This window comes from Syngnathus floridae, chromosome 18, assembly GCF_059516105.1.
Source record: "Syngnathus floridae isolate MCC-2025c chromosome 18, RoL_Sflo_1.0, whole genome shotgun sequence".
Classification (NCBI taxonomy): Eukaryota; Metazoa; Chordata; class Actinopteri; order Syngnathiformes; family Syngnathidae; genus Syngnathus; species Syngnathus floridae.
Window position 1 is genome coordinate 3,144,680 of NC_142430.1, and position 72,089 is coordinate 3,216,768.

The following is a 72,089-nucleotide window of genomic DNA, read 5'->3' on the forward strand; positions in this document are numbered from 1 at the left end:
TGAACAAGATCATCCGCAAATTGAAGTCGGAAAAGGTCACACTTAAGTTTCAATACTAGTTGAAGAGTGATGCTTTGAGTTTAGCTGTCTTTAGTGATGCTTCTCTTGGCTATCTCCCGGATGGAGGAACTCAGGGAGGAGCTTTAATTGCACTTATGGGTGAAGAAGGAAAGTCCTCCCATTTGTTTTGGCAGTCTAAAAAAAATGAGGCATGTGGTGAGAAGTACTCTAGCTGGAGAAACCCTTGCCACGTCAGATGGTATAGACAATGCAATGTTTCTGTCCATGCTGTTTTCTGAGCTCACTCCTGGAAATGCTAGTCTTCATGTTCTTCCTCTTATCTGTGTAACTGACAATCACTCTGTTTGATGCACTGAAGTTGACTAAGCAGGTTACAGAGAAGAGGCTTAGGCTAGAATTAAGGAATGTTCAAGAGCTCCTACAAGCCAAGAAAATAAAACAGATATTTTGGTCAGAGACAAAGTCCCAGCTAGCAGATTGCTTGACATAAAAAGGGAGCTTCTTCACTCATGCTGCTCAAAGCGTTAGATGAAGGTTCATGGCTACTTAAATTTTTGTTTATAGATAGAAAATAAACCTTTTGTTTTGTAATTCAAAAAGGTCTTTACTCAAGCACACTTTAAATGTTCTGTGTATTTTTTCATTTTATTTTTAAGAAAGAGGGAGATTGTTAACTCCCAATGCTATGCATTGTGGGTAAGGGGGCGGTGACGGAAGTGTTGGAAGTTTTTTTTGCTGTCGGGTCACGGAGTGCGATGGAGTGAAATAATGTGGCCGAATAAAGGTGTTTATGACAAGCTTTGTCATATATTGGAATTTACATCAACAAGTCAAGGTAAGGTGGAAGGTTTTAACAAAGTTAATGTTTCTAGTCAACAATCCAACATAATCGTACGATCAATGTAATGTCAACCCTAACACATCCTTTTCCTGAATTTCTTTTCCTCACGAGGGTCGCGGGCGTGCTGGAGCCTAACCCAGATGACTTCAGGCAGTAGGCGGATGACGCCTTGAACTTCTTGGCAGTCGATCGTAGGGCACGCAAAGATGAATAACGATTCGCACTCAACCTTATTGACAATTTTAAGTGGTCAGTCTGCCTACCATGCACGGGGAGATCATTTAAACTCCTCACAGGAAGGGGACAGAATCGAATGCACAATCATCGCATTTACCTCCTTTTTCAAACCATATATTATAAATTATGAATAATGCAATTGCAAAAACAAAGAGATGCCTAATATCGGTTTGATATGTTTGTTTGAATCCATTTTTATTTAGGTGTGCTTTTAATTCACATAGACATTAATTGCGTGTGATTCATGATTTGGGGATTTTCTTCAGCCTGAGGTTATTAGAAATTCACAAATACTGTAAAATACATTTTAGAATACAAATGCTTGTGGTGCATTTGCGTGTGTAACTGTTCTAACTGAAACATAACGCAATACTTAATGCATACTCGGAGGCAGCGCCATAAATCATAGAGGCTCATGTAAGTCTCAGTTGCTAGCACAACCGTCACTCATGTCGGTAACGTAAAGCTATTTCTGAGCAATATTGAATTCAATTGTACAGGATTGATACATTTTGCACATTTTTGCATTTTTCATCCACACTGAAAATTACTCATATTTCTTATTATTGGAGTCAGAAGTCAAACTACTGTACAGTTGGCTGAAGAGCGTTGGGTGCATAGAAAGTCGCTGGTGATCTCCTTGTAACCCCTGGCTTCAGTTAGACTGCTTCCTGTTGAACAAATGACATTCACATAATGGTTACTGTTGGGGAGGCTAGTATTTGGCAGGATCTTTAAGTTATATACAGTGGGCCTACTACACCTGATGGTGTATCGGTCAAAATACAGGATTGGTATTCAGTAGAGTTTAACAGAAACATGATGCAAATGATGGCTATGAAATATCAAAATATCACTGAGCTGCACAACAGTTGAAAAAACACCCGTCCTCTTAGAACAGGGGTAACCAAACATTTTGCAAGGAGGGCCAGGTTTGATAAAGTGAAGTGGCCCGGGTGCCAATAGTTTTTTCGGACATTTTTTAATTACAAAACTGTCATGCAAATACACACTATTATAAAACAAATATTGTCCCAATAGTCTATTTTTTAAAGTGACAAAATAACCAAATATAAGTCCAACAATAGAACACCGCTCGGGTTCAGATCAGGTGGGGGGGCCTCTCCTCCCAATCATGCCCTTATAGGTCTCACTGTCATTGAAGTCACCCTGTAGAATGATGGAGTCCCCAGAAGGAGCGCTCTCCAGCACTTCCTCTAAGGACCCCAAAAATGGTGGGTACTCTGAGCTGCTGTTCGGTGAAGAGGCACAAACAACAGTCAGGACCCTTCCCCCCAGCCGAAGGCGGAGAGAGGCTACCCTATCGTTTACCGGGGTGAACCCCAATGTGCTCCCCAGCCGGGGGGCAATAAGTAGGCCCACACCTGCTCGACCCCTCTCACCGTGGGCAACTCCAGAGTGGAGGAGAGTCCAGCCCCTCTCGAGAGGGCTTGTACCAGAACCCAAACTGTGTGTGGAGGCAAGTCCGACTATGTCGAGTCGGAATTTTTCTGCCTCACACACCAGCTCGGGCTCCTTTCCAGCCAGAGAGGTGACATTCCATGTCCCAAGAGGCAGCTTCTGCAGCTGGGGATTGGACCGCCAAGGTTCCCGCCCTTGGCCGCCACCCAGCTCACTACGCACCCAACCCCTTTGGCCCCTCCCACAGGGGTGAGCCCATGGGAAGGGGGACCCACGTTCCCTTTTTGGGCTGTGCCCGGCCAGGGGCCCCATGGGTAAAGGCTCGACCATCAGATGCTTGCCTTCGAGCCCCGCCTCCAGGCCTGGCTCCAGAGGGGGGCCCCGGTGACCCGCGTCTGGGCAAGGGAAAATTAAGTCCATATCTTGTATTCTTCATAAGGGGTCTTTTGAGCCGTGGTTTGTCTGGCCCCTCACCTAGGACCCTTTTGCCATGGGTGACCCTACCAGGGGCATGAAGCCCCAGACAACATGTCTTCAAGGATCATAGGGACACGCAAACCCCTCACTACGATAAGGTGACGACTCAAGGAGGGGAGAAAAATCCAAAGATGCCCAAAATAAAGATGTCGCCATAAACCGATTGTTAGCCTTGAAAGTAACATTTTCTCGCTAAAAGCGTAAAGACAAGATGGCAGAGAGCGAACCAGTCAGACACCTACCTTCCTTGGGAGTGGTCCTAGATTGATGGAGGTGTTCTCAAAAGAGAGACCAAAGTGAGGTCATAATTAGTGGTCCCCGATTCTCTAAAACCCATTGTCTACAAGCACCTACATGAGGAGATGGGACACCTGGGCGCAGATCGTATGATCTAGCTTGAGCGCACTTCTTCTGGCCTAAAATGAGACAAGAGATGGAGCACTATTGTACCCAAGTATGCCGTTGCATAAAAAGGAAGAAACCAAACTGGGTAACTAGAACACTTATCAGAGCATTGAGACTTCTGCACCTTTTGAGATGATCTGCATTGACTACCTGCATTTGTACAAGTGTATTGGAAGAGAGGAACATATTTTTATAGTAATGGATAATCTCACTAAATATGCTTAGGTGTACGCAACAAGAGACAAGTCAGGAAAGTCTGCAGCAAAGATGATTTTTGATGACTTCATTATGTGTTTTGGTTTCCCATACAAGATACATCATGACCAGGGAAAAAAAGTTCAAAAACAACCTCTTCCACAAGGTCCAAGGCTACTGTGGTATACATCATTCTCGCACTTCCCCGAACCACCCCCAAGCCAATCCAGCCTAGCGCTTCAACCTAACGCTGTTGGGTGGCTGCGTACATTGGAAGAGTCCTAGAAATTGACATGTCCTGTCCTCCTGTCCTTGGTCTTCAAGCTCCTCAAAGGCTCCACATGTTTTATAAAATTGGAACTGAGAATGCCTTTATCTGGTCTGCATCAGAGAGGGGTATGAATGGAAGATGTCTTTCAACACCGCCTTTCGGTCTCACTAACACGCTCGCTGTCTTCCAGGCACTCGTTAACAACATCCTCCAAGGTATGCTCAACCGCTTCATATTTGTCTACCTCGACGACATCCTTATTTTCTTCCGTACTCTGTCGGAACACATTGTTAGGGTTGATAGATTAGTTTGATCCTATGATTATGTTGGAATGTAACCTGTAATAAATAACCTAGCTAGATTAGTTTGATCCTTTGCTTATGTTGGAATGTAACCTGTAATAAATAACCTAGCTTGTCCTGTCTTCAGAGGTCAGGGCTTCGACCCCTTCCTGTCCACTCTCACCCCCACCCTGTTTCTCCCAATAAAAATGCTCTTGCAAGAGGCCTGAGTCAGACCTCATTCGATCATCGCTGTATGCACAGCGACGAATGAGTCTCCACTTGCAGGTGTTTGAAAGGGCATACTGTCTCCCGTGTGGTTCTTGCAAAAATAAGTTAGAGTGAGTACCACTCTAACACACATCATCCACGTAAAGTCCGTCCTCCGCCGCCTCCTCGAGAATTTCTTGATCATCAAAGTGGAGAAATGTGAATTCCATACAAAATCAATATCTTCCCTCGGCTACATTATCGCTGAGGGATGCTTCCAAATGAACCCGGCAAAAGTGTTGGCGGTCACCTCCTTCTTACCACCTGCAAGTAACTACAACAATTCTTCTGCTTTGCCAAATTCGACAGGAAATTCATCCGGAACTACAGCTCGATCGCCTTACCACTCACCGCCCTCATCTGCACCTCCGCCCCCATTCTCCGGATGCCCGATACGTGTCGGATATGGGGGTAGGGGCCGTCCTCTCACAATGCTCCAGGCCGGACGACAAGCATCTTTGCACTTTCTTCTTGCGTCTGCTAACCGCGTCTTGACATTGGCAACCTCGTGCTCTTCGCTGTCAAGCTAGCCCTGGAAGAGTGGTGGCACTGGCTGGAGAGCACTGCCACCCCACTCATCGTGTTGACCGACCATCGCAATCTAGAATACTTACAATTGGCTAAGAGGCTGAACTCCCGCCAGGCAAGGTGAGCTCTATTCTTTGGGTGCTTTAATTTTATGTTGTCTTACAGACCGAGACCCTCCGTGAGTCGTCACCTTATCGTGGTGGAGGGGTTTGCGTGTCCCTATGATCCTAGGAGCCATGTTGTAGGGGGCTTCATACCCCTGGTAGGGTCACCCATGGCAAACGGGTCCTAGGTGAGGGGCCAGACAAAGCACGGCTCACAGAAGCCCCTTATGATGATTGAAATAAATGGACTTAGTTTTCCCTCGCCCGGACGCGGGTCACCGGGGCCTCCCTCTGGAGCCAGGCCAGGAGGCGGGGCTCGAAGGCGAGTGGCCGGGCCTTCGCCCATGGGGCCCGGCCGGGCATAGCCCAAAAAGGAAACGTGGGTCCCCCTTCCCATGGGCTCACCACCTGTGGGAGGGGCCAAAGGGGTCGGGTGCAATGTGAGCTGGGCGGCAGCCAAAGGCAGGGACCTTGGCGGTCTGATCCCCGGCTGCAGAAGCTGGCTCTTGGGACATGGAATGTCACCTCTCTGGCTGGAAAGGAGCCCGAGCTGGTGTGCAAGGCAGAAAAATTCCAACTAGATATAGTCGGACTAGCCTCCACGCACAGTTTGGGTTCCGGTACAAGCCCTCTCGAGAGGGGCTGGACTCTCTTCCACTCTGGAGTTGCCCACGGTGAGAGGCGTCGAGCAGGTGTGGGTATACTTATTGCCCCCCGGCTGGGCGCCTGCACATTGGGGTTCACCCCGGTGAACGAGAGGGTAGCCTCCCTCCGCCTTAAGGTGGGGGGACGGGTCCTGACTGTTGTTTGTGTCTATGCACCAAACGGCAGCTCTGAGTACCCACCCTTCTTGGGGTCCCTGGAGGAAGTGCTGGAGAGCGCTCCTTCTGGGGACTCCATCGTTCTGCTGGGTGACTTCAATGCTCACGTGGGCAATGATAGTAAGACCTGGAAGGGCGTGATTGGGAGGAACGGCCCCCCCGATCTGAACCCTGTTCTATTGTTGGACTTCTGTGCTCGACACGGATTTTCAATAATGAACACCATGTTCAAGCATAAGGGTGTTCATGTGTGCACTTGGCACCAGGACACCCTAGGCCGCAGTTCGATGATCGGCTTTGTAGTCGTGTCATCGGATTTGCGGCCGCATGTTTTGTACACTCGGGTGAAGAGAGGGGCGGAGCTGTCAACTGATCACCACCTGGTGGTGGGTTGGCTCCGATTGTGGGGGAAGATGCCGGTCCGACCTGGCAGACCTAAACGCTCTGTGAGGGTCTGCTGGGAACGTCTCGCAGAATCTCTCGTCAGGAAAAGCTTCAACTCCCACCTCCTGCAGAGCTTTTCCCACGTCCCGGGGGAGGCGGGGGACATTGAGTCTGAGTGGACCATGTTCCGCGCCTCCATTGTTGAGGCGGCCGACCGGAGCTGTGGCCGTAAGGTCGTTGGTGCCTGTCGTGGCGGCAATCCCCCAACCCGCTGGTGGACACCGGCGGTAAGGGATGCCGTCAATCTGAAGAAGGAGTCCTATCGGGCCGTTTTGGCCTGCGGGACTCCGAAGGCAGCTGACAGGTACCGGATGGCCAAGCGGAACACGGCTTCGGCGGTTGCTGAGGCAACAACCCGGGCGTGGGAAGAGTTTGGTGAGGCCATGGAGAAAGACTTTCGGAAGGCTTCGAGGAAATTCTGGTCCACCATCCGGCGTCTCAGGAGGGGGAAGCAGTGCAACGTAAACACTGTTTACAGTGGGGATGGCGTGCTGCTGACCTCGACTCGGGACGTTGTGAGTCGGTGGGGAGAATACTTCGAAGACCTCCTCAATTCCACCTACACGCCTTCCATTGAGGAAGCAGGGCCTGGAGACTCTGAGGCGGATTCTCCAATCTCTGGGGTCGAAGTCACTGAGGTAGTTAAAAAAACTCCTCGGTGGCAAGGCCCCGGGGGTGGATGAGATCCGCCCGGAGTTCTTAATGGCTCTGGATGTTGTGGGGGTGTCATGGCTGACACGCCTCTACAACGTTGCGTGGACATCGGGGACAGTGCCTCTGGATTGGCAGACGTGGGTGGTGGTTCCCCTCTTTAAGAAGGGGGACCGGAGGGTGTGTTCCAATTACAGGGGAATCACACTCCTCAGCCTCCCTGGTAAGGTCTATTCAGGGGTGCTGGAGAGGAGGGTCCGTCGGGAGGTTGAACCTCGGATTCAGGAGGAGCAGTGTGGCTTTCGTCCTGGCCGTGGAACAGTGGACCAGCTCTAAACCCTCGGCAGGATCCTCGAGGGTGCAAGGGAGTTCGCCCAACCAGTCCACATGTGTTTTGTGGACTTGGAGAAGGCGTTTGACCGTATCCCTCGGGAGGTTCTGTGGAGGGTGCTTCGGGAGTACGGGGTGCCGAGCCAACTGATAAGGGCGGTTCGGTCCCTGTAAAACCGATGCCAGAGTCTGGTCCGCATTTTCGGCAGTAAGTCGGATTCGTTCCCAGTGAGGGTTGGACTCCGCCAAGGCTGCCCTTTGTCACCGATTCTATTCATAATTTTTATGGACAGAATTTCTAGGCGCAGCCGAGGCGTTGAGGGGGGTCCGGTTTGGGGACCTCAGCATCGCGTCTCTGCTTTCTGCAGATGATGTGGTGCTGTTGGCTTCTTCAGGCCGTGATCTCCAGCTCTCGCTGGAACGGTTCGCAGCTGAGTGTGAAGCGGTCGGGATGAGGGTCAGCACCTCCAAATCCGAGTCCATGGTCCTCGATCGGAAAAGGGTGGAATGCCCTCTCCGGATCGGGGATGTGATCCTGTCCCAAGTGGAGGAGTTCAAGTATCTTGGAGTCTTTTTCACGAGTGAGGGGAGGATGGAGCGCGAGATTGACTGGCGGATCGGTGCAGCGTCGGCAGTAATGCGGACCCTGTACCGGTCCGTTGTGGTGAAGAGAGAGCTGAGCCAAAAGGCAAAGCTCTCAATTTACCGGTCGATTTACGCTCCTACCCTCATCTATGGTCACGAGCTATGGGTCGTGACCGAAAGAACGAGATCCCGGATACAAGCGGCCGAAATGAGTTTTCTCCGCAGGATGTCCGGGCTCTCCCTTAGAGATAGGGTGAGAAGCTCGGTCATCCGGGAGAGACTCGGAGTAGAGTCGCTACTCCTCCACGTTGAGAGAAGCCAGATGAGGTGGCTCGGGCATCTTATCAGGATGCCTCCTGGACGCCTCCCTGGGGAGGTGTTCCGGGCATGTCCCACCGGTAGGAGACCCCGGGGACGACCCAGGACGCGCTGGAGAGACTATGTCTCTCAGCTGGCCTGGGAACGCCTTGGGATCCCCCGGGATGAGCTGGATGAAGTGGCTGGGGAGAGGGAAGTCTGGGAGTCCCTCCTAAAGCTGCTGCCCCCGCGACCCGACCCTGGATAAGCAGAAGAAGATGGATGGATGGATGGATGGATGGATGGATGGATGGATGGATGGATGGATGGATGGATGGATGGATGGATGGATGGATGGATGGACCGGGATCCCATAACACCGAAGCGGACGTGCTTTCAAGACTGGCACAGGAAGAGGAGCACACTTGGGAACCATTCTCAAACCATTCTCTTTGAATCCGTGATAGTCGCGACAGTCTCTTGGGACATCGATGAATGTGTCAGAGGTCAGCCCGGCCCGAGCGCTTGTTCTGATGACCGCCTTTTTGTTCCCAACCAGGAGCTGGATAAGTCTCTCCGCTACATGTCCCCTAACAATCAGTGTGGTTGGGCCCAACAACTCCCCTGGGTGGAATATGCCCACAACTTGCTTCTCAGCTCGGCCACAGGCATGCCCCCATTCCGATGTGTGTTCGGCTACCAGCCGCCTCGTTTGAGTCGTTGGGACTTAGAAAATATTCGCCAAACTTGGCCGGACTTCCAGGGGAAGAGGCCGAATTTTCACTTGTGGTGGCCGACACGGGGAACCAGCCGAGGCGGACACTTTACGGCGGTTGAGTTGTTGGCACTTAGAAAATATTTGCCAAACTTGGCCGGACTTCCAGGGGAAGAGGCCGAATTTTCACTTGTGGTGGCCAACACGGGGAACCAGCCGAGGCGGACACTTTACGGCGGTTGAGTCGTTCGCACTTTGAAAATATTTGCCAAACTTGGCCAGACTTCCAGGGGAAGAGGCCGAATTTTCACTTGTGGTGGCCGACATGGGGAACCAGCCGAGGCGGACACTTTACGGCGGTTGAGTCGTTGGCACTTAGAAAATATTTGCCAAACTTGGCCAGACTTCCAGGGGAAGAGGCCGAATTTTCACTTGTTCTGGCCGACATGGGGAACCAGCCGAGGCGGACTCTTTATCGCGCAAGAGCCGTTGGCACTTAGAAAATATTCGCCAAACGCTCTCTGTTAGGGTTTTCCAGGTTATCTTTATCGTAGGATTATGTTGGAATGCAACAGGTAATAAATACTTTACCTTGTCCTCCTTATCACAAGGTCGTAAAACATCCCCTGACATGTTTAGACTAGAGGACAAGGGCTTTAGCCAGCCTACCCATACCCCCACTCTGTTTCTCTTAATAAATATCCACTTGCAGGAAGGAGGCCAGACTTCATTCCTTGAAAGAGTGAACTCTCCACCTGCAGGTGTCTAAAAGGACTTGCTTGTCTCCCGTGTGGTTCTTGCAAAATATTGTTTGAGTGAGCAAATCTCTAACACTCTCGATGGGACAGAAGACGACCTTATCTGGGAAGAGGAGGCTAGAGAAGACCAAGAAGATGCCTTTTATGACGACAAACTAAATGAAAACGAATGGAACGAGCTTTTCGGAAATAGCGACGATGAAGACGAATTTTGAACTCTATGTACCGGCAATCACTTTATAATTATGATTTGTTGTTTCTTAACTAAAAATAAACCAGTTTCTAAGAGTGTTCATTGTTGTTAGTCTCTCTCGGCGCGTAATATCACAGGGTCATGAAGTAAATAATATTTAAAATGGCGTATAGATCGCTCGCTACAAACTCGCGAATTTGAACACATTTCATCAATAAATTTCGCATATTTCTGATTGAATTTTGAAGTTTAATATAATGCAACAATTGAGCTCGACTTATACGAAGGATATATCATAAAATCGTAAATTTCCGTCCAATTTTAGGGGGTCGACTTATACACCGAGTCGACTTATACACCGGCAAATACGGTAACCATAATGGATAAAAATGTCACCTTCAAACTTGATACTGGTGCGGATGTTACTGCTGTATCACAGACTGAGTTTAGTAACATCTTTTCCAACACACAGCAGCCTGTTCTCAAAAAGCCAGAAAAGCCCTTGTTTAGTCCAGGACGAATTCCACTGGTTCACCAGACTGCAGCTGAGGAAGGGAGCCAAGCAGACAATGGAGAAGGTTTATGTTGTTAAAAACATGAGCACGCCATTGCTTGGGTTGCCAGCCATTAAAGCCCTTGGCTTGCTCATCCGAGTCGACAGCATAGACATGAAGACCCTCAAGGCAAGTTACCCCAAGTTGTGCAGCGCTCTGGGTAAGCTACAACAAACATACACTATAAAGCTCAAGCCAGATGCCGTGCCCTATTCAGTGAAAACCCCCAGGAGGATTCCACTACCTCTGGAGGGTTAAGTCAAGAGAGAGCTCCAGCGCATGGAAGCTCTGGGCATCATCAGCCGGGTGTAGGAGCCAACTGATTGGTGTGATGCCATGGTGGTCGTGCCCAAAAAGGACAGAAAAAAGGTGCAGTAGTGTGTGGATTTAACCGGCTTGAATGTGTATGTGTGCCGTGAAAAGTACATCCTTCCATCTGTGGAAAAAAGCCTAGGAACGCTTGCTGGAGCGAAGCTGTTCAGCAAGTTGGAGGCCAACATGAGCTTTTGGCAGATTCCATTAACGGAGGAGTCAGCCAAGTACACTACATTCATAAAACCCTTCGGACGGTTCCACTTTAACCGCCTTCCATTTGGCATCGCCTCTGCGCCCGAACATTTCTAGTTCACGATGGCGGAGATCACAGAGGGGCTCAATGGTGTGGTTTGTCAGATCAATGATCTGTTGGTGTGGGGGTGGGACCAGGAAGGGCACAACACTCGACTTTATGCCGTGCTACAAAGACTGGAAAAAATCAGGCATCACATTGAATGTGGACAAGTGAAAACTCTCCAAGAGCGAAGCAGTTTTCCTGGGCCATATCATCACAGCTGCAGGCATCCACCCTGACCCAAGAAAGACAGAGGCCATCACAGACATAACAGAGCCCACAAGTGTGAGTGAATTAAGGAGTTAACCAGCTAGCTGAAAAAGATAAACCGCTCCGTGACCTTCTCTCAAAGAAAAACTGTTGGGTCTGGGGAATGGACCAGGCAGCAGCATTTGAAGCGCTAAAGAAGGCTCTATCCTCGCCTCCTTTGCAGAGACACCAAAGTATCTGCTGATGCATCATCGTATGGTTTGGGGGGCGTTCTTCTCCGGAAATGGGGGGGAGACTGGAAGCCTGTGGCTTTCGCATCACGGTCACTCACTCCAACTGAGCAACGATATGCACAGGTGGAGAAGGAGGCTCTGGGCCTCACATGGGCCTGTGAATGGTTTCGGGATTTCCTCATCGGAAAGGAGTTTTGCCTGGAGACCGACTATGAACCCCTTCTCAGCCTGCTCGGAGCCCACACACTGGATCTTTTGCCACAGAGAATCCAGCGTTTCAGGATGAGACTGATGCGCTACTCATACTCCATCGTGCACATACCAGGAAAGTCGCTTTGGACAGCAGACACACTGTCACGCGCACCTGTAAAGTCACGCATGTCCGCTGAGGACCAAGAGCTGATGGAAAGCACAAACATATATGTGGACTGTGTCATTAAAAGTCTACCTGTCAGCTCATCATATACTGAAAACCTGAAAGAGCAGTTGAAAGCCGACAGTGTCTGCTCACGTGTCATGACCATGTGCACGGAAGGATGACCAGCACATGCAAATTGGAACCAGTGCTGAAAAACTACTGTCCGAAGCTAGCCACATTAACAGTGAAAGATGGCTTACTGCTAAAAGACATCCGACTTGTAATAGCTTCTGCAGTGAGGCGCGACGTGCTAGTCAAATTACATGTAGGACACTTGGGTGTCGTGAAATGTAAAGCACGTGCACGTCAGTCTGTGTGGTGGCCGGGACTCAGCCAGCAAGTGAACGAAATGGTACTGAACTGCAGGACATGCATACAGGAGCAACACAACCCTACAGAGCCACTCATGCCATCAGGGTGCCCTGAAAGACCATGGTAAAAGTTGGGGGCAGACCTGTTTGTCTTGGAAAGTACCTGCTTGTTGTTGATTACTTCTCCAGGTACGTGGAGATTGCAGAGTTATCTCACACCAGGTCCACTAACATCATTCATCTTAAATCAATCTTTGCTCACCATGGCATCCCAGAGATCCTGATGTCGGCTCACGGGCCACAATTTTCTGGACAAGTCTTCACCTCCTTTGTGACCTCATACGGGTTCGCGCACATCACAACCATCCCAGGATTTCCACAAAGTAATGGTGAAGCAGAAATGGCAGTCCAGACTGTGAAAAACCTCATGAAAAAAGCAGGGGACCCTTACCTTGCTCTACTCTCTTATAGAGCCACACTTCTGCAGACTGGGTACAGTGCAGCGCAACTCCCTATCAGCTGGACCCTACACTGCCCGACAGGGTCATGTTCACCCGGAAGGAGAAGGAGAAAGCATGTTAGAAAAATTGTATATATATGTTATCATGCGTTCTCTAATGAGTACTTATTCACAATGTTACTGTTCAGTATGCTTGCTGCTTTGCCTTGCTTATTCTTATCTTGTACAACAGAACAGAAGGATTACGGCTGGGTCAGGGGCGAGATGACGGTTGTGTCAAACAAGATGCTGCTGACAGCTCAGCGTCCACCAGAACAGATCGTGAAAACAACACGTCAAACGATGCGTCATGAACCTTCTGATCTTCCTTAAAGAACGTCACTTTCTCTTTTTATCTCTCGGAATATCGCTTAAACTGTTTTGCTGATATAGCCATATCTGCACGCAACACTTTGTGCGTTACTTTTTGTTTCTTTTCTTACGAGACGAAGCCACAATCTCTTCCCCCCCCCCCTTAAGGGCTAATCGTCTCACACTGTAGGTAGGGCATTTCCAAATAAAAAGAGCGAGGAGTGTAAAACAGATTTTTAGTGTAGTCGGACTGCTGTAAGTCTGGTTGCACTCCTCGCGAGAAAAGACTCAACATTCTGCCTCACTGGTTTTGTCTGCTGACCCTTTTTACTGATTTTGAACCTGACAGATTTTTGGGGGCTCGTTCCGGGGTCTCAATAGACCTATTTCGGGATTCCAGCTGACTTTTCGACCCAGGACAAGTCCTTGGCCAAGGCATATAGAGGAAACCCTTTTCACGGGGCTGACTCGATCAGTCGGCTGGACGCCGGAGTGGTTGACGAGATCATCCGAGGAGAAGGCCCAGCAGACTGTGAGTACGGATCTTGATTCTGTTAAAAGTAATGAAAGTGCAGTGACAAGAGGTCACTTAAAACCTTGACAATTCTAGACCCTATCAAGTGCAATTAGAAACAGTTAAATTCTGCATGGGATGGTGGAGTCCCCTGACGTAAAAGTCAGTTAAATTCCACGGGAGGGCGGACTCCTCTGTTTTCTAAAAAGTACAGGTAATTTGGAGCAGTTAAATTCCACTGAGGTGTCGTGGGGCCTCCTAACTTAACCTTCCTAATGTGTTAGCTTTCTGCTGCCATCTGTGGTGTTTTTCTTAACTCTTGTTTAGCTGGTTTGGCTCCCTTATCCATGAAAAGATAGGTTTTATATCTACTTCAAGAAAAAGGCAAAATAAGTTTTTTCTTACACAATAGGAAGGTTAAAGAGTTTGTTAAAATCCACGGGAGGGTGGACTCCCCTGCTTGCCTGTGAGACGATAAAAGTGCGCATTGTGTGTGTGTGTGTGTGTGTGTATGGTTTGACTGAAAGTGACCTCATTTGAGCTCTCCTCTATGTAAACAACACAGGATTGTAAACAGTGGCTTTGTGTGGATGAAAGCAAGGACTCTCTGCTTCCTCCGGGAAGGTGAAAAGAGACTCGCCACACATCGAATATTTAACCACTGTCCTGTGAATAAAGTTGGCTTTAGGACACTGTAGGTGCCATTCGAATTGCCAACTCCGAAATTTAGAAAATAAACCATGGGAAAATCAAATAGCAAACAAAAGCCGCTACCACGACATGAATTGAAATGCAAAGATTGGAAATTGATGGAAGAGGTCGACCCCGAAAATGTAAAATATCTTGACAAATGGATAACCGATTACAAATTTGATGGTCAGCTGAAAACGAATTCGTTGAATAACCTAAAGCAATCAATTGATGCTAAATGTGGCGTAAAGAAGAATAAAGACGGATATTATCTAATAGTACAATGGGAATTGGAAGCTGAGAAGAGAAAATGTGGGCAGATGAGAGGAAAATTGAAAGATAAGGAAGACGAAGAAAAGATAAAAAAGAACTTGCTGTTGCACAGGCAAGAAGATGATGAGACAGTGTCAGCGCGGGCTCGCTTGAAGGCCGAGGCTGACAATGCGATGAATGAGGATGAGAAAAATGATCAAATTATAAAGACGGAGATTGCAGCACGCCAAAGCGAACCAATTTTTCCTTCTCTGTACCCCAAATTACCAAACACAGATCATCCTCCTGAGTATAGTGATTCTACTCGTGCTATGTTGACGCGGAGCCGTGCTAAGTTGGGCCCCTCGGCTGACGCATACCCGATGATTGAAGTGGCCAATCCTCATGATGATGGAGGACCCACCATTTTAGTATACAGAACATGGACCCAAGCTGATATAAAATCAGCAATTGAGGGCATAGCGTTGCCCACTGAAGATGTTGATCAATACTGTATCGACATGAAACAACTCATTGCTTCCTATAATTTGAGAGGCGATGAAGTAGAACAGGCTTTCATGGCATCTTTAACCAAACATTGGGCAAGCGTTAAAGGCACCTGGAATCCCTTTGATTCCCAGGGCCGTCCATTGGAATGTAACGGGGTGCCATTACAAACAGAAATTGACCAACTATTGGGCAGGATAAAAATAAAATTCGAACGTAGAGCAAATTACACAGACATTGGCCGAACCAAACAAAAAGAAGATGAGTTGTTTGAAGACTTTAGACACAGACTAGAAAGAGTGTTCAAAGCCAATTATTATGTGTTGATGTCCGATGACGAGCACATCCTCGCTGAGGTCCCAAGTCATCTTTGGTCTGCGGGTCCTTCTGACGTTGGTTTAGTGAAAGGTGCGCTTCCTGTTGTCATAAGACCTAAAACTGAATACCGCCCTTGTGTGAGGCAGTATCCTTTAAAACCTGATGCCTTACAGGGTATAGCACCTGTTATTTCTGATTTATTAAACGCAGGTGTCATTGTTCCTTGCCCGGATTCTCCTTGCAATACCCCAATTTTCCCTGTAAAGAAGGCACCCCCTTCTGTGGGGTGGAGAATGGTGCAAGACTTGCAAGCTGTAAACAATGCTGTTATTCAGAGAGCACCTTGTGTCCCTGACCCGCATACCTTGTTGAATTCATTGACACCTGATGCGAAAATCTTCACAGTGATTGACATTAGCAATGCTTTTTTCTCTGTTCCTATTGCAAAAGAGAGTCAGTTTTGGTTTGCGTTTACATATGCTGGCTCAAGGTACACCTTTACAAGGTTACCACAAGGGTACTGTGAAAGCCCGACAATTTACTCACAGGTGATGGCAGCCAGCATGGCTAAATTTGTCCCGCCAATGGGAAGTCAAATCTTGCTTTATGTTGATGACATTTTGAGCCTCCATGGCTGTGGAGAGCAGTGCTGGTGTTGTGTTGTTTCATCCTTTAACACTGAAAGTTCCTCATGCTGTCTCGGCCCTTCTGCTACAGACTAATATGACTTTTCTGTCGCCTGCACGTCATCTTTCTTGCATGGCTACGTTGCTGTCTCAGCCGCACCTGACCGTTGAAAGATGCACGACACTCAATCCTGCCACTCTCATTCCCCTTCCTGACGACGGTGAATTCCATGATTGTGTCGATGCTGCCCAACAGATTGCAAAGGCTCGGCCTGACTTGAAAGATACGCCTCTGCCAGATGGTGATGTGGTTTTTGTTGATGGGTCTTCTAAGAAAAATGAATCTGGAGTGACCCTTACTGGGTATGCCATTGTTACTGCCGACGAAGTCTTGGAGGCTGCTAAACTGCCATCCTATATGTCAGCACAGGCCGCTGAGCTCATTGCTTTGACTGGGGCCTGCAAATTGTTTGCAAACAAGTCCGTCACTATCTGGACTGATAGTCAGTATGCTTTTGCTACAGTGCACGTTTTTGCTCAGCAGTGGAGCAACCGTGGCATGATAACTTCTACAGGGAAGCCCGTCACCCATTCCACATTACTAACTTTTGGACGCTGTCCAGCTACCTTTAACGGTGGCTGTTTGCAAATGTGCTGCTCACACTGCAAGATCTGATCCTGTTTCTCTTGGTAATGCTTTTGCTGACAAATCCGCTAAAGCCGCTGCAGAAGGCCTGCTCCATGTCCTCTCGTCTCTCACTGATCATGATTCGATGTCACACATCTCCCCTGATGTGTTGCTTGACATGCAGTCTCAGAGCCCCTCCCAGGAACGACTCTCTTGGGAAAAACAGGGTGCAACTAAAAACACTGATGGTCTTTTTGTGTGACCTTTGGGCAAACCTATCTTGCCTCGTAACTTGTTCAAATGGGCTGCTATTCCGAGTCATGGGGTCACCCATGTCTCGACGGGGGGTATGGTGAAACAAGTTGAAGCTATTTATACAACATACGGCTTTGCAGCTTTCTCACAACAATTTTGCAGAGCCTGTCTGATCTGTGCTAAACACAACCCACAAGGCAATTTAAGACCTCAGAGAGGGAAATACCCGACTCCATTGTATCCGTTTCAGACAATACATATGGATTATATTCAATTACATAAATGTGAAGGGAAAGAATATTGTTTGGTCATAATAGACGCATTTTCTAAATGGGTAGAAACATTTCCTACCAAACATGCTGATGCACTCACAGTGGCAAAAGCCTTATGCAAAGACATCATTCCAAGGTACGGTATTCCAGAAAAAATTTACAGCGACAATGGTCCACACTTTGTAAATCAAATAGTGCATAACATTGGGAGAATGTTCCACATAAATTTAAAGAACCATTGTTCTTATCATCCACAATCAGCTGGCCTTGTTGAGAGATCTAACGCGACTATAAAAAACAGATTAAAGAAATGTATGGAGGAAACCAAACGACCATGGACTCAGTGCTTAGACCTGGTCAAAATGTACATAAATATTACAAGTACAACAGGGCTAACTCCCTATGAAACTATGTTTGGAAGACCTTACAGGCTTCCTCAGTTCAAGAACACATGGGAGATCCCCGAGGAAGCCACATTAGCTGATTACATGAGAAAAATGTTGGAACGTCAAAAGAATCCAACCAATAACACTGATGATGAACCCATTTCTCCGCAGGAAGACCCCAAAGTGGTACCGGGAGACTGGGTTTTGATCAAGAGTATCAAGAGGAAGAATTGGCATTCACCCAAGTGGGAAGGTCCCTTTTTGGTACTACTCACGACACCTAATGCTTTGAAAATAGCCGAACGCAACACATGGATTCATTTATCTCATTGTAAAAAGGTGATCTCCGCAGACCCAACCTAAGTACGGAAGGTGAGCAAAGTCTGGTAATAGTGCCTGATCCTGGTGCCAAGATCCAGGGTTGACACGAAAGCTAGCAGAAGCCAATTTCCAAGACACCAACCCGAAGCTCAGGGTGTTGACTCTGAGGAGATCCAAAAACATGAGCATTAGAGAGTCATTTGGTGAGTGCTTTAATCGGGCTGTAGCCTGCGCAAAGTCTACCATGCGCTTTTGGTTGCTTTTGCTGATTTGTGTTACCATTATATTTTTTTCGGGGGTTATTTTATTCGTATGGATAGAGTACCATGAGCCTCGAACATTCTTCTCTCAGGCAACTACCAACACTGATTCTAATCAATATGGCTCATGGGAAAAAATTGCTAGACATAAGCGCAACACAAAATCCCCTTTCGATCATGTTGTTTGTACACCAGAAACCGTCCGCGTTCCAACTTGCGTACCATGGCTTTTGTCTTGGACTTACAATAACTCATTAATGTTTACTGTGGCTCCTAATACATCTTCTTCTATTATTTTACCAATGAAAAGTTTGAAAGGTTTTCGAAATAGTCACCCCACTACTGGGGATAAATGGCTCGGATATTGGTGGTATTTAACTGGTCACCCGGTTAGCACCGACTGGGGCACCCTTGTCACCACACAAACGCAAGATTTTTGGCCCTCTGGTTCCAGTGAAGAGGCTGTGTTCTTTGGTAAACGAGTAACTTTGAAAAATCAGGGCACAAGCCTCCTTTTGACTCTTACACTCCCTGATGGTCAAAGTCGTCCTCCAAATGCCACTTTAACACTTCTTGTTGGGGTTTTCAACTGTGGGCTTGGTCCTCTGGAATTGATCCCCACTTTCCTATTGCTATTTGCATTAACAAAACAATGTCGATCGCAGACCGTCCCGTTACAAATAATTACACCTTGTCAGCAGGAGCAAAAATCACAAGTATGCCCCTCACTGATATAGACAGCTATTTTGTAGCCTCCACAGGAATAAGCGGTCAAACCAACAACTGGCTTCTTATGGCTGAGCAAGCCGCAAAAATGGCTAACACCAGTTGCATTGCATGTATGGGTCCAAGACCTCTTTTGAAAATCATACCTGCAAATATAGTTCCTAAGTGTGCTGTTGTTTTAATGTTAAACTCATCCATTTCACCCACTCATGATTGTTTTAAATGGGATAAGGTTTACCCTGTTGCCTCTATGACAAAATATAAACCCCTTTTTTCGTCCGATGTAGCTAAGGGTAATTTTACATGCATTAGATTACCTGGTACTGGTGAGAAGCTCGGCGCCCTACCTACTCCATGGTGTGAGTCCATGACCAATGTCACTGCCCCTTTTTTGCCCATTGCTCGTAGTGATATTTGGTTTTGGTGTAATAGTAACAAACTTTATGATAGGTTGCCTTTAAACAGCTCTGGAATTTGCGCTTCGGTAACCCTATTGTTTCCTGTTCATTTGATACCAATGTCCTCTTATGATCTAACATCTTTTGCTAAGTCCGTAGTACCCGAATACTGGCCGAGAACGAAGCGAAACGCCGAATGGCAGGGCGCAGCTAATAGGAGGATAATTCCGCCTCTTGTGTAGAAAGGTCTGTTCCTATCTAACTCTTACAGAAAAACACTCTAAACAAAAACAACTTTGTGATTATTAGTATAATGTAAACAATAACTACTGTTTCTTAGATTCTTAAATGCTCAAACAGTTTTAACTTAATGTGCTCAAAACTTCCCCCATAGAATTACCCCAAAAATTCCATAAACAAAAATAACATTAGGGGTTTCTGATTGACAAATCTGTGTCCATTTATAAATCAAGCCTATTAGGCTTAATGACGGCTCTCCCAGACCTGGTTCTGGGAGCAGGAGTCTCTGCAGATGAGTCATGGGGTACCACAGCAGGTGATGTGGGTGCCTGCGTTGGAGCTGGCAATGGTGTTTGCTCATGCGGTGGCAAATCACTGTCTTGTGCAGGTGTGTGTAGCGGTATTAGGTGTTGGCGGTTGCGTCTCACCACACCATGAGGTAAATCCACCAGGTAAGACCTCGGAGTGTTGTGGTGTTGGAACACAGTTCCAGATACCTTTGGTTACCCATACACGTTGTCCTGGTGACAAGTCACTGAGCGTTTCGGCACGTTGACACCTGTTATAGTTTTTAGCATCAGCAAATGCTTTGTCAGGTTCAAAATCAGTAAAACGGATCAGCAGACAAAACCAGTGAGGCAGAATGTTGAGTCTTTTCTCGCGAGGAGTGCAACCAGACTTACAGCAGTCCGACTACACTAAAAATCTGTTTTACACTCCTCGCTCTTTTTATTTGGAAATGCCCTATCCACAGTGTGAGACGATTAGCTCTTAAAGGGGGGGGGGGGGGGGGGGAGATTGTGGCTTCGTCTCGTAAGAAAAGAAACAAAAAGTAACGCACAAAGTGTTGCGTGCAGATATGGCTATATCAGCAAAACAGTTTAAGCGATATTCCGAGAGATAAAAAGAGAAAGTGACGTCCTTTAAGGAAGATCAGAAGGTTCATGACGCATCGTTGGACGTGTTGTTTTCACGATCTGTTCTGGTGGACGCTGAGCTGTCAGCAGCATCTTATTTGACACAACCGTCATCTCGCCCCTGACCCAGCCGTAATCCTTCTGTTCTGTTGTACAAGATAAGAATAAGCAAGGCAAAGCAGCAAGCATACTGAACAGTAACATTGTGAATAAGTACTCATTAGAGAACGCATGATAACATATATATACAATTTTTCTAACAATTCCCCCCTGTTTATCATAAGTTCTCGGGGACTAACTTATCACCCATATGGCCACTTCAAAAGATTTTCAGCCAAGGGATCACATTTCGCAAGAACTAACTTACACTTGGGAGGAAATTGAGTCTTAATCGTCAAAGCCAGAGTCACGAAACAAATCGGACAGGTTTACCACGACAGGTTTACCACAATGGATTCGCTGACAGAGTCGTCACTAGAGAAAGAACTCCCGTCGATCGAAAGGTCATCCCTTTGGAGCAACGGAAAAGTCTCAGCTGGTGGAGAGATAGCAGTTGTAATTAGCTTATTAATTAAGGATCGGAGACAAGGAATGCAGCAACATCCACACAGGGTCAAAATGGCAGAGAAAACGGCAATGGAGACCAGGACCGAGGAAACCAGGGTGCGGTACTTTTCGAACACGTTCAACCAGTCGGTCCAAACCTCCGTGTTCACCCCATTGTGTTCCTTCATCCTCCCATTCAAGGTCCTCAGACCCTCAAGGGCCTGGGATAGGCTTCCATCGGCTGCAGTATTATTTGGAATAAATGTGCAACATTGCTCACCAAACATGGCGCAGACACCGCCCTCTTTTGAGAGTAGCATGTCAAGGGCCATTCGATTCTGGAAAGCCATGAGGGAAGTAGCGGCCAGTTGGGAGTGGACCGCCTTGAAACCCGCCTCGGTCCAGTTTCCAAGCCTCTGCACGTTGTAGTGGATGTAGTTAATCCTGTCAACATTTTTGTTAAGAGTACACCACCAACACAGGGCGGATTCAAAACCAGCTGCTATCCGATTCACCAGCTTATACTCATCCGGTACTCCTCTAGGAACACCAATGGCGTCTATGTAAGTTGGATTAGCAGAGAGAGTTATAATGCGGCAGGCTTTGATGTCTATTCATATGCAAATGAGTTAGGGGGTCATAAAATTTTATGATCTATTGATGTTAAGATTTATGACGTATTTTATTGGGGGTCATAAATTCTTTAGCGGGTTGGTGGCATCAAGATGGCGCCAGTCGTGACGGCGCCATCTTTGACTGTCGCCATTTTGGTTTGCTGGCGCCATTTTTAAGATGTGGATATGTATGGGCATGTATTTTTATGAATCAAGACAGGTGGAGCACCTGTGCTAGCTTTGCTAACAGCCCTCTGAGCTACCTTTGCATCCGGCCCGTACGTGTGAGATTGAAGGGGACCCTTTTTGTTGAGAAGGCGAAGGGGAGGGGGTGTTTGTGATAGGGTGGGGGGTTTGTGATAGGTGTCAAAGTTGGCTGGAAGAGAGTCGCATATAATTTGAGAATCAATAGCTCAGCCAAAGTTATCTGAAAGCGAGAGACGCATGTAATTTGGTAAACATTGGTTTAGAGGATCAAAGGGCTTTTGTTGAGAAAATCACACTGTTACAAGTCACAAGTTATCTCTAATGTAATTTGACAAACAATAGCGGAGTCGGTATTACTGGGGCCAAGGATATGAGAAAGACCTCTTTGATGCGTCATCAACATACGACCAAAGTTATCCGATTTACCGCGACACGTGAGCTCATAGGCGTGGTCTTATCCCCGCCGAATTTAAAAGTTTGGTGTGGACGAGCATCATTTTGGAGAAGACAAGACAAGACAAGCCATCACTCTGACGAACAGAATCGAAGCGTGTCAAAAAGTTGTTTTCGAGAATGGTTAAAGGTAAGTCATTTTACTACATTTCTCACAATAATGACAATAATAATAACAAATAATAATAATAATAAATAATAATAATAAGTTATTTTTATAAAACAAGATGTATTGTTTATATAATATTTGCAGACAACATCGTTTTTGCCGATGTCCACGCATCTTTTGACGACGATTTTAGCGACGTTTACCTAACACAATCAGACTACGGTGAGTCAATAGCGCATCTAAGATAGTTCTTATAGAGGGTATTAGTTACTGATTTTATTTTTTATGTTTGTATCAGATCTCGTGGCCGCGGCCACTAGAAAAAGCGTTCGGCCGACACAAGCTGCTTTCGACCGCCATATTGGAGCAGTGGAAACGACAGAGTCAGAGCGACCAGCTGTATCAGAGTCACGTGTTACTGTTGAAACCAATCCGATTGCACCCCACACCAACCGACAGGAGGCAGCGACGGATTCTGAACTACTTGAGGCTCTATCTACTTACGAAGCTTTAAACCATCATCATCAAGAGTCGACAAACAAAGTTGGAGGTATTCCTTATATTTTTTCTCTCTTTATGTGCTATCATACTTGCTATTTTCGGTATTATAAAGGATTAACTTACAGGTGAACATCGTGACACCGAGCCACAGAGAGAGAGGAAGAGGAGGAAGAGGAGGGGGCACCCCTTCTACAACACCCACCACTCAAACAGCAGGGGGCCTCTCAGGTGTCGGGGTAACTGTATCTACAAAAGACGGTTACAAGAGTGCTTTAAGATTATACGTGCTCTTACAGATTTAGCCGAATCAAAATAGGTTTGTGTTGTTTCTGCTGTGTTTTGTAAAAGAAAATATAATGGATCATTCAAACCTTACGTCGACGGAGTCGGATTTCTTAGCAAACATTTCTGAAATAGATTTGCCATCATTTAACGGGGCAAGCCAAAGAAGTGACACACCAGAGCTAGATTTATCAAACGTTAACAATACGTCTACGAGTCGAGTAACAGATTTGCTCAACAATGTGACCGTTGCTTTGTCAGAGGGGGAGAGACCAGACAGTCCTGCTATTCTCACTCATTTACAGACTGTCATAGATGAATTGAACAACCGAAGCCCGAATGAAGGTGGACAGAGTCCTACACAAATCCCGTCACAATTGCTAAACATGATAGCAGAATTAAACAACCATGCTAATGACAGCGACGGGCGTATCAGTCCTGACATTCCTGCCCAGTTGCTAAACATCATCCAAAATCTAAATACACAGCCTCTGGTTGACCCGTTGACCACTAACTCTCGCGATTCATCACCACCGGCTGCTATTGACGCCGTTCGGCCGATATTTCAGCCTAACAACTGTGCTGTTATAACTGATCATGAAATAGACGTTATTGATGACAACACATCACCGTTTCAACACACGCCCCAACAATCTAACAACGGTTCTGTATTAGCTGACCAACGCGGCGGTTCGGTTGTAATCAACAGGCCGCATTTCAATAATGTAGAGGTGAGACGACGGCTAAATATACCATCGCAACAGAACATTAATGATTTTGCAACCTTCTACCTCCAGATTGAAGACAGAATAGATGATGTCTTGCAAGAGGTAGCTAGCAGGGCGCAAACAGGTGATGTAATTCAGATAGAGCTCGCGGCTGGTAACGATAGAGCTCACATCTGCCCGCAAACTAGTGATATAAACTCTATCAGAGATAATGTATCAAACCTGCTTGAACGTTTAGCCCAATCAAATACAGAGCTTCTGGCTGATGAGAGCTTAGAGCTCATTGTACAAATAGTCACTCCATTGCGTGGTGGTGGTGGAATGCGTCGAAGGCTGCTGAACACTACCAACAGAGAGATTTTGAGGTTGAAAAAACGACACCTACACATACCTCGTAATAAAAACAATAATTTGTGTTTCGCTCTCTCGCTAACCTATCTGCTAAATGACACACTGACAACAAAACAAGCCACGAGACACGCACGGCTCTTACAGGAGAGTGTAGGATTGGATTGTCAAACACCTGTGAGTCTGGGCGATGTCCATAAATTTGAGAAAGTCCTCAAACGGAAAATAACTGTAATGTATCGAAAAGAGGACTGCCGCCCCATGACCTTTTTCGACACGCGTTACCCCAAAACAGATAACGACACTCTATTTGTCTTAAACCTTGAGGGCCACTATTACGGCGTGAAAGCGATTGAGGCATTTGTGGGCCACGCATTCTTCTGCAGGTATTGTTACAAAGGGCATGACAATTGGCAACAGCACCATTGTGCAGGACACTGTGGCGTTTGTCTTGATCCATGCTGTAAACAGCGACGGTTTAAACCTATCATCTGCCCCGACTGTAACAAATCTTGTCGTAATGAGGAATGCCTTATCAAACATAAAGAGTCCCGATCAATGAATCGTGCGAGCAACTGCGCTTCATACAAAAAATGCTTGGAATGTGGTCTCCAGTATTATGTGAAAGCTGATGGTACCGGTGCTAAACATCGCTGCCCCGTTAAAAAATGCGCAGTGTGTGATGAGATCATAAATCAAGATGACGCCTTATTGAACCCCCACATGTGCTACATTCAGCCCATCAAACCTCAACCACCGTGCAAAAATGTAGTCTACTACGATTTCGAAACTTATGTAGACACAAACGGTTTACACAAACCTTTTCTCATCTGCTGCAGATCGAATAGACTGACGAAGCATTGGTATGGCACAGATTGTGTTGATGAATTTCTCAGATTTTTCCGAATGCCACGGTTTAAACAAACTACGTTTGTTGCACATAATGCGAGAGGTTTTGATTCATACATACTGATAAGGAGAATGCTCGAATTAGGTCTCAAACTCGACATTCTGATGCAAGGGAGTAAAGTTCTATCATTTGTCGATTTAGACACAAAATCACGATTCATAGACTCTCTCTCATTCTTGACGATGCCTCTAAGCGCAATGCCTAAGGCCCTGGGGTTTGAAGACAAATCAAAGGGGTACTTCCCACACAAATTCAGCTCTTTAGAGCATCTAAACTACGTCGGGTGTCACCCTGACCCCATGTACTACGGCACCGAGCGAATGTCACCCTCCCAACGATCAAAGTTTGACGAGTGGTATGCCAAAGAAGCTAGCAATGTGTTTGATTTTGCTAAACAGGCAATAGCCTACTGCGAGAATGATGTTGATCTGTTAATGCAAGGGTGTGAAAAATTCAGGAGTGAGTTTTTTGAGGCCACCGGAACAGATCCATTCAATGCAGTAACAATTGCGTCGGCGTGCATGAAAGTTTTCAGAGCTAATTTTCTGACCCCTCAAACACTAGCCATTACACCATCAGACAACTATATGCGTCAGTACAAAGCTTTCTCACACGATTCTATTCAGTACATGCAATGGATCATGCACAGTCAAAATATCCAAATTAGACACGCATTGAACGGTGGTGAAGTTAGGATAGACAACTACTTTGTAGATGGTTATTGTGAAATCGGGGGCGTAAAAATAGTGTTTGAGTATTTCGGTTGTTATCACCACGGCTGCGCAGAATGCTTCGACCTCTCTAAAATATGCCCGACAACCAAACGCCCTTTTCAGGAGAGGTTTGATAAAACACAAAAGAAAATTCAGGATCTACAGCTTAGACAGGATGTGTACCTTGTAATTATGTGGGAGCATGAATGGTTGCAAATGAAAAAGATGGACATAGAGGTGAAGGAATTCCTTAAAAAATCCAAATTTCCTGCACCGCTCAAACCGAGGCAGGCTCTTTTTGGGGGCCGAACAAACGCATTCGTTTTAAAATACACGGCAGAGCCAGACGAGCGTGTGTTGTATGTTGATGTGACATCATTGTATCCTTTCATCAACAGTACAGCCACCTACCCAATCGATCATCCAACGATTATCCACGGTGATTTTAAAGACCCTAGGTCGTATTTTGGTTTCATCAGCGCCACAGTCAACCCACCCCGTGGTTTATATTTTCCCGTTCTACCGTTCAAAACAGCTAAAGGTAAACTCGTCTTCACACTGTGCCGTACATGCGCCGAGTGTAACAACCAGCAGACGGCGTGTACACATAGTGATGAGCAAAGATCGTTGACAGGTGTTTGGACAACCCCTGAATTTGTTAAGGCACTAGATCTCGGGTACACGGTTGCGGAAATTACAGAAGTGTGGCATTACACAAGAACGAGCGACACAATTTTCCGTGATTACATGCGAACATTTCTAAAAGGTAAACAAGAATCTTCAGGTTATCCAGCTCACGCGGTCAACCAGGCTGACAGAGAAAGATACATAGAAGAGTATGCCGTTCATCAAGGTATCCAACTCGATCCTTCCAAAATTGCTGTAAACCCTGGCAAAAGACAAGTGTCAAAACTCTGTCTTAACAATCTGTGGGGAAAACTAGCGCAACGTGACAACATGGCAAACACAAAAATTGTGACAAAATCAGAGGATTTTTTTGAGCTTCTGTTTTCAGGTCTGTACAATGTGAAATTCTTCCATTTTATCAATGAGAAGCTCTCAATTGTGCAGTATTGTATCAACATAAACAATGAGATCCCCGCCTCAAAAACATCAAACGTGGCTGCAGCGTGTTTCACAACAGCCTATGCACGCTTAAAAATGTACAGCTATTTAGAAATTTTACAGAGGCGTGTCCTTTACACCGATACAGACAGCCTCGTGTACACTGTGAAACCGGGCGAAAGTGTTCTCCCTCTAGGGGATTATCTGGGTGATTTGACAGATGAGCTTTCGAATGACAGCATTTTAGAATTTGTCTCAGCAGGGGCAAAAACATACGCTTACAGGATGCGGGAGACAGGTCACACAGTCATGAAGGTGAAGGGAATCACGCAGACTCACGAAAGCGGTCAGAGCATCAATCTCGATAGCATGCTCAATTTGGTTCAAGGGTACATCGATACAGCATGTGCAAACTCAGATGTGCTATACGCCCCCCAACATAACATCGTTCGCGATAAGAGAGGGTTTCATCTCAGAAACATGTCATTTTCCAAGCGGCTTCGTGTGGTGTACGATAAAAGAAGGCTGCTAGAGCGAGGCACCACTGAACCGTTTGGCTACTGATATTTCTATCTATCCATACGTGTGTCTGCGTGTGTGGAAATGGCTTTTAATCAGATTGAATTCGACCCCAGATTAGAACTTCCTTTCTCATCTTTAGTCGCAGGGCCTTCAGGTTGTGGGAAGACTTTCTTTGTAAAAAATGTATTGCAAAATCCTGAACATGTTCTAAGAAAAAAACCTGATAATATTGTCTGGGTTTATACAGCACATCAACCAATGTACGATGAACTCAAAAACCTGAATAAAGACATTGTTTTTATCAAGGGGCTGCCTGAATCTTTTGATGACGAGAAGCTGTTCCCGCCACACCAGCACCATCTACTGATTCTGGATGACATCATCTTCCAAGCTTCGGATAACCCTGAAGTGGTCCGAATATTCACCCAATATAGACATCATAAAAATTTAAGCGTTATAATGCTAACACAGAATGTATTCCATCAGGGCAAATTTAGCCGTACTATTAGTTTAAACAGTAATTATTTGATTTTGTTCAAAAACCCCCGTGATAAACAGCAGGTGAGTGTCCTGGCGAATCAAATTTCTCCCGGCAACCGGAAGTTTTTCCTGGAATGCTTTGAAGATGCTACAAGAGAGCCGCATGGGTATTTACTGGTAGATTTGACACCTTCATGCCCAGAACAATATAGACTACGTACAGGTGTACTACATAACCAGTGGCCTGTCGTTTATATACCCAAACAATAAAACGATGACGAAGCTTTTAAAAACAAACGCACCGTTACTCAAATCTCTGTTTACATCCAAACCGGCCAAACGTAAGCATTTGCTACTCAGAGGCCCTAGTAGTCTGGTGAAAGCGTTATGTGAGATTGCTCTAAATCTTCTTAAAGGACATGTACCCTTAAAATCAAAACTTTACAAGAGACTTAAAAAGCAAAAGAAAAATATCCGCTTTTTGGCTGATAAGAAAAATACTTTGAAGAAGAAAAGAGCTGTGTTAGTTCAGAAAGGTGGTTTTATATTACCGTTGCTGGCCGCTTTCGCACCTGTTCTCAGGAGTGTCATTAGCGGCTTTATGAGCAAATCATAAAAAATGAGTTTGAAAACGGCTCAGAAAATGTTCCTGATTTCACCTTATCAGTTCGAGAGGCTGAATCGACCCGCTCCGACCATCCGTGATACAGATGTATCCATTTGAAATCCGTGTACAGATACACCTGACATGTTTCATGAAACATGTCAGGTGAATAACCTAAAACAATTTGTTTGATATAAAAGAAACCAGTGAAGTGATTAAATAAGGAAAAACAAAATGAACTTAGTACAAGTATTACGAAGAAGTTATGGAGAGAACTGCGTCAAGGAATTTCGCCTCCTTGAAAGACTGACGAAAAAACGAGCCCGCTACAGGAACCACCTGAGGTTCAATCTACGCTGCCGAGACGAAGAGGTAACGCCGGCCAGCCTGACAATCAAGAACCCAATCCCGACCAGGAATGCGGAAAGGATTATCAGAAGAGTGCGGATGACTCTGGTCAAAGAACGGATACGCTGCACAACCAACAAACTCAACAACATCAACGATGAACTGCAGCGGCTGACGGAACAATTCAAACACCGGTACGCCCTGGACAACAACACAGAAACAACACTACACGGACATTTAGATAATATACACGAACAGGAATTCGCTGCCACAAAAAAGCGACACATCGGAAAATTGGACAGACTCATCGCACAAAAGAAGGCACAACCGGACGACACACATATCAACGATAAATGGATTCACAATATGTCACGCCACAAACTCACCCAGGCAGAACGCAGCATACTAGCAAAAGGACTCAACTACGCAATCACACCCAAAAACATACCCGTCGATGATTTCATTTTAGCCACGGAGTTAGCATGCGAAAAAATACATAACCCAGGACAAAAAGCAGCACTACGCAATGAAGTTGCAGGTATTTTAAAAACGGCTAAATCACCACCCAGTAACATTACAAAACAGGAAGTAAACGCAATGATCACACTAGCAAAAAATAAAGACATTACAATCCTCCCAGCGGACAAAGATAGAACAACAGTAATTATGGACACAGACACTTACGAAGAATCAATGCAACAGTTACTACAGGATGACACTTACGAAGTAGTACAAAAAGACCCAACAGAAGACAAGAAAAACAAACTCAAAGCATTACTCAAACCACTACTCATTGAAAATAAAATAAACAAACAGACATACAATCACTTAATACCCACAGCAAATATCATCCCCAGAATTTATGGCACACCAAAAATTCATAAACCAGGTACACCTCTCCGCCCCATCGTAGACAGCATAGGGTCAGTCACATACAACCTTTCAAAAGCACTCACAGAAATAATAAAACCACTACTAGGACTCACGGATCGACACTGCAAAAACTCGAAACAACTCGCTACAGAACTCACACACGTAAAGGTACAGAAAGATGAAATGCTCATATCACACGACGTCATTTCACTCTTCACAAAAACACCCACACATGCCACCATACACATAGTACATGACAGACTATCAGCAGACAGGACACTTAAGAAACGCACAAACCTAACAGCACAGGACATCACCCAACTACTCCACTTCATCGCCACCTCCACATACTTTCAATACAGAAACACAATTTACAGGCAAAAAGAGGGATTCCCCATGGGAGACCCTCTTTCTGCCATCATGTGCAATTTTTTCATGGAAGATCTGGAACAAAAGGCACTCTCAACAGCTCCGGACACATACAAACCCACACTATGGAGACGCTACGTCGATGACATTCTAGAAAAAACAAAAACAGGACATACACAACACCTGACAGACCATCTCAACACCATAGACACCACCGGTAACATTAAATTCACCCATGAAGAAGAAACAGACCAAGCCATAGCCTTTCTAGACATCAACATACACCATACAAACAACGGAGACATAAAAATAAAAGTACACAGAAAACCCACACACACCGACCAATACCTCCTCTGGACATCAGAACATCCCACTATACATAAACTGTCAGTTGTCAGAACACTATATGAACGCACAACAATAATCACGGATCCGGAGGACGTAGCACAGGAAGAACAATACATACAACAGGCACTTAAAAAATGTCAGTATCCACAATGGGCAATAACCAAAGGTGCAGAACAGGTAAAAAACAAAGGATACAAAACACAGGGGAAAAGAAAGAAACAAACACGGAAACAAGAACCCAGTGGAATGGTGATTTTGCCGTATGTCAGAGGAATTACGGAACGCATCAAAAGAGCCATGAATAAACATAACATAACCACACCTATCAAACCACATACAACACTCCGTCGAATACTGGTCCACCCAAAAGACAAAGTCAACCCGGAAAACAAATGCAATTCCATATACGAAATTCCATGCAAATCATGCAATAAATCATACATTGGAGAGACAGGGAGGAACTTCATCACAAGAAAAATAGAACACAAGAAGGAGTGTGAGAAGGAGACGGCAACAAGACAAACAAGAGCAATAAAACTACAAGCAGAACAGGAGCACTACAAGTCAGCCATAACCGATCACTGTAAAAGAGAAAACCACATCATGAACTGGGAAAAGGCCAGAGTCATCCGCACTGAAGAAAATAAACATCAGCGTTGGATCAGGGAGGCCATTGAGATCCGCAAGCGGGGCCCGAGAACCATCAACAGGGATGAGGGAGCCTATATGCTCTCTACAACCTGGAACAGCATTCTGGAGAGGTGAATGGACAGCAGAGGGCGTGGCTCACCTGTCAAATCTGACAGGTGAGCCACGCCTTCATCCATCTGCTGATAAAGATGCGTCACTATCACATCTGTGACACTCTGATGAAGGCGGAAGAAACCGCCGAAACATGTCAGGTGAATAACCTAAAACAATTTGTTTGATATAAAAGAAACCAGTGAAGTGACTTAGATAATACACGCAATGTTGACCGCAGGTGTCTGTGAGCTCGTGTTGCAACTGCCCGTTCTGATAGTCGACCCGTTTAGAATGCTTCTTCAGAAATCTGTATATACTCGACGGGTAGTACGGGCTGTCCGGTGGCAGACCAAAAGGATCAAAGAATGTGGCCGAACCGTCCGATTCTAAAGTCAAAGCGAGCCAGTGCTCACCGGGTAAATGTCTTGGATGCGTGTTGACGATGTAATATTTTGGAGGCGGGTCTCTGACGTCAGCTAACTCATCCGATGCGAAAACACCTCCGAATAATGTTCTCTGCATCCGGGTCATAATCATGTCCAGTTCACGACCGTTCATAGCGTTAATAATAGTCCATCAATACTTCCCTCTTAGCATTAATTTCGATAAGCGAATCGTATGCAGCATATACGATAAGGGTCGCGGTATGTGGTAATGGGGTTCTGAAGCGCAAATCGAGTCTTAGGACCCCGTTATTCACAGGTGACAAAGCCCCGGAATCATCTACCTGACTTAAATTGAAAACAAAAAGTGAGTAGCCCTGACTAAAATCCTGTTGATCGATACAAAGAGGTAGGTCTTTCAGAAAACGCCCTGTTGCTGTGTATAAATTATGAAATTCACGTGTACATATCCCAGCTTCGAAATTGGGCTGAAAAGCTTTGGCAGGTATTTGTCGACCTTCGTGGCTGAGAGCTAAATACTCTATGTTATAATGCAAAAAATTAAACGGGTTTAAATCTCTCCGGCCCATGAAACTGTTGTGGTTTACGAGCGCTATTACAATTTGTTTGGGGATGTGGCCGAGGAATAGATTATCCTGATGACAAATTCGTGAGTTTTGTGGTATACTGAAGGTCTTCATATTGATTCTGGTCAACGGATAAAGGGCGTTACCTTTCTGTAAAGCGGCGGCGTGACCTATCGCCACAGCCGGTGAAATTGATACTTTTTTCACAAATAACGATGCTCCTAGTATTTTGAGACACGAATCACTGTCTGGAGCGCTCATGAGACAGAAATCATCAGAAGCTCTAGTTAACTTTAGACGTAGATCCACATTATTCAATAGATGGCGTTCGGAAAAGAAAATATCTCCATGAAGCGGCCCCGTGAGATGGAATTCACGTGAGCCGGCAATCTGCTGTGCGCGCCGCACAAAACCAGCGTTAGCCACGCCCTCTTCGAACGAAATCGCGTCCATACGCCCCCCCAGATAATCACCTAGAGGGAGAACACTTTCACCTGGCTTCACAGTGTACACGAGGCTGTCTGTATCGGTGTAAAGGACACGCCTCTGTAAAATTTCTAAATAGCTGTACATTTTTAAGCGTGCATAGGCTGTTGTGAAACACGCTGCAGCCACGTTTGATGTTTTTGAGGCGGGGATCTCATTGTTTATGTTGATACAATACTGCACAATTGAGAGCTTCTCATTGATAAAATGGAAGAATTTCACATTGTACAGACCTGAAAACAGAAGCTCAAAAAAATCCTCTGATTTTGTCACAATTTTTGTGTTTGCCATGTTGTCACGTTGCGCTAGTTTTCCCCACAGATTGTTAAGACAGAGTTTTGACACTTGTCTTTTGCCAGGGTTTACAGCAATTTTGGAAGGATCGAGTTGGATACCTTGATGAACGGCATACTCTTCTATGTATCTTTCTCTGTCAGCCTGGTTGACCGCGTGAGCTGGATAACCTGAAGATTCTTGTTTACCTTTTAGAAATGTTCGCATGTAATCACGGAAAATTGTGTCGCTCGTTCTTGTGTAATGCCACACTTCTGTAATTTCCGCAACCGTGTACCCGAGATCTAGTGCCTTAACAAATTCAGGGGTTGTCCAAACACCTGTCAACGATCTTTGCTCATCACTATGTGTACACGCCGTCTGCTGGTTGTTACACTCGGCGCATGTACGGCACAGTGTGAAGACGAGTTTACCTTTAGCTGTTTTGAACGGTAGAACGGGAAAATATAAACCACGGGGTGGGTTGACTGTGGCGCTGATGAAACCAAAATACGACCTAGGGTCTTTAAAATCACCGTGGATAATCGTTGGATGATCGATTGGGTAGGTGGCTGTACTGTTGATGAAAGGATACAATGATGTCACATCAACATACAACACACGCTCGTCTGGCTCTGCCGTGTATTTTAAAACGAATGCGTTTGTTCGGCCCCCAAAAAGAGCCTGCCTCGGTTTGAGCGGTGCAGGAAATTTGGATTTTTAAAGGAATTCCTTCACCTCTATGTCCATCTTTTTCATTTGCAACCATTCATGCTCCCACATAATTACAAGGTACACATCCTGTCTAAGCTGTAGATCCTGAATTTTCTTTTGTGTTTTATCAAACCTCTCCTGAAAAGGGCGTTTGGTTGTCGGGCATATTTTAGAGAGGTCGAAGCATTCTGCGCAGCCGTGGTGATAACAACCGAAATACTCAAACACTATTTTTACGCCCCCGATTTCACAATAACCATCTACAAAGTAGTTGTCTATCCTAACTTCACCACCGTTCAATGCGTGTCTAATTTGGATATTTTGACTGTGCATGATCCATTGCATGTACTGAATAGAATCGTGTGAGAAAGCTTTGTACTGACGCATATAGTTGTCTGATGGTGTAATGGCTAGTGTTTGAGGGGTCAGAAAATTAGCTCTGAAAACTTTCATGCACGCCGACGCAATTGTTACTGCATTGAATGGATCTGTTCCGGTGGCCTCAAAAAACTCACTCCTGAATTTTTCACACCCTTGCATTAACAGATCAACATCATTCTCGCAGTAGGCTATTGCCTGTTTAGCAAAATCAAACACATTGCTAGCTTCTTTGGCATACCACTCGTCAAACTTTGATCGTTGGGAGGGTGACATTCGCTCGGTGCCGTAGTACATGGGGTCAGGGTGACACCCGACGTAGTTTAGATGCTCTAAAGAGCTGAATTTGTGTGGGAAGTACCCCTTTGATTTGTCTTCAAACCCCAGGGCCTTAGGCATTGCGCTTAGAGGCATCGTCAAGAATGAGAGAGAGTCTATGAATCGTGATTTTGTGTCTAAATCGACAAATGATAGAACTTTACTCCCTTGCATCAGAATGTCGAGTTTGAGACCTAATTCGAGCATTCTCCTTATCAGTATGTATGAATCAAAACCTCTCGCATTATGTGCAACAAACGTAGTTTGTTTAAACCGTGGCATTCGGAAAAATCTGAGAAATTCATCAACACAATCTGTGCCATACCAATGCTTCGTCAGTCTATTCGATCTGCAGCAGATGAGAAAAGGTTTGTGTAAACCGTTTGTGTCTACATAAGTTTCGAAATCGTAGTAGACTACATTTTTGCACGGTGGTTGAGGTTTGATGGGCTGAATGTAGCACATGTGGGGGTTCAATAAGGCGTCATCTTGATTTATGATCTCATCACACACTGCGCATTTTTTAACGGGGCAGCGATGTTTAGCACCGGTACCATCAGCTTTCACATAATACTGGAGACCACATTCCAAGCATTTTTTGTATGAAGCGCAGTTGCTCGCACGATTCATTGATCGGGACTCTTTATGTTTGATAAGGCATTCCTCATTACGACAAGATTTGTTACAGTCGGGGCAGATGATAGGTTTAAACCGTCGCTGTTTACAGCATGGATCAAGACAAACGCCACAGTGTCCTGCACAATGGTGCTGTTGCCAATTGTCATGCCCTTTGTAACAATACCTGCAGAAGAATGCGTGGCCCACAAATGCCTCAATCGCTTTCACGCCGTAATAGTGGCCCTCGAGGTTTAAGACAAATAGAGTGTCGTTATCTGTTTTGGGGTAACGCGTGTCGAAAAAGGTCATGGGGCGGCAGTCCTCTTTTCGATACATTACAGTTATTTTCCGTTTGAGGACTTTCTCAAATTTATGGACATCGCCCAGACTCACAGGTGTTTGACAATCCAATCCTACACTCTCCTGTAAGAGCCGTGCGTGTCTCGTGGCTTGTTTTGTTGTCAGTGTGTCATTTAGCAGATAGGTTAGCGAGAGAGCGAAACACAAATTATTGTTTTTATTACGAGGTATGTGTAGGTGTCGTTTTTTCAACCTCAAAATCTCTCTGTTGGTAGTGTTCAGCAGCCTTCGACGCATTCCACCACCACCACGCAATGGAGTGACTATTTGTACAATGAGCTCTAAGCTCTCATCAGCCAGAAGCTCTGTATTTGATTGGGCTAAACGTTCAAGCAGGTTTGATACATTATCTCTGATAGAGTTTATATCACTAGTTTGCGGGCAGATGTGAGCTCTATCGTTACCAGCCGCGAGCTCTATCTGAATTACATCACCTGTTTGCGCCCTGCTAGCTACCTCTTGCAAGACATCATCTATTCTGTCTTCAATCTGGAGGTAGAAGGTTGCAAAATCATTAATGTTCTGTTGCAATGGTATATTTAGCCGTCGTCTCACCTCTACATTATTGAAATGCGGCCTGTTGATTACAACCGAACCGCCGCGTTGGTCAGCTAATACAGAACCGTTGTTAGATTGTTGGGGCGTGTGTTGAAACGGTGATGTGTTGTCATCAATAACGTCTATTTCATGATCAGTTATAACAGCACAGTTGTTAGGCTGAAATATCGGCCGAACGGCGTCAATAGCAGCCGGTGGTGATGAATCGCGAGAGTTAGTGGTCAACGGGTCAACCAGAGGCTGTGTATTTAGATTTTGGATGATGTTTAGCAACTGGGCAGGAATGTCAGGACTGATACGCCCGTCGCTGTCATTAGCATGGTTGTTTAATTCTGCTATCATGTTTAGCAATTGTGACGGGATTTGTGTAGGACTCTGTCCACCTTCATTCGGGCTTCGGTTGTTCAATTCATCTATGACAGTCTGTAAATGAGTGAGAATAGCAGGACTGTCTGGTCTCTCCCCCTCTGACAAAGCAACGGTCACATTGTTGAGCAAATCTGTTACTCGACTCGTAGACGTATTGTTAACGTTTGATAAATCTAGCTCTGGTGTGTCACTTCTTTGGCTTGCCCCGTTAAATGATGGCAAATCTATTTCAGAAATGTTTGCTAAGAAATCCGACTCCGTCGACGTAAGGTTTGAATGATCCATTATATTTTCTTTTACAAAACACAGCAGAAACAACACAAACCTATTTTGATTCGGCTAAATCTGTAAGAGCACGTATAATCTTAAAGCACTCTTGTAACCGTCTTTTGTAGATACAGTTACCCCGACACCTGAGAGGCCCCCTGCTGTTTGAGTGGTGGGTGTTGTAGAAGGGGTGCCCCCTCCTCTTCCTCCTCTTCCTCTCTCTCTGTGGCTCGGTGTCACGATGTTCACCTGTAAGTTAATCCTTTATAATACCGAAAATAGCAAGTATGATAGCACATAAAGAGAGAAAAAATATAAGGAATACCTCCAACTTTGTTTGTCGACTCTTGATGATGATGGTTTAAAGCTTCGTAAGTAGATAGAGCCTCAAGTAGTTCAGAATCCGTCGCTGCCTCCTGTCGGTTGGTGTGGGGTGCAATCGGATTGGTTTCAACAGTAACACGTGACTCTGATACAGCTGGTCGCTCTGACTCTGTCGTTTCCACTGCTCCAATATGGCGGTCGAAAGCAGCTTGTGTCGGCCGAACGCTTTTTCTAGTGGCCGCGGCCACGAGATCTGATACAAACATAAAAAATAAAATCAGTAACTAATACCCTCTATAAGAACTATCTTAGATGCGCTATTGACTCACCGTAGTCTGATTGTGTTAGGTAAACGTCGCTAAAATCGTCGTCAAAAGATGCGTGGACATCGGCAAAAACGATGTTGTCTGCAAATATTATATAAACAATACATCTTGTTTTATAAAAATAACTTATTATTATTATTTATTATTATTATTATTTGTTATTATTATTGTCATTATTGTGAGAAATGTAGTAAAATGACTTACCTTTAACCATTCTCGAAAACAACTTTTTGACACGCTTCGATTCTGTTCGTCAGAGTGATGGCTTGTCTTGTCTTGTCTTCTCCAAAATGATGCTCGTCCACACCAAACTTTTAAATTCGGCGGGGATAAGACCACGCCTATGAGCTCACGTGTCGCGGTAAATCGGATAACTTTGGTCGTATGTTGATGACGCATCAAAGAGGTCTTTCTCATATCCTTGGCCCCAGTAATACCGACTCCGCTATTGTTTGTCAAATTACATTAGAGATAACTTGTGACTTGTAACAGTGTGATTTTCTCAACAAAAGCCCTTTGATCCTCTAAACCAATGTTTACCAAATTACATGCGTCTCTCGCTTTCAGATAACTTTGGCTGAGCTATTGATTCTCAAATTATATGCGACTCTCTTCCAGCCAACTTTGACACCTATCACAAACCCCCCACCCTATCACAAACACCCCCTCCCCTTCGCCTTCTCAACAAAAAGGGTCCCCTTCAATCTCACACGTACGGGCCGGATGCAAAGGTAGCTCAGAGGGCTGTTAGCAAAGCTAGCACAGGTGCTCCACCTGTCTTGATTCATAAAAATACATGCCCATACATATCCACATCTTAAAAATGGCGCCAGCAAACCAAAATGGCGACAGTCAAAGATGGCGCCGTCACGACTGGCGCCATCTTGATGCCACCAACCCGCTAAAGAATTTATGACCCCCAATAAAATACGTCATAAATCTTAACATCAATAGATCATAAAATTTTATGACCCCCTAACTCATTTGCATATGAATAGACATCAAAGCCTGCCGCATTATAACTCTCTCTGCTAATCCAACTTACATAGACGCCATTGGTGTTCCTAGAGGAGTACCGGATGAGTATAAGCTGGTGAATCGGATAGCAGCTGGTTTTGAATCCGCCCTGTGTTGGTGGTGTACTCTTAACAAAAATGTTGACAGGATTAACTACATCCACTACAACGTGCAGAGGCTTGGAAACTGGACCGAGGCGGGTTTCAAGGCGGTCCACTCCCAACTGGCCGCTACTTCCCTCATGGCTTTCCAGAATCGAATGGCCCTTGACATGCTACTCTCAAAAGAGGGCGGTGTCTGCGCCATGTTTGGTGAGCAATGTTGCACATTTATTCCAAATAATACTGCAGCCGATGGAAGCCTATCCCAGGCCCTTGAGGGTCTGAGGACCTTGAATGGGAGGATGAAGGAACACAATGGGGTGAACACGGAGGTTTGGACCGACTGGTTGAACGTGTTCGAAAAGTACCGCACCCTGGTTTCCTCGGTCCTGGTCTCCATTGCCGTTTTCTCTGCCATTTTGACCCTGTGTGGATGTTGCTGCATTCCTTGTCTCCGATCCTTAATTAATAAGCTAATTACAACTGCTATCTCTCCACCAGCTGAGACTTTTCCGTTGCTCCAAAGGGATGACCTTTCGATCGACGGGAGTTCTTTCTCTAGTGACGACTCTGTCAGCGAATCCATTGTGGTAAACCTGTCGTGGTAAACCTGTCCGATTTGTTTCGTGACTCTGGCTTTGACGATTAAGACTCAATTTCCTCCCAAGTGTAAGTTAGTTCTTGCGAAATGTGATCCCTTGGCTGAAAATCTTTTGAAGTGGCCATATGGGTGATAAGTTAGTCCCCGAGAACTTATGATAAACAGGGGGGAATTGTTAGAAAAATTGTATATATATGTTATCATGCGTTCTCTAATGAGTACTTATTCACAATGTTACTGTTCAGTATGCTTGCTGCTTTGCCTTGCTTATTCTTATCTTGTACAACAGAACAGAAGGATTACGGCTGGGTCAGGGGCGAGATGACGGTTGTGTCAAATAAGATGCTGCTGACAGCTCAGCGTCCACCAGAACAGATCGTGAAAACAACACGTCCAACGATGCGTCATGAACCTTCTGATCTTCCTTAAAGGACGTCACTTTCTCTTTTTATCTCTCGGAATATCGCTTAAACTGTTTTGCTGATATAGCCATATCTGCACGCAACACTTTGTGCGTTACTTTTTGTTTCTTTTCTTACGAGACGAAGCCACAATCTCCCCCCCCCCCCCCCCCCCCCCCTTTAAGAGCTAATCGTCTCACACTGTGGATAGGGCATTTCCAAATAAAAAGAGCGAGGAGTGTAAAACAGATTTTTAGTGTAGTCGGACTGCTGTAAGTCTGGTTGCACTCCTCGCGAGAAAAGACTCAACATTCTGCCTCACTGGTTTTGTCTGCTGATCCGTTTTACTGATTTTGAACCTGACAAAGCATTTGCTGATGCTAAAAACTATAACAGGTGTCAACGTGCCGAAACGCTCAGTGACTTGTCACCAGGACAACGTGTATGGGTAACCAAAGGTATCTGGAACTGTGTTCCAACACCACAACACTCCGAGGTCTTACCTGGTGGATTTACCTCATGGTGTGGTGAGACGCAACCGCCAACACCTAATACCGCTACACACACCTGCACAAGACAGTGATTTGCCACCGCATGAGCAAACACCATTGCCAGCTCCAACGCAGGCACCCACATCACCTGCTGTGGTACCCCATGACTCATCTGCAGAGACTCCTGCTCCCAGAACCAGGTCTGGGAGAGCCGTCATTAAGCCTAATAGGCTTGATTTATAAATGGACACAGATTTGTCAATCAGAAACCCCTAATGTTATTTTTGTTTATGGAATTTTTGGGGTAATTCTATGGGGGAAGTTTTGAGCACATTAAGTTAAAACTGTTTGAGCATTTAAGAATCTAAGAAACAGTAGTTATTGTTTACATTATACTAATAATCACAAAGTTGTTTTTGTTTAGAGTGTTTTTCTGTAAGAGTTAGATAGGAACAGACCTTTCTACACAAGAGGCGGAATTATCCTCTAAGGCAGGGGTCACCAACACGGTGCCCGTAGGCACCAGGTCGCCCGTGAGGACCGCATGAGTCGCCCGCAGGACTGTTCTAAAATTAGCTCAAATAGCGGCACTTGTCAGTGATCTGCATCTATTTATTTTACAGTCAAACCTCGGTCTTCGAACGTCCTGGTTCTCGAACAAATCGGAATTCGAACAAAAAATTCGAAATTTTTGTGCTTCGGTTGTCGAACAAAATTCGGAGGTCGAACCTCACGAGATGAGCCGGGAGGACCCAAGAAAACCCGACCGCGTGGCCTGGATGCCGACTGATTCCGTTGTTATTGTATTTTCGTTACTTTGAGGATTGTATTAACCCCTAATCATGCCACCAAAGAAAGCAAGTGGGAGCAGTAAAGCCATCCTAAAACACAAAGACGCTCTTAAAGCAATACGACAGTGAGCGCCCGGCGCGCTGTGGTTGCGCGATCGGACCAAATTAAGCTCCCTGCGCACTGAGGTCCACTTAAATTTTGGAAAGTACATCAGGACTTTAAAAATATTTTCTAAATTTTAGCGACCACTCTGTCACAATAATGCGACCAGCGCGGTGCAGTTGCACGGTTGGCGACGCGCTACATAACTGGTTAATCAGTGCGGTCCCAGCTCATTGTTTTACAAGGTTGTGAAAAACAGAAACTAGTGGAGCATTTTAGATGACTAACTAAGCAATAATGTTTCCACACCATTTGGAAAGTTTCAACAACTGAATGGTTAAACTTTCCAGAGTCAAGGAAAGCAGAAAGGTTTAAACAAAGTTAATAATTCTAGTCTACATTCCACCATAATCATACGTTCAAGATAGTTTGTCAACCCTAACACTTTTGTTCTTACCGTCCATGAGGTTGTAGAGGTTGCAGTAGTTTGTACCATGGTCTTTTATGAGATACCAAGTCTCAGAGATTGACATGGCCTAGGGAAACCATACAAAAAATAATCACATAGGGAATAGGAAGACGGATGGAAAAACATCACCTAGTCAGTGATTCAAAGTCAGCAGTTATTAATTTCAGACATTGTAAGATAGTTTATACATGAGTGGAAACCTACCGAAACATGACAGAAGTTGTGGAAATAATAGGGAAGTAGGCGAAAATGAATAACATCCACATATCTCTTAACGGGTTGCATGTGTTTGGCAGCTATAAAGTGGACCGAGGCAGACTCTAACTGGAAGGCACAAGCACATCGAGTATAAATGATTGAGACAATCACATGACTTTTACACTGTCAGACATACATTATAGTGTTACTAAAGCAGTTCTTCTCAAATAGTGGGGCGCGCCCCCGTCGGGAGGCACGGTGCGATACCAAGCGTGTGGCACCAGGGAACATGCTTTTCTTTTTTTCTAGATTAAAGGGTAATTATACATTCACTGCAGTAGGTGGGAGTGGCGGTATCACTGTAAGAGTGTGCGTAACGAGTAGTCACTCTACAGTGTAGAACGCATGGAACATATGCACACACAGCACAGAGCAGGCGATAAAATATGCAGTGGGACACCATAGAAAAAATATTTAACAGGGTTGAAAAGAACGGCGGTGAGAGACGGAGATAAGAGAATTGAGAGTCACACGAACACTAAGACAAGGAAATATGATGAAGCATACGTAGCGCTCGGCTTCAGTGTGACTACGATGGGAGACGAGGAAAGACAGGCGTGTTTACTGTGCCTTACAATGTTGGCAGCGGACAGTATGAAGCCAAATAAATTAAGGCGGCACTTAAAGTCATTGCACCCCAATCACGCTGATAAGATGCTTAAGGTTTTTTAGCGAAAACGGGCTGAATATTGCCAACAATCATCCCACTTTGTGAATGCTACTTCAGTCAACCAGCAAGCACTGTTAGCGTCATAAAAAGTAGTGTACCAAATTGCTCTGTGCAAAAAAAACAACAACAACACTATTGCAGCCGTGGATATGGTCTCTGTCATGCTGCCTCATTTTAATTTAAAAAAAAACAGCACAAATTGTTTTATTCATTTTGGTTTTGTAGGTTAAAATGTTTTATATATTGTGCTCCTGAGTTAATGTTGCTGATTACTTTGAATTGAATATTATTTATTGCTGTTATTTAATTTAATATTATGCATGTTTATTATTATTTTATTGTATTTTTTTCAGCATAAAATGGCAGTTGGTCAAGAATGTTTGTAGTTTAAGTAATTAGAATTTTTTAATTTCAGACAAAGTGATGCACTTTGAATCTGTTCTATTACAGACTAAAAAACAATGTTATTAATCAAGTTATTCTTTATTGTAAATTTATCTTTCTTTATTTATTTTTTGTTTTTCTTTAATGTTAATAAGGGTACAAGCATGGGGTGTGTGAAATGTTTTCTTCTCCTTGGGAGCATCACAGAAAATAACTGAGAAGCACTGTTATGTTATGTCATAGGGGTGTTTTAATACCTTCTGAATATCTGGATTATCAAATTTGCCCAAATGTACATATTATAAAATATATTTCTTTTGCAATATCTAACACATTTACAAACGTAATACAAAAATAATGGTACAACGTTTTAGGTACAATTTTAGATATTGCTATATTTCAATCACACATACAACCTTGTACAAGCATCGTTGGCCGTCCTGCCTGCAGCCAGCCATGGTTTCCCACTTTCTTATTTGTAGAACCAGGGATTTGTAAACTGTCTGACAAGGTATGCCAAAATACCTGGAAGGGGTGAAACAGTCAATGTTATTGAAAGGGTACTTTCACTGACACGGTCCATACAAAAACAATGTACAGTACTTTTTAAATGAAAGTTGAATTGCAATACTCTAAAACCCTCTTTACTGCATCTCACTGGGATGGGTTAGACAGAAAAATATACTTTTAAAATGAAAGTTTAATTATCATACTTAATTGATCTTTAAGGAATTCTCTTTATCACCTTGGAGATGAGTCAGTGATGGTGTTGGTTGCCCATCTGTCGTTATGCCTCTGACTTAACAGTACATTACATTCAACGTTGAATGTCCATCCATCAATCCAACCACTCATTCATCAGTTGCTCAGGAAACAAATTGGCAGCATACTTCATGTACTGTATTAGTGAACCAACTTATATTCCCCCTCCTTTTTTGAGAAATTGTATTTTCGAGTGACGTGTAGGCTGCAAAAGCACCTAACTTTCTTCCTGCGCTGTTGATTACGGGCAAATTTACTCAGCATCTCCCCATTTCTCTCACTTAAATTCTAACACCATTTACCTGAAGTATGATCAGTGTTTCTGTCGGTCCATAATCTTTGACCATGGGTTGGCCTCAGATGTGAACATTGACGCAATTAAGGCTGTTCCCGAACAAGGTACATTTTGTTAACAACCTATATTAGCTGTGGTGCAATTTAACTAAATGATTTTTTCCCAACAACAAACAATAAAAAAAAAGCAAAAAACATCCTTATACTAACTACCGTATTTTTCGGACTATAAGTCGCGGGTTTTTTTTCACAGTTTGGGTGGGGGGGTGACATATACTGCGGAGCGACTTATATGTGAATTTTTTTCATAAATTTTCAAAATTAAAAAAAAAAGTGAAACCGCGATGTAGCAAGGGATTACTGTAATTTGAATTTCAAGTCACGTCAGCAGCGCGGCGCGGCAGTTGTTTACATAAAGGACAAAGATTCGATCACGGGATGACGAAGATGACGAATCATTAGCGGTTTTGTTTGTAAGTGACACGGAGGACGAAGAGTTTGAAAGATTTGATGATTTGGAGTGACACAGAAGGTATGAAAAACTATTATGGCTTTTACGCACGCCCGGTCCTACTCTACGGAGCTCTCTTTCACCTCCATGGATGGAAGTCGGGGGCCGGCGCTCGGCCAGGTGGCTTTCCGGGGACGGTGGATGGGGGGCTCGGACATGGCGTTTACGCACGCCCGGTCCTATTCTATGGAGCTCTCTTCCAACTCTGTGGCTGGAAGTGCCACCTCCGGGGATGAAAGTCCACGCCGCCACACGCCTGGAAGTCCACGCTGGTGCTTGGGGCCGTGTGGCGGTTAACTATTTATGTTATAGTTATTTGATATATTTTATTTGGTGTAGCAACTTGTATATGTTTTTATCGTCAGTCCAACCCAGCGGCGCCTGGAAAAGGGACTTTAAACCGATGTTGATGATATGTTTTTATCGTTACAGTTCAGTAGTTGTTGGCTCGTTGAACTCTTGTTTTGTTAAATAAAGAGCCGTTTACCAAACCCACCTCTTTCCTTGTACTTTGTTAACGCTACAATGTAGTTATATACTAGATCTGTGGAATAACGACGAGGCTGACGTCAGGGCGCACGTGCGGCGTTGTTGACAATTTGAATTTGATCGACGGATTTAATAATTTGGAGTGACACAGATGGTTTGATAATATTATTGCTTATATAATATTTATTTGATATATAATTTATATATCGTTATATGGGCCTGTGGGATATTTTGAAGTGCAAGAGCCGTCAGCGGTGCGCATCCATTGGTGACATAAAGGACGATCGATGGATTTAATGAATTGGACTGACGCAGATGGTTTTATAAACGTGTTATTCATGTATTTATTTGTTATTTGAATAACTCTGAATGTTGCGTCAGGCCCGTTCTCAGTTCTTCGTTTCTGTTTATGTCACGTTAGCATACCTATTGTTTAGCCTGTTCTTGCTCGTTCATGTCTGTTCTAGGATTTTGTTGAATAAATTTCCCCCAAAATGCGACTTATACTCCGGAGCGACTTATATATGCTTTTTTTCATGTTATTGTGCATTTTATGGCTAATGCGACCTATATTCCGGAGCGACTTTTAGTCCGAAAAATACGGTAACATGCACAAAAGAATCAGCTTTTTGTTTTGGAACATTAAAAAAGGGATAAAAGGGAAAATTAAACTTCAAAGCATTGTGGGACAAGTCACTGATACCCAGTCCTCTGGGAGGGGACTCACTCATGCACCAAGTAAATTTTTTGTGGGGGGGGCAAGTCACATTTCGAGATTTGGAGTCACAATCCCAAAGGCACACCAGGCATGGTCCACAGCAGCAGGCAGCACCCGCCAACGCAAGCGGATTTGCTCCCAGTGTGCCAGATAATTTCTTGCTGTTAGTACCCGATGAGGAATCTGCTTTGCAACGACTATAAATGGTGTAGCTACAACTTGAAGCTGGCTCCCAAAAACGGCTTCCTTCTGAGAAGGTCTGTCAAGTTTCTTGGTCATGTGATTGACAAGAGTGGTGTCGACAGACCCCAGTAATATCACGGATATGAAAACTGCCGACCTCACGTCTGATGATGTGACCCCATCCCAAAAGCGAGTGAGATCCTTTTTAGGGATGCTGAATTACTATCAGCACTTAGTGCTCAGATATTCTTTCATTGCCAAGTTCTGTTTGATCTTTTTACGGGTGTAAACAAGAAAGGCAAACACCTAATCTTCCAAGCTGAAAGTTGCACCCCTCTAACTGGATGCTGAAGCAGGAGGCACTGTCTCCGATCTCCACGCAATGCTGTATAGGCGTGTCGGCCAGGACAGCCCCACAACATCCGGAGCATTTAAGAACTGCGGGTGGATCTCATTTCCTCGAAAGAGCATTTTAACTACCTCGGCAACTTTGACCCCAGAGGTTGGAGAGTCCACCACAGCTTCTTCAAGCCCTGCCTCCGTAATAAAAGGTGTGTTGGTGGAATTAAAGAGATCTTTGAAGTAATCTCCCCGCCAACTCACGACGTCCCAAGTCGAAGTCGGCAGAACACCGTCTCCACCATAAACAGTGTTATCAATGCACTACTTCCCCCTCCTGAGATACCGGATAGTGGACCAGAATTACCAACACGTTATTTTCATTTACTTTTTCAATGAGTGATCTGTTTATAGTTAGTTGTAATTCCTTGTTGATGTTCTTTCTCCCCAAAACCATGAATTTTGTTATGCTTAGTGAAAACCTGTTGATATGAACCATATTTGGAGGTTCGACAATTCTTTAGTTACAGTATCAATCAAAATATGTAGACCCTTTCCAGAACAATTTATAGTAGTGTCATCTGCAAACATTACGAGTTTAAATTTGTCACACACATGGATTGTCATTTATGTACATTATAAACAGTTTAGGCCCCAAAAATGAGTGATCTGTTTATAGTTAGTTGTAATTCCTTGTTGATGTTCTTTCTCCCCAAAACCATGAATTTTGTTATGCTTAGTGAAAACCTGTTGATATGAACCATATTTGGAGGTTCGACAATTCTTTAGTTACAGTATCAATCAAAATATGTAGACCCTTTCCAGAACAATTTATAGTAGTGTCATCTGCAAACATTACGAGTTTAAATTTGTCACACACATGGATTGTCATTTATGTACATTATAAACAGTTTAGGCCCCAAAACCAACCCCATTGATATTCAAACTTGATAGAGTATTACCAATTTGTAAAAATGGTTGTTTATTATTTAGATAGCTTTTTATCCATTTTAGTGATTTATAATATCCATTCAGCTTTTCAAATAGAATGTTATGGTTTATGGCATCAAAAGCTTTCCTTAGGTACAAGAATATTCCTATGCTATGCCGCCCATTATCCAAGCATTCTTTTATGTCTTCAGTGAATTCTGTGAGCACATGAATGATTGAGTTCTTTTTGCAAAAGCCATATTGATTATCATACAGAATATTGTCATCTTCTATAAATTTCTCCAGCCTTTGATTAAAAGTTTTCTCAATTATTTTAGAACACGGAGGGAGATAGTTATTTAGTTAATGCTTATTCCATGTTTATAAAGGGGAGGGTTTGTGTTGACATATTGCTTATTAAAAATAGATGTATCTGAAGGCATTAGTAAACAAACAAACAAATGAACAAATAATATAATAAAATAATAATAATAATAATCATAAATAATGATATATTAATAAATAATAATAATAATAATAATAATAATATTAATAGATCTTACCATTCTACTTTGCATTGGGCATGCAAAGGTCCAGCGAGGCAAAGCTCATTAACACCAACTGCCAAGAACATTAGAATCAAGCAAGTATTCATGATCCATCAAACCATTTACAAATGTACTATGTACAGCTGCTCCAACACTTCAGATGGCAAGCAAACATCCCAAGACTGTCATGTGCTTTTCTGGAAAGGAATTTAACTAAATTTAATTTACTTCAGTGGTACAAACAATGAATGCTCAATGATTTAATGAGATGAAGGTGGACCTCCATCAGGGGTCTCAGATTCACAGCCTGTGGGCCAACTGCGGCGCCCGGGACAATAATTTGCAGCACCCGCCAGGGCCGGACTGGGAGATTTTTTCAGGCCAGGAGTTATTTAACCAGGCCACCCTGGCCTTGCCAACACGTGCATGTTCACACCCACACTTAAATGCATGGGTAAAAGCAAAACACATTTGTGTGCACACATATGCACACACAATTGTATGTTTTGGGCTGATTCTAAACAAATATGCACTCCAATATAAGCATAATAGTCACAACAACACTCACCCTGGATATTTTTAGTCCTGGACAGTTCCAAGACTCAGCTGTGGAGGGGTTCACCCACCAAATATTTGGAAGCAAAATATGGGAATGGCTTTCTTTGGGTTTTGTTGTGGGTGGTAGTGGAAAAACAAATCAAAATCTCTGGAATGAGGGTGATAATAATCAAAAGGTCTCTCTGAGTCTGACTCTTGGCCTATCCCTTGAACTGCTCCCTGGACTTGTCTTGCCAGTATACTCAGAACAACCAGCATAATAATTATTTTATCAACAATAACACATTTAATCAATATCAAAATAATTATATGTTCAAATTATGTTTTGTTTTTCAAATGTTTCATGCATAGTCATAGCCTATTCAATCCCAGTGATAGATGACTGTCTCTTGTTTACCTGTGAGCTGCTCAAAGCTAGTACTGGGCTTACTGTCTGAAGCACCAAAAATGGCAATATTTCCACCTTTGCATAGAAAAAAATGGACATATGTTTTAATATTACCGTATTGGCCCGAATATAAGCTGGTGTTTTTTGCATTGAAATAAAACTGAAAAAGTGGGGATTGTCTTACATTCGGGTTCTAGACATTACATTCACAACACGAGACACACCGGATATCTTTTAAGCGAATGATGAACTTAACTCCCCAGGCCAAAGCGAATCCCTGTCACAAAGAGGAAAAATAAAAATAGCTGTAAGAATGGTTCCTATTTTGATGTTAAAATGTTGGAAACTTACATCACCGCGCCTTAAGTCTCGCGTGAGTTACCTCAGTTTATCACTATTGTTGGAGCTTGTGCGCAGCGGTAAGTTAAAGGTTGCTGGTATCGACCGAGTATGTTGCTGTGATCGTCTGCGTCTTTGACCCAAAGTGAGTATATACATTTCATTGTTAGTACTGTCTACTGTTGTGCCGTTTGTCTTATCGCGGTTTGTTTCGTGTGTGCGCCGTTTGATTGATAGCTTTGGCGCGCTCCTTTAAGTTTGCCTTGCATCATACGAGTAGCCGTTACGCAGCGGCACGGCGACTAACGGTCGCCAGCATAGGCAAAATGTTGTTGTCTCGATGACTTATGTTTGGTGTGTTGCCAAGAGTATTTCACTTATGGTTATTTAGTATAGCAGAACCGTTACACGCAGTTATTTGTGTAATGTGTGCTGTCTCGTAGTGTTGTGTGACGTCAGAAGTTGAGCGTTGACTTACGTGCTGTATTTCTGTCTGTTGCAGAACCACACACCACACACACACACACACACACACACACACACACACACACACACACACACACTGTTAGGGTTTTACAGAGTATCCTTATCGTATGATTATGTTGGAATGCAACCGGTAATGAATCCCATTCTATACAAGGTCGTAAAACACCCCCTGATATGTTTTGACTAGAGCACAAGGGCTTCCTATTCAGTCTACTCTTGCCCCCACTCTTTCTCTTAATAAATATGTCCTTGCAGTTGGGAGAGCTTCAGACTTCACTCCTTCAACGTGTGAACTCTCCACCTGCAGGTGTCTAAAAGAACTTGCTTGTCTCTCGTGTGGTTCTTGCGAAATAAGTTGGAGTGAGCAAATCTCTAACACACACACACACACACACACAGGCGCACACGAACGCATACACACACGCACACACACACGCATACACACCACACACCCTTCACATGTTTCATACAATAATCACACACACAAGAATCACGTTCACACACCCAAAGACTCAACCATGTACACTACACACACCTGCTCTCCCATCCTTACGACTAAACATGTGCCTATACCAGGGGTGGCAAACCTTTTGACTGGTGGGCCGAATGTGGCTCTAAATTAAGACCGGGAGGCCGAACCAGGAGCAGATGGATGTAGTGTTTGTGTGAAGTAATAGAAATGACATGTAAAGGTCATTGCATAAAAGGTTTGTACATTTAGTAGGTAGTAGAGCATGGATATTCAAAAAAAGCTTTTTGAAAACGAATGCATTTATTAACAGCATTGAAAATATATTTCACCCAAAAAGTACTGTTAGGGTTTTACAGAGTATCTTTATCATAGGATTATGTTGGAATGTAGACTATAATGATTAACCAATCTTGTCTTGCTCTCACAACGCAGTAAAATAAAGTGGTTGCATTCTCTGCTTGATTGACCAGCTGCAGAGGAAGCAATCAAAGTTGTTCTGTTTCCCACAACATCGTAAAACACCCCCTGCTCTGATCTTACCAGAGGCCGGGGGTTCACCAAACCTGTCAACTCTCAACCCCCACTCTGTTTCTCTTAATAAATATTCTCTTGCAGGAAGGAGAGTCCAGAGCTCTATTCGAACATCGCTGCACGCACAGCGACGAATGGACTCTCCACCGGCAGGTGTCCAAAAGGACTTACTTGTCTCCCGTGTGGTTCTTGCAAGATAAGTTGGAGTGAGCAAATCTCTAACAAGTACTATCAATGATTCTCATTATATACGACACTGTTATTATGAATAATAGTTTCCATCACTTCAGCGCTTGCAGGTCAGATTTATAAAATATGTTTATCTAATGAGGCAAATCACATATAACGGCAAACATTCTGACCAAATACATCATCTTGAAGAATCAGTAAAAGAATACATCCAAATAAGGTAATAAAGAAATCAATAGGATTGTTGGTCTCCCTTTTTTGCAAGTGCATCATGGTCTGGAGTAAGATTTGTTGTGGTAATTCTTAGGATAGAGCCGAGGTGTCGGTCCGTTAACCTAGATCTGTGACGGGCTTTGTTGACGTTCATGTGGCTGAACGTCTGCTCACACATGTAGCAGCGGCCCGTTCTGCTATCGCTCCCATTGCCGTAGGCTCCAGACTGGCTCCTCCTTAATGCTACTCTGGGGAAACCAGGCTCAGTAGGTCAAAATGCATTTTGAGCGTTCGCCAGGTGAATTTCCCACGGATCGCTCCCGGGTGGCCTTTATGATCTCCTACCTAACGGGAAGTGCCCGGGCGTGGGCGACCACCGAATGGGCTAGGGATTCCGACACGTCATTACCTCCACGCCTTCATCGAGGCCCTGCGTATGGTGTTCGATCCAATTTCCTCAGACCGAGAGAAGGCTCGGGAGCTATGTCGGCTGACCCAGGGTCGTGAGTCCGTTGGGGACTATGCGAGCCGCTTCCGCACTCTGGCCGCGGAAAGCGGGTGGAACCCCACGGCCTTGTATGATATCTTTCTCAGGGGCCTTTTGGGGCCCATCCAAGATCAACTCATCCCCCTCGACCTCCCCACCAACCTCGACACTCTCATAGCCCTAGCCATTCGCACGGATAATCGCCTACAGGAATGGAAGAGGCAGCGCGCATCCATGAACGCACCTGCGCTCTCTCACACATCAGTGGCCGTATCTTCGCTCCTCCGGGCACACCACCTCACACCGAACCAGACTCAACCATCCCCCGGGATCGAACCCATGCAGTTGGGCAGAGCCCGGTTAACCGAGTAGGAAAGGCAGCGCTGACGCCAGGAGGGTAGATGTTTTTATTGCGGTGCGCAAGGACAAATCCTCCCCTCCTGCCCGGTGAAGAAAGACCTGATGAGTAGTTTTTCTGAAAACAATCAGAAGGTTCGGGACCTACCCATTGGCATTATTATTCACCTAGGAAAAGACACTGAAATTGGGGTGCTAATAGTCTCTGGGGCTGATGAGAGTTTAATTGACTGGTCATTTGCTCAAAGATTGGGGGTCAAGTCTGAACTGTTAAACACTACCATGAAAGCTACGGCGCTCAATGGAGAAGCACTTTTTGAGATCACTAACATAACCGAGCCCATCACCCTGTTTTTTGACAACCATCATGAGAAATTAAATTTGTATGTAGTAAACTCCCCTATGAACCCCCTTATCCTCGGATACCCATGGCTAAAACGGCACAACCCAACCATAGACTGGAAAACCGGAGAGATAAGGGGATGGGGATTACATTGCAAAATTTAATGTCTTAAATCTAACCTCCCGATGGCAGTGGAAGTGAAGCTGACCATGTTTATGCTTCCTCCGCCATAGACCCAGAAACCCCAGGCCTGACCGGAGTGCCAGATTGTTATCACAAACTCGCAGATGTATTCAATAAGATGAAGGCCACCTCTCTACCATCCCATCATACATATGATTGTGCTATTGAGCTCTTACCCGACTCCACCCATACCCAAGGGGTGGCTTTATTCTCTTTCGGCAACTGGAAAACAGGCCCTGAATGACTATATTGATGCGTCTCTTAGAGCATGTCCATCATCTTCCCCTGCAGGGGCAGGATTGTTTTTTGTGGACAAGAAAGACGGTCCCCTACGCCCCTGCATAGTACGTTGCCCACTCTTACTAGGCAATGGGAAATATCGGTGTCTCTGCCAGCCTAGTAGCAACGGGGCTCCGCATGCCACGTGGATCCTCTGCTGCGTTGTGGTTGGAGCGTGCTATGATCTATGGGCTTGTCTGAATAGACCAAGTGACAATGTCAACTGAGGAAAAAGATGGTCACATGATGAGAACTTTGAGGACTGGTCATGGGACCCCAGAAACCCACACGAAACCAACACTTGATACTGGTGTGTGATGTTCACTGTGCGATCCCACACACAGGAGGGATGCTGTGTGTTCCAAACTCCCCCCCTTTCTCCATGCAAGTTCACCTGGAGCCCAGAACAATGACTGTCACCGAAGCGAAATGCACGACCTCTATAGGTGGAGTTGGATTTCAACACCGTGCTGTCACAGTCAGTGACGCTACCCCTACTGCCCTGGACTCGCAGAAAAGAACCTGTGATCGAACTCTTTTGGATTAGTCCCAATGTGACTGTTGAAGGACGATAGATGCCACAAGTGGCCTAAATAAAAAGGCTACCTGGAATGGACTACACGTTTCATCCAAGAAAATGAAACCCACGAATGCATTAACGGCTGCTCTACAGGAGGAAACTGGATGGGAGGTTTGGACATCACCGCTGAGTGTCAGGATGGGAGAGCCATTTCAAGGCGTCAGGGCTCTCCTACCAACACGGCTGCGCCATCGGACGGGACCTGCTTCATTCAGAATGGCTCATGGCTTTGTGGTCACAAGAGTTGTCCGATGCTGCCCACCAACTGGACACGAGTGTGTGCACGAGTGTGGGTGACCGACCACACCTACAGGATACAACATCATCAGCTGACGACAGCACACAACTCTTCTGGACGTCGACGCAGGGCTGTTGCAGCCTTTGAACCACATTACCCCGTCTGGGGTGCGAATGTCCGTGACAGCCACAAAGTGTGGTCCGTCGAAGACAAAGTCGCTTTTTCCTTGGATCGGAGTAAGAAAACAATCACTCTTCATCGAGACCCTGAACTATCGTTTTCAATCCTTTGTGAATCTCTCACGGCAAGTCAACGATGGACAAAACAGAGAGATTCAGGCTATTGGACTAATGGTCTTGCAAAACAAGATGGTTCTGGACTTGATGACTGCAGAGCAAGGTGGCGTGTGCCACATCATTGGGACTTTCTGTTGCACATACATTCCAGGAGTTAATGACACTCACATCAACGACGCCGTTAACTCACTGAAGAACTTACAGCAGGCAATGTCAAAAGACAAAGTCCCACATCAATGTGATTTCTTTTCATGGCTATTCTCTGGCAACTGGTGGCTGCTGTTGAAATTTGTGACTCCTGTGCTTGTTGTGCTGGTGTTATTGTGCTTATTTGCAACCTGTGTTGTCCCGTGTTTGAAGTCTGCTGTATCAAGATCTTTATCTTCTACCATAGCACATGTGCAAATACAAGATGTCAGACATGTCAAATGTGATGACTATGACGCGCTGCAGAAAGATGATTGCAATGATGCTGTTTAGCCGTGCATGTTTTACAGAAATTTGATGATTTGGCCATCAAAAATGCCTCGCAAGTGATGGATACAATGATGTACTGTTTCTGTGTTTTTCTTTTTCTTTTTGATTTTTTATTGATAGCATTCTGGTCGCCTAAGGCAGAGGGACCGTGTGAGACTTTTCCTGCATTAAAACATCTTGCCGCAGGTTTTTCACTCACACACTAAAATTGGACTGGAGTATTGAGGAAAAACCTCATCTTCACTGGAAATTATTGCTGTCATTGTTTGTTGTTTTTATCATGTATCCCCCTTCACCATCCCCAACCCGTCCCCTGTCATCTCTGTTTTTATTGATCTTTTTTATTACTATTTTTACTATTCTTCTTTCTTCATTATATTTTCTTACTTATGTTTGATTGATTGGGGTTGGCATAATCATATGATAAACAGGAGGGATATGTTAGGGTTTACAGAATATCTTGATCGTATGATTATGTTGGAATGTAGACTAGAATTATTAACTTTGTTTAAACCGTTTACCTTTCCTTGACTCTGAAAAATTTAACCATTCAGTTGTTGAAACTTTCCAAATGGTGTGGAAACATTCTTGCTTAGTTAGTCATCTAAAATGCTCCTCTAGTTTCTGTTTCCACGACCTTGTAAAGCAATGAGCTGGGACCCTCCGCACTGATTAACCAGTTGCTGAGGTGACCACCAAACATGTCCAATGCCACCCCCACCCTGCTTTCTCTCAATAAATACTCTCTTGCAAGAATCCAAAGTCAGACCTCATTCGATCATCGCTGTACGCACAGCAACGAATGACTCTCCACTTGCAAGTGCTTAAAAAGGGCATACTGTCTCCCGTGTGGTTCTTGCAAAAATAAGTTAGAGTGAGCACCTGTCTAACAACCTCCATTTGATTTTCAGGTGAGCTCCGCGCTGTGATCTGCACGCATTAGCCGAAACCCAGCTAACTCCACGGCGTGGTGGGGGGTGCGTCCGTCGAGCCACGTTTCAACGAAGCACAGCGCGGCGGATCTGCTCAAGTCTGTGTTCCTTGAAGTGAGGAGCAGGAGTCCTTGTGCAATTGAGGGGGGTGGTTATTGGTTTTTATTCAAAAACACTATTTTTTGCCAAATTACAATAGACTGACGTGCTCATTCAAATGGGTACCACCAGAAATTAAATTGCATTGATAAACTAGGTCTTAAATGTGATTGTCTGTCTGCACTCGACATAATTTCTCTGTTTATGTGAACATGTTCACATATACTATGTCGATATGAATTATGTGAATGTATGACTGTTTCACGGAGTATGATATAGGCGGCTATCCGTTGCAATATTGATATTTTAACAGAGAAAGAACGCTCTGCTTTCACAGATTATCAACAAATTGAGATATACTCTTATTGTTCCACTCCACGGAAATCTTTAGTAAAAGGCGAAAGATTTATTCGATCTGAAGAGAAACGAGTGATCCGAAAATCTGAGTCAAAACTGACCACCCCACTGCTAGTCTCACAAAATTCACAGGCGGTCTCACACTCAAATTGCAGCAACCATTCCTTCTAATTCAAACAATAGAAGTTGATAGATTTACTATACTTACAAGGACTCAACCAAAATAGAAGGTTTAAACAAGTATTTTGTGTTCATTAATGTCTCACTTACTTTAAACATTGTTGGCGCACAGGATTGTAGGTATCTGATCGAACACTGACGGCGCTCGTTCTTTGAAACAGCGTCACCTATCGATTGGGCGTCTATTTTGAGTATTGAAGGTAAAAACAGTTGTATGTCTTGGTACGTGTACTTTTGATATGAGAGAATGGGAAATGATCCCATCTCTGTGTTTTATTTGAAAACGTGTGATTTCATAACTTTATTCAACACAAATCGGGAAACAAAATACGATCGTAATTTCTCAAATGATTTCTCAAATTTCAGAAGTGCTCTATATCTCTCGTGTCGCAAATAATTGAGGCTTTTGTCGTTACTGGTATGGTTTGGAGTGTAATTCACCTCCACTGCGATGGTGACGTCATTTTACTTGAGGAAGTAAAAGTTGTTTTCTAGAAATCCATACTTTTGATGTATGAGGAACAACAATCAGGCGCATTCTTCAAAAAGACAGACCTACAGCCGACAAAAAGGTTTTGATACATTCATGTCATGTAACGAGTCAGGAACGTGGTAATTACATATTATTTTGCATTGACTAATTTGGTTAATACGGTTTAGCAAGCAAATGCACAGTTCCAGAGTACAGTTAATAACATGCTCAAAAGCGTTTAGTGTGTTGCAGCACCGCAGACCTAAACTCCATGTGCGTACGACTGCGCGTGATTTTTTTTTTTAATCAGAAAGACCAGGGGAGAGCGCGAACCCAGTCCACCACTGTTGTGTTTATACGGAGTAGAGATGAACGCTAATGCAACTTCTTTATTCAGGAACTTTTTATTTTGTCCCCACTTGTGTCTCACATCGCAGTACAATGCCACTGGCGCACCACAGAGCCCCCAACTGTCAACAATATGCGAGACCTCCAATAAGACACTATATAATATTATAGTTTCAACATACGATAATACCACATCTCCCTTTTTCCAGAGATCATAGGGTAGACTGGCTTTGTCGTGTCAGACCTGAGAGGATTATTCAGTCTTCAGGTTATCCGGCTCACGTGATCAATCAGGCTGATAGAGAAAGATACAGAGAAGGGTATGCAATTCATCAGGGTATCCAACTAGACCCTTCCAAAATTGCTGTAAACCAGGGAAAAAGACAAGTTTCAAAACTCTGTCTTAACAATCTATAGGGGAAACTCGCACAGCGTGAGAACATGACAAACACAAAAATTGTGACAAAATCTGAGGATTTTTTTTAACTTCTGTTTTCACGTCTGTACGATGTGAAATTCTTCCACTTTATCAGCGAAAAGCTTTTGATTGTACATTATTGTTTCAACATAAACAATGGCCCTTCACCACTTTCACCCCTCACTATCCGCAGTAATACTATTCTCTAAACAGACACCTTCAAGTTCCTGGGAACCACAATCTCTCGGGACCTGAAATGGACCGGCCACATAGACTCTGTCCGGAAGAAGGCCCTGCTCAAGAAGTTCAACCTGCCGCGGGAGCTGCTGAAGACCTTCTACACTGCCATCATCCAGTCTGTCCTCTGCACCTCCATCACTGTCTGGTTTGGATCGGCCTCTTGACTAAAAAACTCTTGAATCTTGAATCTTGAATGAGATACCCGCGTCAAAAACATCAAACGTGGCTGCAGCGTGTTTCACAACAGCCTATGCACGTCTAAAAATGTACAGCTATTTAGAAATTTAGAAAAAGCAAGTCCTTTACACTGATACAGACAGCCTCGTGTATACGGTGAAACCGGGCGAAAGTGTTCTCCCTCTAGGGGATTATCTGGGTGATTTGACAGATGAGCTTTCGAATGACAGCATTTTAGAATTTGTCTCAGCAGGGGCAAAAACATACGCTTACAGGATGCGGGAGACAGGTCACACAGTCATGAAGGTGAAGGGAATCACGCAGACTCACGAAAGCGGTCAGAGCATCAATCTCGATAGCATGCTCAATTTGGTTCAGGGGTGCATCAACACAGCAGGTGCAACCTCAGATGTGCTATACGCCCCCCAAACACAGCATTGTTCGCGATAAGAGAGGGTTTCATCTCAGAAACAAGTCATTTTCCAAGCGGCTTTGTGTGGTGTATGATAAAAGAAGGCTGTTGGAACGAGGCACCACTGAACCAGCTGGCTATTGACATTTCTCTCTCTCCCTACGTCCGTGCGTGTGTGTGTGTGGAAATGGCTTTAACCAGATTGAATTTGACCCTAGATTAGAACTTCCTTTTTCATCTTTAGTAGCAGGGCCTTCAGGTTGTGGCAAGACTTTCTTTGTAAAAAATGTATTGGAAAATCCTGAACATGTTATGAGAAAAAAACCTGATAATATTGTCTGGGTTTATACTTCATATCAACCAATGTACGATGAGCTCAGTGGCCTAGTAGTAGAGTGTCCAACCTGAGACTGGAAGGTTGTGGGTTCAAACCCCGGCCGGGTCATACCAAAGACTATAAAAATGGGACCCATTGCCTCCCTGCTTGGCAATCAGCATTAAGGGTTGGAATTGGGGGGTTAGATCACCAAATGATTCCCGAGCGCGGCACCGCTGCTGCTCACTGCTCCCCTCTCCCCCAGGGGATGGATCAAAATCACATGGGGATGGGTTAAATGCAGGAGACAAATTTCACCACACCCAGATGTGTGTGTGACGATGATCATTGGGACTTTTGGGGGGGGTACTTTTGACTCAAAAACCTGAATAAAGACATCATTTTTATCAAGGGACTGCCTGAATCTTTTGATGACGAGAAGTTGTTCCCGCCACAGCAGCAGCATTTGTTCATTCTGGATGACATCATCTTCCAAGCTTCGGATAATCCGGAAGTGGTTCGAATATTCACCCAATATAGACATCATGAAAATTTAAGCGTTATAATGCTAACACAGAATGTATTCCATCAGGGCAAATTCAGCCGTACTATTAGCACCGGTACCATCAGCTTTCACATAATACTGGAGACCACACCACAAGCATTATATGTATGAAGTGCAGTTGCTCACACGATTCGTCGCTCGAAACTCTTTATGTTTGGCAAAGCATTCCTCGTTACGGCAAGTTTTTTTACAATCGGGGCAGATAACACGTTTAAACCGCCGTTGTTTACAACGCGGATCGAGACAAATGTTACAGTGCCCTTCACACTGGTGCTGTTGCCAATTCTCGTGCCCCTTGTAGCAATGTCTGCAAAAGAACGTGTGCCCAACGAATGCCTCTATAGCTTTCACGCCGTAGTAATGACCCTCGAGGTGTAAGACAAATAAAGTGTCGTCGTCTGTTTTGGGATAATGTGTGTCGAAAAAAGTCATGGGGCGACAGTCCTCTTTTCGGTACATTACAGTTATTTTCCATTTGAGGACTTTTTCTAATTTATTGACATCACCCAGACTCACAGGTGTTTGACAATTCAACCCCACACTCTCATGGCTGACAGATCGTCGCTCTTCGGACACAAAGTATGGCAGCGGACCAAGAGGTATGTACGGCTTCGTGCACCAACTGCACCCTTCTCTTAGAGAGGTTGTCTCTGCTAGAGGGACGTGTCCGCCAGTTAGAGCAGAATAGTGCGATAACAGTAGTTGCGGCGGACACAGACGCGGGCTGTAGTCAGCCCGCTAGCCCGGTTAGCATTAGCCCCAAGCGGCTTGCTAATCGCGATGAGCCAGGTAAGACGCATAGCCGTCCAAAGTCATCTCGGTCTACTGGCCCTCGCACTTTGGTCATAGGCGACTCCATTACCCGAAACATTACGCTTAAAAATCCAGCCACGGTAATGTGTATTCCTGGGGGCAGAGCACCCGACATAGAAGCTAATCTTAGGGAGCTGACTCGCAATAGGCCTAGTCAACAGCGTAGTTCCAACAACACTAGCTACTCGGACATAGTGATACATGTCGGCTCCAATGATGTTAGGATGAGACAATCAGAGATCACAAAGAAAAACATAGCGAGGACTTGTGATCTTGCCAGAAAGATGAGTCGGCATCGAGTATTTGTCTCTGGCCCCCTGCCTGGGAGAGGCACTGATGAGAGGTTTAGTAGATTAGTCTCCCTTAATCGATGGATGGCTGGGTTCTGTAAAAAGCAGGGACTGTATTTTATAGATAACTGGTCATCCTTCTGGGGCTGCCCCGACCTGCTGAGGAAGGACGGCCTTCACCCTAACCGTGAAGGCGCCTTCACTCTTTCTAGGAATATAGATTACTGTTTGAGCCTCTCATGACAGGTCACTCTAGAGCAGGCCAGGGCACAGGTGATTAGACCACCTGTGAGGATGGGTTTGGAGTCTGATAAGTTAAAGTTAACTAGCGCTAGGCTAGACTTTCAGCATACACATAGCTCCTCGTGTAGACTAGAGCGCGACAGTTTAAATAGTGCTGCAATACACATAAACACACTTTCTACTGGGGTAGTAGACAAATCCAATCACTCCGTCCCGACCGGTCTTGCTGATGAAACGGTGCCTGTTTTAGATAACTTCACATGTGTAACAAATATTCATCATCAAATTCCCACGGTCGTTTCATCCCACCGCCCTAATAAACTTTTGAGAGGTGATATTAGTTCTCATTGTGCGATCCACTGCGTTACCGTCATTCTATCTTGTTGTTATTTACCGCCCACCCGGGGCTTACTCTGGCTTCCTGGATGAATTTTCAGAATTTGTGGCTGATCTAGTGACAAATGCAGATAATATAGTTATCATGGGTGATTTCAACATCCACATGAATTCACCGTCAGAACCACTGACTTCGGCATTTCAAACTTTAATCGATACGTGTGGTTTTACGCAAGCAGCTGTACAAGCAGCAACGCATAAGAATGGAAATACCTTAGATCTGGTATTATCCCGGGGACTAGCAACCTCAAATATAGCAGTACTGCCATACACTACTGTTCTGTCTGATCATTTCTTAATAAAATTTGAAATTTTAGTTCCTTGTCAAAGACAAGAGAGCAATCGGAATTATAGCAGCCGTAATCTTAACTCCATGACTGCAACTGTGCTGTCTGAGTTGAGCTCTATTGATAATCTTACAAATGAATTCAATGCGACATTGTTAAAAGCCATCGACTCTGTGGCACCGCTACGTCTGAAAACTCGCCGTAGATGGCCAACTCCGTGGTTCACAGATGAAACACGTACGTTTAAACAATTATGTAGAAAGCATGAGCGCAGATGGCGTTTAACCAAACTTGAGGTTTTCCATCAGGCATGGAAGGACAGCCTCCTGAAATATAAAGATGCGCTAATTTTAGCAAAAACTCGTTATTTTTCGCAAGTCATTAATCTTAATAAAAACAATCCTAAATACCTATTTGATACAGTGGCAAAGCTAACTCTGCGCCAGCCGACCCCCGATAGCTCCTTCCACTCAGCTGACGAGTTTATGAAATTTTTTGCTCAAAAGATTGAGTTCATTTGGGACGAGATCAAGAATACCATGCCAATCGCTCCGCTGGTTACTAGCGCTGGGGATCATGCAATAACCCTCTCAAATTTTGATAGCGTGTCCCTTGAAATGCTTACAAAATTGGTTAGTACGGCTAAACAAACAACATGTTTACTCGACCCGCTTCCAGCCAAACTACTTAAAGAATTATTTCCAATTTTAGGACCGTCCGTCTTAAATATAATCAATCTGTCTGTTTCCTCTGGGATAGTGCCAATAGCCTTTAAAACCGCTATTATTAAACCACTACTTAAGCGAGCAAATCTTGACCCGGACTGTCTCAGTAATTATAGGCCAGTGTCAAACCTCCCATTCATAGCAAAACTTCTCGAAAAAGTAGTAGCGCAGCAGCTTATTGATTACATGGTCGCTAATAATCGATATGACTCCTTTCAGTCTGGTTTTAGGGCTAATCATTCTACAGAGACAGCACTTGCTAAAGTGACTAATGATCTCCTCATAGCTATGGATTCAAATACGTCGTCTGTATTGTTACTACTCGATCTTAGTGCTGCCTTTGACACTGTAGACTTTGATATTTTATTAGGGCGTCTTAAAAGTTGTGTTGGTATCTCAGGGTCAGCACTCAGCTGGTTCAATTCCTATCTATCAGGCAGGACGCACCGAGTGGTCCACGGTAATACGTCCTCTGAGCTTTATAATGTTACGTGTGGTGTTCCACAGGGATCGGTACTCGGACCGATTTTATTTAATATTTATATGATTCCGCTTGGGGACATAATACGTAAATATAATATTAGCTTTCAATGCTACGCGGATGACACCCAATTATATATGCCGTTATCGATGACAGATCCACGGGACTGTTGTAATCTCGAGGCGTGCCTTGCGGAGATCAAGCAATGGATGTCTCTCAACTTCCTTCGTCTTAACCCAGATAAAACTGAGATGTTGATAATTGGTCCTACTCGTTATCAACACTTATTTAAGGAAACCACTATAACTATAGATAACCGGACTATCACTCAGAGTGATACGGTAACTAATCTCGGGGTAATATTTGACCAAAAGCTCTCCTTTCAAAAACACATTAAGAATATAACCAGGATTGCATTTTTTCACCTTCGTAATATTGCTAAGATTCGTCCTATCCTCTCGACCGGGGATGCGGAAACCATTATACATGCGTTCGTTACGTCGCGCCTGGACTACTGTAATGTATTATTCTCTGGTCTTCCTAAGTCCAGTATCAAAAGTCTACAGTTAGTGCAAAATGCCGCTGCGAGGATGCTCTCACGGTCAAGAAAATTTGATCACATTACCCCAATATTAGCCAAATTACATTGGCTCCCGGTCCATTTAAGATGTGACTTCAAGGTTCTTCTACTAACCTATAAATCACTGCATGGCTTAGCGCCTTCATATCTCGTCGACCTAGTCGTTCCTTATGTTCCGTCTCGTAACCTTCGTTCGCAAAACGCTAGTCTTTTAGTTATACCGAGGGCCAAGAAAATGTCTGCAGGGTCTAGAGCATTCTCTATTCGGGCTCCAGAGCTTTGGAATGCCCTACCAATGGATATTAGAACTACTACCTCAGTAGAAACATTTAAGACACGTTTAAAGACACATTTCTATGAGATGGCCTTTAACTAACTTGTATGGCCGATTTGGCCGGAGTTTGTTTTATTCTCTCTGCCCACCCCCTCCCCGGTTAGGTGGCTCAAAAGCTGATCGCGGCTAGCTGGATTCTCGGGGACCAATTCAAGATGAAGGAACTGCAGCTCAACCCCCTTGAAGACACGGCCAGGACAACCGAGGGCACCTCCGACATCCATTTTTTTCATTGATTTTCATATTATGTATTACTTGTGCACTCTCTGCATCCATTATAACCTGGTGATCCTGAAAGGGGGATCCTTCCATCTGTGGTCCCTTCTCAAGGTTTCTCATTTTCCCCTGGCAGGGTTTTTTTTAGTTTTTCCTTGCCCTTTTGGGAGCTTATGATCAGGGGATGCTTTGAGAATAATTGTCAACTTTTGGCTATGTGAAGCCCTTTGAGACTGTTTGTGATTTAGGGCTATACAAATAAACTTGACTTGACTTGACATGTAAAAGCCGTGCCTGTCTTGTGGCCTGTTTTGTTGTTAGTGTGTCATTTAGCAGATAGGTTAGTGAGAGAGCAAAGACATAAATGTTGTCTTTATTACGAGGTATGTGTAAGTGTCGTTTTTTTCAACCTTAAAATTTCTTTGTTGGTACTGTTCACCAACCTGCGACGCATTCCACCGCGCAATGGAGTGACTATTTGTACAATAAGCTCTAAGCTCTCAAAAGCCAAAAGCTCTGCATTTGATTGGGCTAAACACTCAAGCATGTCTGATACACTATCTCTGATAGAGTTTATGTCACTCGTTTGCTGGTAGATGTGAGCCCTATCATTACCACTCACTAACTCAGCTTGAATCACATCACCTGGTTGTGCTCGGCTATCCACCTCTTACAAAACATCATCTATTTCATCTTCAATCTGGAGGTAAAAGGCTGCAAAATCATTGATGTTCGCTTGCAATGGTATATTGAACTGCCGCCTTACCTCGACATTATTGAAATGCGGTCTATTGACCACAACAGAACCGCCACGCTGATCAGTTATTACAGAACCGTTGTTAGATTGGTGGGGCATGTGTTGAAATGCTGGTGTGCTGTCATCAATAACATCTATTTCGTGATCAATTATAGGCTATTATCAATGTTAGGCTGAAATGCCGGTGGAATGTCACCCTGGTGCTGAAATATTGGTGTGCTGTCATCAATAACAGCCGGCGTTGAATCGGCAGGCTTAACAGTGTCATGTGACATGGGGGGAAGAGATGGTGCAAATGGTAAAATATGGATTGTTCACAGGAATAAATTGGCAGAGCTGAAATTCCAAATTTGTCCAAAAGATGGCGCCAGACCGAAACATGAGACCAAAAAAGGGGCCAAAATAAGCTAAGCAAGTTCAAATAGAAATAAAACAGGAACACGGTGTCGGATTGTGAGTCACACATGGACGCACAAATGTGATTTTTACTTTTTGATTTCTTTGCTTGGCTAAAAATGTATTCTGTAACAGCTTAAAGCAATATTGTTAGTCAATTCGATCAAGGGACCCGTCACTATGAGAATAGTGGCGTGACATAAATTGTTTAAAGAAATAGATCAAAGGTTTGGATTTTTATTTCAGAGTTAATTGAAGCGTAACCTTAAAAAGTTATTCTCATGAAACAGGAAGTGAAGAAAAGAGGAAGTGAAAGGTTTTACCAGGGGCTAGCTGTACATTTGGTGGAAAGTAATGCGTGGTCAGGGCGGAAACAGCTGCTGAAAGGCAGCAGGTGTACGAGCGTGGGAAAACTGACCAAGTCTTACCCCTATAGGAGCGTGGGAGAAAACTGACCAAATCCTATAGGGGCGTGGGAAACTAGGCGGTCTTACCCTATAGAGAGGATATAGGTACCAGACAAGTCTATAAAAAGTCCTGCAGGGGCAGCTACGGGGCTTTTCCCCCCAAAGAGCGCTCATACGTGCAGAAGCCCGAGGGAGTTTCAAGATTTTTTCCAAAGTCCCGGGATCTTTGTGTGAGACGCAGGATCGCTGGTGAATTAACTTGGATTTACTCCAAAGAATTGGACTGGACAACTTTGCATGAGGAACTAGGTGAGGGGAACGATTTTTCTGTATTTTAGCGAGGGGGGGAATAGCCATCGGGTCGCCGGTCCCCTCGAGGCCAGCCTGTTTCTCTAATTTGGATTTTAGAAGTAAGATCGAATTGATCACTCGACTTTGCTTCCACCAAAAATAGCACCCAGTTGGTATCTACTTTTTCCCTCTTTCATGAACTGTGTTTTGCAATCGAATTGTTCTGGGATTGAATGATTTTATTAACACGTGTATCAGTGAGTGAAATTGTTCGGTTTCTGGAGTAATTGAGATTTGTAATTCTATTTCATGTTTCTTCAATAAATGTGTTTTGTATATTTATCTACTTCGTTGTGCGCTGATCTGTACTGAATGTGCAATCGATTGTTTGGGGTTGATTTGACAATTTGATTAATGCGCGGGGGGTTATTATGGTATAACATAGGACCGTAATAAATAAAAGTAACATCAGACAATTTTAGAGAATTAAATAATTTTCGTAGTTATTTGAGACACGAGTGAATTTGAATCCGTTTCAAAGTTTGCTTCGTCTGAATAAATTAACGGAAATGTTTAGATCGGATTATTGGTTTGGTGTAGAACTGAAAGTAATTTAATTATTTGAAGGGCGCAGGCCCGTTTCCCCTTTTGACGGGCCGCGTAAAAAGTAACTCCGAACATGTTAGAGAATTAAATAACTTTCGTAAATATTTAAGGGAAGAGTGAATTTCGTTAAATGTTAATTCGTTTGAAAATTTACTTTCTCTAAATAAAATAACCACGATGGTTAAATTAGATTATTTGAGTTGGTGAAGGATAAAAGTATTTCGATTGTCCGTCGGGCGCGGCCCAGTACCTAATTTTGTCGAGCCGCGTCAAAAGTTAAACAGGACACGATCGAAAAATAGACTTGCTTTCCAAATTAATTACTGGGCAAATCTAAATAGAGTAAGACATTTTTATTCGTTTTAAGAAAGTTATTATTCTTTTTAAAGCAATCAAGTGGGGTGAAGCACTCCGACAGTTAAGTGCTAGATCTACATATAAGAAGTTAGAATTAATAATGTAAAGTGCATTAATTTTCTTCTTAAATGCTATTATTGTCACACTTTTATTAATTCGATTCTCTTTCGAATAAACAAGTTGGTCGGCTTGCTGCTTGAGCAACCAAGTAGAACGGACCCATATCAACATTTACTTCGGCAAAACTAGTGCTAGGGTGCACTATACAAACGAATCCCTGAGGTCTTAACAAAGACATCTAAAAATATCCGTAACATAATAAGAACTTCAAACAGTAGCGGGGAGCCATCAATACGATGCGGTCACTTCGAAGAATTGAGTTACTCGGCTCGAGCTTCTGGTGACTTGAGAGGGATTGGCGCCGTACAGAAATTAGATTGATTCCGGTGGAGTTAATTTAACTCGGGTGGTTAGATTACGGACGAATCTCCGAACCTGGCTAAGACAAACCCGTTACCGGGAAGCCGGGGGCACCTTATTGAAAGAGGTGCGTTTGACAACAGTCAACGAGTCCACCAGAGGCTGCGTATTTAGATTTTGGATCATGTTTAGCAATTGAACAGGAATATCAGGACTGATACGCCCGCTGCTATCATAAGCTTGGTTATTTAATTCTGCTATCATGTTTAGTAATTGTGACAGGATCTGTGTAGGACTCTGTCTAGCTTCATTCAGACTTTGATTGTTCAGTTCATCTATGACAACTTCTAAATGGGTAAGAATATCAGGACTGAGGAGGCTTTCTCCCTCCAACAAAGCATTGTTCACATTGTTGAGCAAATCTACTATTTGGCTCATAGACGCATTGGTTGACAGCAAATCATTGTTAATGCTTGACAAATCTAGCTCAGGTGTAACACTTCTTTGGTTTGTTTCGCAAAATGGCTGCAAATCTTTTTCATCAATGTTTGTTAGGAAATCTGACTCTGCTGACGTGAGGTTTAAATGATCCATTATATTTCCTGTTTTTTACAAAACACAACAGAAACAATACAGAGTAGTAAAAAACAGACCTATCTTGATTTGGCCAAATCTGTCAGGATACGTATTACCCTAAAACATTCTTGTAACCGACTTTTGTAGATACAATTACCACTGCACTTTACAGGACGCCTTCTATTCTTGTGGTGATGAGTCTCGCGTGCCGGCTCAGGCCCCCTGGTGGTTGAGTGGCTCGTGATGTAGAAGGCTATCCCCCTCCTCCTCCTCCTTCCTCTTTGACCCCTTCGCCCTGTGTCACGACGCTTAACTGGAAGTAGATATTAAAAAGCAGTTAAACCGTTATAATACCAAAAATAGCTAGTCAAATGATAACATAGAAAGAGAAAAAAATAGAAGGAATACCTCTAACTTTGTTTGTCGACGCGTGAGGATGATTCCCGCCTTTGTATGCAGATAAAGCATCTGCCAATTCTGTGTCCATAGGTGCTTCCGGTTCCACCTCTATGCTCGTGACAACTTCCTGTCGGTCGGCGTGGGGTGTGAGTTGATTGGTCTCAATGGTAGCACGTGATTCTGATGTGATTGGTTTCACTGGCCCTAATGCTATTGGCTCTGCCGCCTCCGGTACTTCAAAATGACGTTCAGAGTCATCCACTAGAGCAGTGGTTCTTAACCCGGGTTCGATCGAACCCCAGGGCTTCAGGGGTTTGGCAGAGCTGGTATGACATTGCCCTGCCCCGCCCCGGCCCTGCCCCGCCGTCCGTGGTTGGCCGAACACATCAGTAGCACCCCCCCCCTTCCGCGGATGGCCGAATACACCGGTAGCACCCCCCCTCCCCCGTCCGCGGATGGCCGAACACACCGATAGCACTCCCCCCGTCCCCCCCCGTCCGCGGATGGCCGAACACACCGGTAGCACCTCCCGCCCCCTCAGCAGATGGCCGAACACATCGGTACCACCCCCCCAAGAGGGGTTCGGTAAATGCACATATGAGCCTGATGGGGTTCGGTACCTCCAAAAAGGTTAAGAACCACTGCACTAGAGTCTGTGTTTCGAAATCAGCTTGTGTCGGCGGCTCGTTTTTTCTAGTGGCCGCGGCTACGAGATCTGTTACATACATAAAAATAAATCACCAACTAATAGCATTTATATTAACTACCATAGATGAACGGCTGACTCACCGTAGTCTGATTGTGTGAGATAAACTCCACTAAAGCCGTTGTCAAAGGATGTGTGGACATCACCAAAAACGGTGATGTCTACAAACAAACCATTAACAATACATCATGTTTTTCAAATAACCCCAGTGTATTATTATTATTATTATTATTATTATTATTATTATTATTATTATTATTATTATTTTTATTATGCTGATAAAATAGTAACATGACTTACTTTTAACCATCTCGAAACAACTTTCAACGCACTCTGACTTCGCTGATCAGAACTCATGCGCTGGCTTGTCTTCTCAAAATGATCGCTGGTCATCCGTCCCAAACTAACTTCAAATTCGGCGGAGAAAAGACCACGCCTATGGGGTCCCGTGCCGCGAGAACACTATCACTACTGATTTGTGACGTCGTTTTAATGACTCGACCTCAGCTCAAACTATTGTATGTTAAATTAGGTGTACCAACACCGTGTCTTTCTCCTTCAGATGTCTTTTTCAACAAAGTTACACGCAAACAACTCGGAGCCAATAAATGTTGACTCTCCTGACTCAACTAGCGGAGGATGCACAAGCTATTGTATGTCAAATTAGGTGCAGCAACACCTTGACTGTCTCCTTCAGATGCCTTGTTTTTTTCAACAAAACTTCCCCTTGTTTCACAAAAATGGCTGCAAATCTATTTCATCAATGTTTGTTAGAAAATCTGACTCCGCTGACGAGAGGTAAGAATGACCCATTATAGTTCTTCTTTACAAAACACAACAGAAGCAACATGGAAGAGTAAAACGTAAACTCAAACGATTGAACGGACCCCACTAACTACTGAATGTCAAATTAGATACACCAACATCCGTTGAATGTCAAATTAGATACACCAACATCCGGCTGATATAATACAGGCCCCATAGATGCCCATACATGTCCCCATCCAAAATGGCGCCACCCAACCAAAATGGCGACAGCCACCCTCTTGACTGGCGCTATCTTGGCGCCCGCCAAACTGGTGTACATGCCCCCCCAATCCAAAATGGCGCTGTTTTATGGCGCCATAAAATGCCATAAAATTTTATGACCCCTACCTCATTTGCATACAATAGACATCAAAGCTTTAATGGCGCCACCAAACCAAAATGGCGACAGCCCCCCACTTGACTGGCGGTATCTTGGCGCCCGGCAGACTGGCGCACATGCCCCCCAATCCAAAATGACGCCGTTTTATGGTGCGATAAAATGCCATAAAATTTTATGACCCTTACTTAATTTGCATACAATAGACATCATAGCTTTATACATTGTTCCTGGCGCTATCTTGGCGCCCGCCAGACTGGCGCACATGCCCCCCAATCCAAAATGGCGCCGATTTATGGCGCCATAAAATGCCATAAAATGTTATGACCCGTACCTCATTTGCATACAATAGACATCAAAGCTTTATACATTGTTCACATGCCCCCCAATCCAAAATGGCGCCGTTTTATGGTGCCATAAAATGCTGTAAAATTTAATGACCCCTACCCCATTTGCATACAATAGACAACAAAGCTTTAAACATTGTTCATTTAGACATCAAAGCTTTAATGGCGCCACCAAACCAAAATGGCGACAGCCCCCCTCTTGACTGGCGCTATCTTGGCGCCCGCCAGACTGGCGCACATGCCCGCCCAATCCAAAATGGCGCCGTTTTATGGCGCCATAAAATGCCATAAAATTTTATGACCCCTACCTCATTTGCATACAATAGACATCAAAGCTTTATACATTGTTCACATGCCCCCAATCCAAAATGGCGCCGTTTTATGGTGCCATAAAATGCCATAAAATTTAATGACCCCTACCTCATTTGCATACAATAGACAACAAAGCTTTAAACATTGTTCATTTAGACATCAAAGTTTTAATGGCGCCACCAAACCAAAATGGCGACAGCCCCCCTCTTGACTGGCGCTATCTTGGCGCCCGCCAGACTGGCGCACATGCCCGCCCAATCCAAAATGGCGCCGTTTTATGGCGCCATAAAATGCCATAAAATTTTATGACCCCTACCTCATTTGCATACAATAGACATCAAAGCTTTATACATTGTTGACATGCTCCCAATCCAAAATGGCGCTGTTTTATGGTGCCATAAAATGCCATAAAATTTAATGACCCCTACCTCATTTGCATACAATAGACATCAAAGCTTTAAACATTGTTCATTTAGACATCAAAGCTTTAATGGCGCCACCAAACCAAAATGGCGACAGCCCCCCTCTTGACTGGCGCTATCTTGGCGCCCGCCAGACTGGCGCACATGCCCGCCTAATCCAAAATGAAAATGGGCAAATGAAAAAATGCTTAAAAAAATCTTGGAACGGATTAAAAATGTTCCATTATTTGTAATGGGAAAAATAGATTCAGAATTCGACCGATTCGCTTCTCGAACCGCCGTCTGGAACGGATTGTGGTTGAAAACCGAGGCTTGACTGTATTATATTCACCTTGGTAGCCCACCAAGCAGGAATATTTTTTTAACAAAACTGTTGAAATCGAGTGATGAAATTAATGGTTTTGGGGTTGCTATACTGCCAAAATGCAGGAGTTTCCAGGGAGCTTTTCCCCATGAGCCCCCTCCAGGCCGTTGCCCCTGGCCCCCTGCGGCCCCCAATGGGGGCCTGTGGCCCCTGCAGCCCCCAATTGGGGCAAGTGGCCCCCGGCCTGTGGCCCCTGGCCCCCTGCGGCAAGTGGGGCATGCGGCCCCCATACCCCGGCTACTTTTCAGTGGGTGTTTTTCATTTGCCGTTCTCATCCCTGATGTTTAGCTCTGCTTCAAAATGAGGCTTGTTATCTTTCTGTGGTAACTGTGATTTCTTCTGTGGCTCATCACCTGACACCTACCCACAATTTGCGGTGTATTTGTCTCCCTCGACTCAATATATATATTTGTGTGTGTATATATAAACCGTGATCTCCAAGAACCACCATCATGTGTTTTTTTTTTTTGAACAACAATTACTTCTAGAACATTCCTTGAAAATAATGCGTCCTCATCAGTGAGCTGTTTTAGAACATGCCTGTCGGCTACTCATGTGGTAGTTGGGGGCTGCCTTTTGCCGATGGGCACAACTGTAGTGTCCCTACAAATGCAAACTTCCTGTGTTGCAGAGAAGAACCAGCGGAAACACATAGTCATTGCTTTTCTTTTTGTACCTTTAATCAGGATTCTGCTATTGGCTGTAATGAAGATTTGGCACACAAAACGTAGGTATATTCCTGAATTGTTAAAGCAGTGCTTTCAGGCCTCCTCAGTTTAACATTGTTTTAGTGATCAACACACCAAAACATCTGCAACAGCGAAAACGTTTTCTTTTGGTTTTTGTTGAACTGTAAACTGACATTGGAGGGGTCTGCAGTCCGTCTCGGGCCATGGTAAAGGGGCTGATCGGAAACCAGTTTATGGGGACAAGGACCGGGTGCATGAACTCAATCTGTTCTTCAACAGATTTGATTCTGCCTCCCCCCCACCCATTCACCTCGCTCTGCATCTCATTCTGCCACCTTCGACACTCCAGCCCCCCCGCCAGCTCACCAACCCCCTCTCAACCCCCCCCCCCAGTCACTCTTCTGTCTCCACTCCATCACCCCGGACTTCCGACATCCCCCTCTCCTTTACAGATCTTCAGGTGAGGAGTCACCTCAGAAGGATCAAAGCAGGGAAGACCCCGGGCCCAGAAGGCATCTGGCCGAGACTGCTCAGGGATTGTGCGGACCAGCTGACTGGTGTGGTGAGGTACCTGTTCAACCTGAGCCTGAGCCTGAACAAGGTCACAGTACTGTGGAAGACCTCCTGCGTGGTCCCTGTAACAAAGGTGCCGTGCCCCAAGGAGCCTAACCACTTCAGGCCTATTGCCTTGACTTCCCACCTGATGAAGACGATGAAGAGGATCATCCTGGGTCACCTGCGCTCACTAGTGGGAGCAGTGGACCCCCTGCAGTTTGCTTACCGGCCTGGTGTTGGGGTGGACAATGCAGTGATTTATTGTGCCGCCAGCATGGCAGCATAGGGGGACGACTCATCTCTGTCCGCCTTCACCTTCATGCCGCCCGTCACGCGACAGATGGTCTCCCTGAGGAAAGAGGCGGGTGGTCAGTTATGTGTAAAGCGCGCGTGCAATGAGGATCATGTTCTTCGATTTCTCCAGCGCTTTTAACACCATTCAGCCATCACTGCTTAGGGTGAAGATGGAGAAGGCGGGTGTGGACCAGCGCCTGGCTGCATGGACAATAGACTTCCTCACCGACCGGCCGCAGTATGTGAAGTTACATTGCTGTGAGTCCGACGTGGTGCGCTGCAGCACTGGTGTCCCCCAGGGTACGGTGCTCTCTCCTTTCCTTTTCACCCTGTTCACTTCAGACTTTACCCACGACACCGCTCACTGTCACATCCAGAAGTTCTCCGACGACACGGCCATTGTTGGAAATGTCTCGGAGGGGAACGATCTGGAATATAGGTTGGTCATCAAGGACTTTGTCAGCTGGTGTGAGCTCAACCAGCTTCGGCTGAACACCAGCAAGACGAAGGGGTTGATTGTGAGCTTCGGGAGGACAGCACCCATATTCACTCCGGTGAACATCCAGGGATCGGACATTGAGGTAGTGGAGAACTACAAATTCCCGGGTGTTCGCCTTAACAACAAACTGGACTGGACTGATCACACCCACACCCTGTACTAA

At 44.5% G+C, this 72,089-nt stretch overlaps 1 protein-coding gene, 2 long non-coding RNA genes and 1 other non-coding gene across 4 annotated transcripts; 1 reads left to right on the forward strand and 3 right to left on the reverse strand.

Moving 5' to 3' along the window:
- Window positions 1-1,652: 1,652 nt before the first annotated feature.
- Window positions 1,653-47,195, reverse strand: LOC148382177 (uncharacterized). Its single transcript, XM_088360665.1, has 5 exons — window positions 47,104-47,195; window positions 42,731-42,839; window positions 41,207-41,326; window positions 40,991-41,069; window positions 1,653-1,770 (listed from the first exon to the last, which is right to left on the reverse strand). The coding sequence occupies exons 1-5, from the start codon at window positions 47,193-47,195 to the stop codon at window positions 1,679-1,681; spliced, it is 492 nt and encodes a 163-aa protein (XP_088216791.1). The 3' UTR covers window positions 1,653-1,678.
- On the forward strand, window positions 22,189-23,447 carry LOC148382178 (uncharacterized). The gene is made up of 4 exons (XR_015854175.1): window positions 22,189-22,253; window positions 22,377-22,454; window positions 22,531-22,782; window positions 22,859-23,447. It is a non-coding gene; the product is annotated as an uncharacterized LOC148382178 (long non-coding RNA).
- LOC148382179 (uncharacterized) lies at window positions 36,039-37,297 on the reverse strand. Its single transcript, XR_015854174.1, has 4 exons — window positions 37,233-37,297; window positions 37,032-37,109; window positions 36,704-36,955; window positions 36,039-36,627 (listed from the first exon to the last, which is right to left on the reverse strand). It is a non-coding gene; the product is annotated as an uncharacterized LOC148382179 (long non-coding RNA).
- Window positions 47,196-54,856: 7,661 nt separating the features above from the next.
- Window positions 54,857-54,968, reverse strand: LOC148382180 (U5 spliceosomal RNA). Its single transcript, XR_015854252.1, has one exon. It is a non-coding gene; the product is annotated as a U5 spliceosomal RNA (small nuclear RNA).
- Window positions 54,969-72,089: the final 17,121 nt, after the last annotated feature.

Bases quoted from the DNA above. Each gene is read 5' to 3' on its own strand.
- LOC148382177 (XM_088360665.1), bottom strand. From the start codon at position 47,195: ATGAATACTTGCTTGATTCTAATGTTCTTGGCAGTTGGTGTTAATGAG. The intron at 42,840-47,103 runs GTAAGATCTATT...CACCCCTTCCAG, and splicing joins GCCCAATGCAAAGTAGAATG to GTATTTTGGCATACCTTGTC. The intron at 1,771-40,990 runs GTAAGAACAAAA...TTTGTTCAACAG, and splicing joins CCTCTACAACCTCATGGACG to GAAGCAGTCTAACTGAAGCC.